General features: G+C 39.7%; 1 protein-coding gene and 1 long non-coding RNA gene across 4 annotated transcripts; one reads left to right on the forward strand and one right to left on the reverse strand.

Moving 5' to 3' along the window:
• Window positions 1–1,348: 1,348 nt before the first annotated feature.
• On the reverse strand, window positions 1,349–42,989 carry si:dkeyp-23e4.3 (rho GTPase-activating protein 7). Of its 3 annotated transcripts, XR_006012938.1 has the most exons (18): window positions 42,835–42,989; window positions 30,140–30,211; window positions 29,952–30,033; window positions 27,682–27,745; window positions 26,719–27,305; window positions 25,942–26,161; window positions 25,444–25,830; window positions 22,872–23,167; window positions 21,261–21,428; window positions 16,166–16,325; window positions 15,765–15,963; window positions 14,050–14,263; window positions 10,664–10,778; window positions 10,369–10,575; window positions 8,707–8,936; window positions 7,847–8,020; window positions 1,896–4,089; window positions 1,349–1,839 (listed from the first exon to the last, which is right to left on the reverse strand). XR_006012938.1 is itself a non-coding variant. In XM_042008426.1 (17 exons), exons 1-17 carry the CDS (start codon window positions 42,845–42,847, stop codon window positions 3,981–3,983), a joined length of 3,294 nt encoding a protein of 1,097 aa, XP_041864360.1. In that variant the 5' UTR covers window positions 42,848–42,989; the 3' UTR covers window positions 1,349–3,980. The 3 variants fall into 3 exon arrangements, 2 of the variants coding, with proteins under 2 accessions (XP_041864360.1, XP_041864359.1); XM_042008426.1 differs by having other exon boundaries at window positions 1,349–4,089; window positions 21,261–21,425; XM_042008425.1 differs by having other exon boundaries at window positions 1,349–4,089.
• LOC121654340 lies at window positions 41,335–58,572 on the forward strand. The gene is made up of 3 exons (XR_006012939.1): window positions 41,335–41,416; window positions 53,596–53,603; window positions 58,563–58,572. It is a non-coding gene; the product is annotated as an uncharacterized LOC121654340 (long non-coding RNA).
• The last annotated feature ends 13,517 nt before the right edge of the window (window positions 58,573–72,089 follow it).

A 72,089-nucleotide genomic window follows, 5' to 3' on the forward strand; every position in this document is an offset into this window, starting at 1 on the left:
ATAGTCTGGATGTTTTAATTTTGGGCTTTGGGTAGTAGTTTCAGGAGAAGGAAGGCCTATGTCTGCACACTACAGAGAATGGGGACCCTGAATTGGGATACAGCTATATTCAGTAGCTCCTCATGAGTGGTAGTGTGTAACTGTGGGGTAAATCATGATGGATAGCTTAGCCTTTAGGTGATCTACGGAAGTTTTTATATCCCATCCAGGAGGTTACACTCTAGATGCTTAATGTAGTGTATATTCAGACTAAATCTAAATGAATGAATGAATGTGTGATCCATGATAACACCATTATCACATTTTCATCATAAGAAAAGATCACTGTCACTATTATATTGCTAAGAGACCTCTATTTTGATCCAAAAATGATGTAAAACTTTCTGGTCCTGTTCCTCACCTGTAGAGTTTGTTTTTTATCCTGACACTTCTTTTGACCTCTTTCCTCAAATGTTATGCAACACTACTGAAGTTTGGCAGATTTTTATCTCTTTAGCACCCCTTAATGACAGCTAAGTCAGTGTCCATCTTGCATCCTGTCTCTTCTCTGAGATCTCTCCAGCCAGTAATTGTCAATCCGATGTTGACTCTTGTCTCACAGAGGTTTAAAGGCCAGAAAACTTTTGTATTGTCATGTTAAAGCTGGTTCTTTGCTGTCTGTTATGTGTTGACACATCGCTGGTTCACCCCTTAAGTTAGGAGCCTTTTTCAGAAAATGTCCTAAGAAAAGCTTTAAAGACCTTCAGAAAGTCTGGAAAACTATTGATCACTTTAAAAGATTGCAAGAAAAGTAGGCTGGAGCCAGACTGTAGAAGAGTTAGAGTCAACCACATCGTTCAACCTTTGGCCTCGAGTTCGTCCACAGTTCACTTCTTAATGTTTCACCATATGGTGTTCCAACACTGAAATTAAAACGCCTGCAGGCTCCTCTGCACTTCTGTTGTAATTTGCATAAATTATTCCTCTTCCTTAAAATCCTGTTTATAAGCAGGGTGTGATGTCCTCACAACTTGTTCCTTGCCACTGCCTCTATGTTTATCAGAGCTTTAACTATCTGATCTCCCAGATGAATCAAGATATGTAAATGAGGTTCATGCAAATTAGACAGAAGTGGGTGTTGTAAGCAGAAGAGGATACAGAGGTGACGGTTGGAAGTGTTTTTTGGAAGTCGCAGCGCCATGGTGCTGCCAGACTTATTAATCTCCTGCGCTTCAGCGACGCAGCGTGGCACCTCATCTTCGCTCTGCCTGCTGTTTCCTCCGCCTTCCGCTGAAATTACAGCCTGTAATCTGTTTGGCACCACGAAGAGTCACAGAGGGAGAAAGAAAAAAAGATGACAGGACGCAGGTTCGCAGGGAAATAAACATTTTAATCAGGTGTTTGGCACTAATAAATGTAGACTTTACACACAAACATTTTCTGAAAGCTGGCTGTTAAATAATCATATCTGAGAATAACATTTAGATTTAGATACACATTAAATAATCCCAGATATGATGTTTGGTGTGAAAAAAACAAACTTTCATGCACACAATAGGGAGAAACATGTTGACTGAAATAAAACTGTACAACTGCAGAGACACATGGGCGTCAGGCTCTGACAGGTGACAATAAATACGTGTTACATATTCATCCATCAAACTAAAAGATCCGCCTCCGACAATCACCACTGTGACATCGTCAAGTAGAGAGGTAGATATCGCTCATCGTCAAGGAGGAATTAAAGAGCAAGGATAAAATTTGTTTGAGTATTTGACAGCTAAGATGCAAAAGAGACGACTGCTGCAAAAAATCACAACAAAAACAGTGACAGACCAGCTGGGTAAACAACATAAACGTCTACCAATGAATGTGAAGCCTCTTCACAATGCAGGCAAAAGTGACCCAAAGGCTACTTTTTTTTACCGTATTTGTCCCACATCTGATGTTGCTTTCAAGTTTTCACATAATTCTGAGTGTCCGAGAGTAGGCGATGTCCTCACCAGGTGGTTGGCATTCCTGCTGCTCTGACTCAGAAAAAATGGATGCCTTCAAAGTAGCCAATTTGTCAGCATCAACTAGAAAATCACAAACCTATTGTTAAAAATGGGCACCATGAGAACACCATCCACTTTTGGTGATGATTAACAAACCAAACATATTGATGCAACTTTTCATGAATGCCACCGTAACATCGTAATTATTGATAAGATAGATCTGCAGCTTGTGTGTTTACTGTTCAGATAAACTAGTTTACTTTGTTATTTCTTGCAAAGATTCCTTTGGAAAACAAATTTTGAAGACAACTAGAATGCACAATGACTTTTATAACAGTCTGAAATGTAAAAATGCAATGCAATTTAAACATTTTTTTTCAAAACAAAAGCATTGCTTTCATCTGACTTTTACGTCACTGAAGTGAGTCAAACGTTGCTGGTGGAGGATTGCGTGAACACAACGTTCTACGTTTGATATCACGTCTTTTACACATGCAGCTCATTCTAAGGTGGCAAACTCTTTATATTGGAGTCTGATGGAGGTCACATTTACTTTATATTGTGGGCACTCATGTTAAAATCGGAGCTGATGTCGTGACAACAGATTACTTACACTTGGGAATGAGATAATAAAGGTGTGGCCACGCGTTAGCTTATGTATTCATATAAAATTGATAATTTCTATTAAATTACATTTCAAATTAATCTTTGGATGAATTATAATGATGTTACTGATCTTACTGGGCTCACCAAACTGAACAGCTTCCTACAAAACAATGGAGTTTTCACCTGGTTATGATGTCACTTACTCACAGGCAATCTGAATTATGAGACAACACTTTATGGAATGCACTTTTTTCTGCTCCCATTACGTACACAAATAGGTACGTCTAAGTCAAACGTTGTCAGACGTCACTGCTCTGTGGTTTATGTTGGCATCTTAGTTTGTAAAAATTTAGAAGATTGTAACAAAATTTTCAGTCACCTTGCATTTTCATTGATATCACAATATATCAATATATAACCAAGTATCGATATATTGTGGATAATTCTGTCCACAATATTGGTGTAGAGAAAGATTATGTCATGAAAACTCGAATCTTATTCCTGTTTATTTCAAAACATTTCAAAATGAACAAAAGGAAAGTCCTGATTCGGCAGATTTTTTACTCCATTTATAGAAAATTGACTTAAATAGCATAAAAGTCACGAAAGCTATTGAAAAAATAAGCATGTTTTATCCATCAGTGCTTTGTGTCCCAGGAAACAATTCTTCTGATTTAGTTGTAATTTTTTGCAGCAAGTGCATACCTGCAGGGATTTCCTTGAACTGCAGCAAATTTGGGTCCTGTTGGCAAAATTTAAAGTCGATAAATGTGTTTAGTGACATCTTTGTGAAAAAAAAAAGTTTTCTTGGATCTGCAGAGCTTATGAGAAGTAAAATTCCAAAGAGTTTCAGCACATGCATAACTGAGAATTAAGCTCTGCCATTCACACTGATGAGCAGCTGTCCCAGCTTCGGTCGTCTTCAGGGCAGCTGGATGCGGCTTCCCTCTGGGATGCAGCCTTGCTCGTGTTCGGAGGTTTAATCCAGCCACCCGTTTCTCCTCCCTTTCCTCTAAAGCCAAATGTGGTGGTATGGTGGCAAAAAAAGCCTGTTTCCTGAACTTTTCTGTCTCGTTTCCTGTGTTTGTGTCAGCTTCCACATATTCTTCCTGCTTCCTTCTCTTTCTTTGGGAAAGAAATGGAAAAAGGAAAAAAAACAAAAAACAAAACAAAACAAAAAAAAAAAAAACAAGAGATGGACAAAAGGAGGAATTGGGCTTCAACTTTTCTGCTTTCTTTCAAATGAAATGTCTTTTCACAGCTTGCTGTGCTCAAGTGTTAAGCAGGCTGCAAGGTCACTGACAATTATAAAAGAAAAATATTAATTATAAGAAGAGTTTTAAAGCTTAATAAGCAGGGAAATGACGATGCCCCCTGGTGTGATTCCTCAGCTTTGACTCATATCTTTGTTTCTTTGTAGTCTGCTCTGAAAGAGTCTCTTATTGCCAACAGACCAGAGGCCAGAAGATATCCGCTCACTTTGCTGTGCCACTCGTGTGATCGACCCCTAAATCATAAAACACAGACAAGAAAAAGGTCAGAAACTGGCAAACATTTAATTATGTATGTTTACTAATTCCCAGGACTACTTGAATCATTCCTTGGACTTCTTTACTAATTCCTAAGACCACTTTAGTAATTTTCTTCAACTCCACTTTATTTAAATAGCACTTTCAAAACAACACTGTTGACCAAAGTGCTTCACACCAAATAAAAACAATAAATAATGAAAAGAGAATATAAAAACATAAAAAGAGAATACAAAAACAGTAAACTGTGTAAAACGGTAAACAGTAAATATATATATATATATATATATATATGTAGCTATATAAATTTTGACCCATCAGTCAAAATAAACAGTCAAATATTGAGTCAAAACCAACATCTCAACCAGTGTTAAAAGCCAAAGAGAAAAAAAATTAGTTTTAAGCAGTGATTTAAAAACAGTTAGTGAAGAGGCCACCTTAATGTGAGGAGGCAACTGGTTCCACAGCTTCGGCCCAACTACAGAAAAGGCTCGGTCACCCCTAAGTTTCCTCTTGGTTGGAGGGACATTTAAGAGTGACCTGTCCGCCGATCTGAGAGAGTGTGACGAGGTGTTGGGCTATAAGAGGTCTGACAGATATTGTGGGGCAAGACTGTAAAGGCACTTAAAAACAAATAAAAGAATTTTAAAATCAACTCAGCCAATGCAGGGAGGCCAAGACCGGAGTAATATGCTCTCGTTTTTTAGTACAAGTTAAAAGTCGAGCCGCTGCATTCTGGATCAGTTGCAGCAGATCAAGGGAGGTCTGACTGAGCACAGCATAGTGTGTGTTACAGTAGTCCGATTAGAAATAAAAGCATGGATGAAAATCTGAAGATGATGCTGAGAAAGAATCGTTCTTTAAGCTAAGTTGTCTTAGCTGAAAGAAACTAGACTTGCCCACCGAGCTTACTTGTGAGTCAAGTCTAAGATTACCATCCAAGCACACCCCAAGGTTTATGGCTGTCGGCTTCAAATTATCTGTCAACAACCCCAGGTCAGCTGGTCCCTTATATGCATCACTGGGCCCAAATAGCAACAGTCTTTCTGTCATTAAAATGAAGAAAATTTAAAAGACATCCAAGCTTTAACTTCCTCTGTACAACCGAGTAATGGTTTCACTGAGGGCGCGCTTTTTTTCAGGGGGAAATAAATTGGACTGTCATCCACATTAAAGTGAAAGGGGATGCCCAGCTTTCTAAAAATTGTACCAAGAGGGAGCAAATAAAGTGAAAAGAGAAGTGGTCCGAGAATGGAGCCCTGAGGAACTTTGCACATAATAGGGGCCAAAGAAGCCTCAGCAACTCCAATCTGGACACTAAAACTCCGCTTGGTCAAATAAGACTTCAGCCATTGTAGAGCCACACCCCGAATGCCCACCCAATTTTCCAGGTGAGACAAAAGGATCTGATGGTCCACTGTGTCGAAAGCGGCCGTGAGGTCCAACAGTACCAACACCACACAGTGACCGGAATCTGTGGCCATAAAAACATCGTTAACAACCTTCAAATATGCAGACTCTGTACTGTGCAATGTTTTAAATCCAGACTGAAACACTTCAAGACTGGAACTACTTTACTAATTTGTAGGACTACTTTACTACTTAACTAGGACTACTTAACTAATTCCTAGGACTGCTTTAGTAATTCCTGGGACTTAGGGCTAGGTGATATGACCTCAAATCAATATTCTGATTAATGGAACATATTACCTCAATTTCAGTTAATTAGCAATTATTTTAGTGATTATTTTTAGCCCTCATAGCTAACTGAAAGTTTTTGTTGCAAATATTTTCATAATTGAAGAGCAGATATTGCTGTTAAAATAAGTGAAATGAGGCACAGTTAAACTATGTATGGTCGTTTAATGAATATTTTAAAATATATTTAAGAGAAATCATTTAAATAATTGACATGAGCAAGATCACATTGATTAGTGGTTCTGAATTTCGGTTTTAATTAATTTTCAATTAATTGCCCAGCCCTAGGACTGCTTCACTATTTACTAAGATCAATTGGTTAATTCCTAAGACTGCTTTCCTAATTCCTAGGATTGCTTTACTAACTCTTAAGACCACTTTACTAATTCCTATGACTACAAATTACTGGGACTACTTTGCTCTGACACTCCTGTAGTAATCTCATATGTCTCAGCTTTCTTTTGAGACCAAAATTATACATACAACCCTTGTAAGTGTGAAGATGTATTTCATTTATTTTGGATATCTCATTTCAGACAGGAGGCAGAAAAACTTAAATAGGAAGTTAAAAAGTTAATTTTTGTCACTCCTGTTTGGTGATTGAAGGAACGCATCAGTTCAGGACTTTTACCGTTTTCACTGTTTCTGTTTTGTAACGTTAACAAGAGCTCATCCAACGACAGTGCTCTTTGAAAACATTAAATAGGTTAGGAACTGTTTTCACCACAGACTACAATTAATATCAATGTTTCCTCTTCCCTTACAGAGATGAATGCGTACCGAATTTCCTCTGGAGGGGCTGGGATCAGTGTCACAGGCAGGCCTGTACTGTACAAGGCTCTGCTAGCCTTGTGGATCTGCTCCCTCTTTTTAAAAGCTAAACAGCTCCTCACATAAGCCCCTCCGACAGCAGAGGTTCAGGAAATGAAAGTCGAGGGGGAAGTGACAGGAAGGAAGAGCAAGACAGACAAAGGGAAGAGTGAAGGCGTTCATCCCTCTGGGTGTTTCCACTTCTTTCCTACATGATCAGTGTTGTGTAACGGCAGTGCTGGCTCACTGCTGGCTGCCTGTAAATGATCCTGGAAATGAGGCTTATTTTGCTTCTGTATGCGCCCTGCATCGCTCCAGATAACGGTTTCAGTTAAACGCTGCTTTCTATCTGCTCTGTATTCCTCACACTCATCAGAAAGAGAGACGAGTGTGTGATTGTGTCAGTGCTCCTGTCAGCTCAGTCCTAATAGGTCGACTAAAAGCCTGCTGAGATAATCACAGTCACAGATCAAATCTGTCCGCCCTCCTTTTGATGTCCCGAGTCTCTGTTTTCACTTGCAGAATCTCCGACTTCAGTCTTTTTCTCAAAGTAAAACAGAATCATGACTGACCTCCAGGAAATGAATAACTGTGGTTCAGATTTTATCAGGGATAATTTAGTTTGGAAACTGTATTTGTAGTCATTCTCTTGGCGCCTATAGTCACCTGTCCACCCCAGAGTTTTTAACATGTTTTTGATTATCCTTTCTGTGCTGTATTCAGAAAAAAAAATCAGGATTTTGGCAGGAATAAGCATCCTTGTGCTCAGAAACCACCGCTCAAAATTGAACTGACTGGATCTGAAGTTGAAGTTTATTTCATGAAATCAGCTCAGATGAATGTAGACATGATGCTCCACCAAGAGCGAAACTGATTACACAAGCAGCAGAAAAACTACATGAACTTAGTTTCAAAGGGCATACATCATGAAGAGACATCCCTCCTCTTCTTTCGCACATCCTTACCTACAGGGAGGATGAAGCTGTGGATGGAGGCTGGCAGAGGTCAGAAACACTGAGCACGCTCAATTAAGGCAGATAAGATAGACTAAGCACCCTCTCTCCAGAGATTTCTTTTAATAGGCTTCTCGTAGGTTTAAATCTTCTCTGTTTTTCTGCGGTTTTGTTTGACCTTAGTTTTCCCAATTTTCATTTAAACTAATTAAATCAAATCAAATTAATGTGAAATCTTTCAGATTGAGTCAGTTCATTTTAAAACTCTTGTCACCTGGTATCTGTCCAACACAGGTGTGTCAGTCGGGTTTTGATGGCTCCGGTGGGCTCCAGCAGGTAGAGGCAGGAGTGGATGTGGGCTCTGATGCCCTCCACCTGCACATCAGGATGCTCCGTGGACACAGAGGACAGATACAGCGGACCAGAGGATGGATCAGCCTGCCAGGTCCTGAGCAGGAGAGGAAAAAGGAATATTCGCAAACCATTCAGATATAAATATGTTCAATATATTTATATATAAATAAACATATACACACACACTTATGCTCGATATAGATGTAATTATATACAAAGTGTTGTTGTGTTGATAGTAAAATTCCCTCCTAATTTGCTTTGTTTTGTATTACAACTGATGGCAGTGAAAAAATGTGTTAACAGAAGAAGAAAAAACTGAATTTATGCTCTAAACATTTTTAACTGTAAGTAAACTTGTGCAACCAGTGTTTTGATTTAAACGAGTTTACCTCGTCTTTGCTTTAAGCCACAGCAGATACATTTATGATGTTAACTGGAGATGTTGGGAAGAATAAAACAGGGATATTTATGACCTGCTTTTTAAAAACAACACTTGCTGGCTCTGCTTCAAATGAGGCCTCTGCTGAATACATTATGGAGATTCACTGATTTTCATTTCTGACTCAGGGGTGATTCTCAGTTCATGCACACTGTTATTAAAAGAAGAATCGGACGAAGGTGAACTGAGATGTCATCCAACTCCATCCACAAATAATGTTGTGTCTCATCACACATGGACAAAATAAGCTCTGTTTCAGCTGAACTCAAGCTGACACTTGCAGCTCTGACTCCACCGTAGAGCGTAGCGGGTGCAGCTGGGGGCCGGATTTGCCTCATTACCTGAGCAGCAGATGCTCCTGAAGGGGCTGGGAGCCCAGGCTGTGGCCCAGGCCCTGGAGGAGACAGCGGTAGACCTCGGTGTCCTTGGACAAGGTCTGGATGACGGCAGACTGACATAGACTTTTGTCCCACATCTGCTGCTCCCTCAGCAGCCGGTGGAGCAGCTCCAGCTGCGGAGCGTCCACCTCCACGGAGCCTCGCCACATCCACATCGGACAGCCGTCGTTCAACTAAGGACAAAATTTTACATTGTGTGAATTCTTCTCTTATTGAATCACATAAAGCTTGCAAAGTAGCCAAGTCTGTCTCTTCCACATGAATGTAAAACACTTGTTAATTTCCTGGATGTAGTCCAGGATCTTCTTATTTTTTTAACTTACCCAAAATAAATGCATTATATTGACAGAACTGCAAGGGTCGTATGTTTAAACCAGGTCCTAAAAGGAAGCTAAGAAATTTTGCATGTTAAGATATAAAATTTTTCTTTATTATTGAGGTTTGGGATTAAAAAAGTAACAGAATTTTGCAACTCTTCGAAAGCCACAATGAATTGTGGGACAGATCTATCTCCTGTCTTTCATAAAGCACAGTCCTTAAACAGACGTTATCACGGCTGCTCGCTTACGGAAGGATAGTCGACCGGACACACTTCCTATCTTGTTTACTGAATATTTGGAACTAAAGTTTGAGCAACTGTTAAAAATCTATAATTATATCGATGCTCTGGAATCCAAACATCAATACCTGCCTGTCAAAATATCTGTTTCAATACTTTTTAAATACCATGATACTACTGTGCTGAAACAACATGAGTTCTTGTCTGACTGATTAAAGCAGAACATTTGATATTAAATTAGTTACAGATCTGCTTTTAACCTCCTTTTACTCACCAGGAATTATTTTCACTTAGAAAATTGAGTTTGTGCTTTAACCATATTCTCCCTTTCTTTTTGTGTCTTTAAAAAAAAAATAAAACTTTTTATGCTGTTGTACTTTAAGATTTCTTAATGTGAACTACATTATGAATAAAATATTTGTCATTATTAGCCTATCAGATGCCATCATGGTGAGGATGATGCTAGGGTTAGTGAGGATCATATCTTTTCATAATTTACTAATTTAATGCAGGTTCTTGAGTATTATGTTTTTTTCAATTTAAGGTATTTCATTAATTTAATCTTAATTTATAATCTAAATATTAGATTTAATTTAAACCTTTTTTTATTTATTTATACAATGATTTTATTTATTAGCATTTTTATGAGAATTTTATCCAAGTATTTATGTTCATGAGTTAAATACATATTGCATATTGTCCTTGCAATAAAGTTATTATTGCACACAGTACAACAATGTAATTTTCCATTAAGGGGCTAAAAGTATGGGTAGCATCAACTTATGGTATTCTAACAAAAGGAAAAATATTGGTATGACCGTCCCTGATTATGTGTGTTATATTTCAGCCTTTATAAGGACCGATGGGGCTTTAAGGGTTAAAAAAACAAGGCTTTGTGCATAAAAATAAGGTTTCCTAAATATCCACTAGAATAAAAGTATGAATCTGTGACTAAGACTTGTATCACTGCCAACACAACGTTTGGCCACAGTAATTTAGTTTAGTAAATCTGGACCTGAAACAGCCTCCTTCCTCCCTCCCTTCACCTTCTTGAAGGCCAGCTCCACATTCTCTGGAGCTGGGTGGCTTTCCCAGCCCGGACTCTTCTCTCTGGCCTCCTTCAGGAGCTGCTGGGTGCTCAGCTGCAGCCTCTTCCTCTTCTCCTCCTGCTCCCCATCACTTCCACCCTGAGTCTGGAGAGCTGGGCCTTCTCTGGACTCCTCGGCATTCTGACCGGGCCAGAACTCTGGAAGCTGCAGAGAGGATTGGGTCCATTCATCATGTTTTCTGTAATAAAAAGCTCTTGTTTGGTTTTCTGCCTACAGAGCAGCTCGGCCGTACCTGGAAAAGCTTCTGGGCCTCGGTGATCATGTTTGCCAGACCCTGGGTGGCGGCTAGGTTCTCACTGAGGTCCCGCTGGTCTGGACGACCCAGGCTGTACTTCCTGTGACTGGACCTGCAGCAATAACACAGGAAGTCGGTGTCACGGTTGTTAGTATCATTTCCTGTTGGAGAAAATCCCCTCTAACACAAATAGAAGCAAACATCCTGGAACTTGGAAAAGAAAAACTAGAAAATCTTTTAGAAGATTAAAAAAAATCAATTTCACTGCAGAATTAAGTGTTTATGTTAAAAAATACACTAATATTTCAGTTTTATACACAAAATATTTAAATATACAAGTTGCCAAATTCAGTCATGTCACACATATGAAACCTTATTAAGTGAGATGGTTTAAAGACGTTTTCATATTAGTCCCATTGAGGATTCGGGTCTTTCTGAATCAAAAAATTACCCAGAACTCAGAATGAGAAGAAGATAACTGGTCATTTCTAATTTATGACACCGCAATTCTACTTACTACGTTACTACATTTTTATTTTATTTTAATCTTGTTCATCATTCGAAATCAGAAGATTTAATCTTTTGATTTCGAATCCCACAGGGGACGAATATTAACACGAATATTAACACCTTCCAGTTGGGTCAAGACCCTTAACGCTACTGCCCAACCCCGTCAGATGCAAGTCGCTTTGGAGAAGAAGGTCTGCTAAACAACTGTAGAGTAGAATAGAACAAATTCAGGTTTCTACAGTCTTTTTTAGTTAAAACTATAAAACACACCAAGTTGTGTATACATTTTGTATTTTGCTTATGCTAAGCACCAAGACCAGACCTGTACATGCTGTTCTCTGAACTGTTTGCTCCAACATGTCTGACGCTCTGATTTCAACACAGCTCAGGCCATTTCCACACAGAGACGAGTTTAGATTTGTCCACTAAAGTTTTTTTTTTATAGTGTGGATGTTTTGTCCTTGTAGAACCACCATTAAGGAGCCCGAAAACACAAAAACCAGTTCCCAAAGTGAATATATGAATGACATTTCTGGAAAAGGTTATGGAAAACTTTATGGAAAGCAGTTCCAACTCTGTGTGAATGTAGCTTCCATGGGACCTTGGAATAAACTATATTTCATTGTGTAGCAATGGATTAGCAACACATGGGAAGAAGATAACGAAGTCGTGGCCACATGTTACAGATGTACAGGGAACTGGTCTGATGTCTGCCTTTTGCTTTTGTTTCACACTGTTCAGCTAAGTGCCCATTTTTCTAAATCAAGACTTACATGCAAATTGTGACTGATGTTGAAATAGCCCTGCTAATCTAACCTGCATGTTTTGGTCATGCCCTGCCCTGGACAAACACGCTCAGATGCACTCAGTATTGATTTCCAGCCTAATGCAGTAGCAGCCATTGTTGGTATCGCAGGCCAAAATCATTCCACAACAAGGGAAAGGCTTAATGATTTATTTGCTTTGGCAATACAAATCACAAGAACGCTATTGCAGTGGAACTCTACAAATCCCCCCCAAGCATCTTGTGGCTAACTGATTTGATGCAGCTCATACAGTCAGAAAAAATTAAATACCCACTTAGGAGGTCTAGAGATAAATTATCTTCTGTCTGGGGCCCATTCATGAAATCTCTAGGTAAAAAAATTTAAAACCCTGCCCAAGACTCTGAATTCCACATAGTTTGTTTTGGTTTTATCTTTTTATTTATTTATTTAGATTTGAATAATTTTCTTCTGTGTTCACTGTGTTTACTACTAACTAATCGGGCGTAACCCTCTGATGCATGAATTGTTATTGTCAAAGTTATTTAACTTTTTATTTAGTGTGTTTATTTTGATCTATTCTATAAAAATATTTACAAAATGATGTGTTATCATATTTATCTCACAGTTTCTGAGACCTTATGCATTAATTTATGGTGAAAACCTATTTGAACACAATATGATACTTGTCTTCTGCCCCCTGGTGGACACCTTTTGAACTACAATAATTTAGAATTTTTGTTAAGTTATTTATTTAATGTTTTACGTTAATGTTTTACAAATGAAGACTTCAATTAAACAAACATGCCCTGCTAGCCCTATATATATATATATATATTTACCTTAGGCTTAAAAGGGTTAAATGGGCGCCTACGAGTGGACATTATGCATCAAAGGGTTAAAGATATGCTGGTTAGTATTAATTTATAGATATAATTTTGAGACCTCAGATAAGATTTAATGTGACCTTGTGTATTAATGTACTATGTGCTTGTGTTTCTCAGTGTTTTCCTTATTTTCTTTGTTTATTTTGCTTCAAGTTCAAATTTATAAAACAATAGCTATACTGAAAGAAGTATATTCCAATTATGTAATGACTGTTGTGCTTGTACGTCTTCCATAAAATCAAAATCAAAATATAATAATAATTAACTTCATACTGTAAAACACCTTCTGCACGTCCGTCTCTGTTTTATCTAATTTTTTTTTAGGCGAGTTGCAGCAAATTGCTTCTTATCAGGAAGTCGAGGCCAGATGAAAACTGATTGAGGTTATGTAATTTTCTCTCTGACTACACTGTGTCGGCAGCTTTTCGTTTGCAGAAGGTAGACGTGTTAACATGGACCTGGTCCAGAGGAGATGTGATCTGCAAGAATAGAGCAGTTCGGAAACGGGACTTCAAATAAGGCAACAAAGAGAGGAAGAAAAATGACATCTCTATAGCACCAAAATGACAACCTGACCAGAGTTTCATCACACACAAAAAATGATTCTGAAACATCTTTAAGCAAAAAATAAACAGACAGAGCTTTAATGTTGCTTACTAATGTTGGTATTAATCAACACTGGATGAAAAGCTCAGTTTCTGGAAAAGGTCTGAGGCAGACGACTAAAAACACTAAAATCTCTCTCAGAATTTAAACTTGGTTTTGGTCATTGATGCAAAATGTTAAGTTTTCTATTTCCCTGCCAAAACAACATTATCTTTATAAATAAATTCAGCATTTTCAGGGCTTAAACATTGTAATCTGGATAAAATCTGGACGATTCAGAAAAATCCTCTTTAGATGAAATCTTATGTAACCAGCTTGCAGTTCAGGGCCTGGACAAGCTGCTCTGGAGAAGAAAAATTATCAGAGAAATCTCAGAACTCCTCTGATCTCCATCCTCTTTCATTTTTGGCCAAAACAGAGCAAAACACTCAGGGACAGAGTGGACACCACACCTAACACCATCTTATGTAACTGTTAGTGCTTACATAACTGGGACAACACGGGTCAGATGCCTCACACCCTCCATCTGTTTTCATACCTACTGAGATTATGGAAATTTCCTTTACTGTTTTACATGACGTGAAACGGATTCCCTGTTGTTGCAGTCTTAACTCACCTGGCTGCATTGGCGTCTCTCTTTATGGTGTTGAGGTGGAAGAGAGACGGCGCCAAGCAGACGGCGATGTTCGTTGGGGTCATCTGGTTCTCGTCCACGCAGGCCACCACGTCCCGGAGGAAGAAGAGCAGAGTTCGAAGCGCCTCCCTGTTCTCATCTGGAAGCAACAACATGGCCGCCTGAGCTGCGAGCAGCTGCTGATCCTTTGGAAAATCTGCGGGTAGAATGCAGTTTTTCATTTCTACACGATGAACTTAGATATGGGAATAAAATATCACTTTTTCTTTAAGATGAAAGTGGTCATATAGTTCGGAAACAGCAGGAAAATTTCATATGATAAAAAACAAGAGGAAGCAATTTCGTTTCAAACTGTTAATATTTCCTGAAAATTAACTTGTGGATGCCAGAAAATTCAGTAATCAAACAAATCAGTTTTTTTTCTCATTTATCCTTCTTAAAAAACTTAAAAACCATCGGCGCCTTAGGGCTGGGATATACTTGCTCTGAACACAAGCGCACACGCCAACGTTCTGCTACATTTGTGTATATATTTGTGGTAAACGATAGAAGCACGGTGCAGCAAAACAGCTCAATACTGGAGGTCACTGCTAGGGGCTATACCAAGTGGCAACCCCGGGTGACAAAATGTGAAGCCTATACGGAAGTGCAAAAAATTGCAGTTCACCCCTCATCCGCTAGGGTCTGGCTCCAAAACAGAGCAAATCCCCATAGAGCCCATGTTAAAAAGAACAACTTCACAGCAGAAATAAACATGTTTAAAGCCTGGTACAAAAACTGTACTGCACAGGGGTGTGAGGGGGGTGAATTTTTTTCTAACTCATCCGTTTGGATGTTATTTAATCTTGAAATTCGGCATAATTAGGGGTGTGTCCTTTTGATTGACATGTATCAATATCCACGGCAAGAAGGGAGAGTGTAGCACAAACACAGTTTTTAGCCGGCTAACAGTGCGCCTTAGCTTTAGCCTGCCTACCTTCATTAGCCGGTTAGCTCTTGTTAGATCCAAGTTGGCTCAGTTAGCTCTTAGCTACAGGCAGCTTGGAGTTTGATAGACGTCATTCATCCTTCCCCCATGCTCACAGCCCCCCTCTCAGCTCCGCCACTTTGCCTATTTTTGTATTTCCAGGGCGCAACAGCAGGCGTGACGCTGCCAAGATGGCAATGGTGGGAACTGCCCAACGAGCTTCACTTTTGCTCTTCAGAAAGCTACGCGTGACGTCACGGAGGTGCTGTCCATCTTTTATATACAGTCTATGGGCAGTACACAGCACTTGGACTTTGTAATAGTGAAAAGGTAAATCTAGCGGTCACATTGTATTTGTGGGGCATCAACCCCCAAAACGCTTCCAATTAGTTGCCAACTGTTAAGTCACGAGTGTTAGTCACTGTGCAATGGGGAGGAAAAAACATTAAGATGATGGTAGTTGCAGACAAGGTCAGAGACAGTTTTCAAAATTATCCGCCATTGTGTTTCCCTGTCATGTTCATGCTCTTGTTTGCATGAGCGCCTCTAGCGTTCAAGTCAATATTGCAACGCAACGTGTTACCGCGCATCATCGCGAACGCCAGGACTGTGTGGCAGCCATGATATGGACGTGGATGCATCACTAACAGCAAGTATATCTCAGCCCTTAAGGGTTAAATGCAGTTAGTGAAATTCATACACAAAGAAAAGGAAAAACTTATCTGCTCACATTGATAAATGTGGAGAAATGACTCGCAGAGTTTGCTGGTAAAAATGGGCTCAGGCAGGTCTCTGAAATACTGCTTCACCATGTCGGCCACGTCGAAAGCGGACTGGCCATCGTACGAAACTCCGTCTGGGTCAGACTCCACCAGCTCACGGAGATACTGTATACGAGACTTCACCCCTGATTTCCGGAAAAGACCCACCTGAGAGGTGGACAAAAAAACCTAACTTTAAGTTATTGCAGTTTATCTATTATAGCAGGTTTGTTCATTTCTCAAAGCCTGATTTAACCCCACATTAACTGGTAACCTGAATTATTGATCAGTTTACATCTCACTTGTAGAAACAACAGAGTTTGCCTATTAGGGACGGGCTATTTCTAAATTCTTCACGTTCCTCAGTTACCTGGTCCAAACACTCGGTCCTGAGGTAAACCAGGGCTCTGAGGATGCTCGGAGGAAGTGGCTCTCCTGTCTGCTGGACGCTGAGGAGCAGAGGAACACCAAACACCCGGCGTCCTTTCATCTCAATCGCATTGGTCTTTCTTGGAGGTTTGGGAACAGTCCTGCAAGGTCAAAAATCTCCATCAGACTCAGGCATCTTCTCGTGTTTACAGAGTAATGCAGTAGGATGGACAGGAAAGAGCCCACCGATCAAGTGTTTCAAAGTAAACTTAAACTTACTTAAACATAAGACTTTGTAATCCCAGAAAAAGAAGAAAGAAAACAGAGAAACCACTAACATTTATCAAAGTTCTTGAAATTTATAAATACCTTGTTCATGTTTAGGTTTGATTCCATAATTTTTTAATCCTTGTGGGCAGCTTAAATTTACTACCCTTGTGGGTCATTAAAGGACAAAAAAGTCATCTTCTAAAAATGCTATGAAAAATGACCAATTCATTTAAATCGTTTTAACCCTTTAAATGCCAGTTTGATGATGCAGTGTCAGTTTTTATGATGAGAAAAATATAAAAAATGATTTGCTTTCAATAAAATAGATGTTGGGTGTCGGAGGATATTAGTTAAAGATCAGTCTTAAATTTTCTACGAATTAGTAGTAACAGTAGCGGCAACGTCAGATTAATAATTTACTACCCTTTAGTGTTATTAGAGGACAAAAAATGTCCTCTTCAAAACCTGCTTAAAGAGAAATTACAAATAAATAATTTTTCCACTTTTCTTTTGCTCAAATTGCTCAGTCAATTTCAGTCCTTGTCAAAATACCAAATATGTAATTATTCCAATTATTTTAACTTGAAATTCCTAAAATTCTGAAAATTGTTCAACACTTTGGTTGTTTCTCTTTAACATACTCTATAAAAATTATAATAATTTAAAAAATTACTAAACTGAAATTGAATCTCAATAACTACATATTTGGTCATTTTGATTAAGGTATAAGTTGATTTTACGATCTGGGGAAAAATGTGAAGAAGAAGAAAAAAAGATCTGTAATGTTTTATAGCAGTTGTAGGGATAGGACTTTTTTACCTTTTACCTCTGTAATGAACCAGAAGGGTTGTAAGTGTGACCTTGGTTCTCTATTGACCTTTAAAAGTCCCATATTATGGGAAATTCATTTTCTAAAGGTTTTCTAACAGTCATATGTGTCCTCATAGCCTGTGTGAGGCCCAAAAATGAGAAAATTCTGTCACCTCTCTCACTTGCTTGCTCCACTCTTTAGTGAATGTGTGCTCAAATGGGTGAGTCTGAGATCTTTCCCTTTGTGACCTCAAGAAGGGAAATAACCACTCTTCTCAGTAGCAGATATTGCCATTGACCCGCCCCCCAGCTGAGCCTGCCCTCTAACCTGCACCCTGAGCAGGTGCCAGGAAAAGCTGGATCCTCTCCCAGAGAAGTAAGTGGAATGGGCGTGGACAAGCACCACTAATGAACATTTATAGGTTCAGACACAGAAACAGCCCGTTCTCAGGAAAGCTCACTAGAGCTACTCTGGGAATGGCTGAAATTAAGGACCAAGACTGAATTGAGGATCATACACTTTGAAAACAATGTTGTTGGACCTCTGACACCCATATAAAAAAAATGTATAATATGGGACCTTTAAGAAATATTGATTTTGGAATTTCAAAGTTCTTCAAGAGAAACATCCTACAAAATAAATCATCTCATATGGGGAACTACAAAATAACAATAAAAAAGGCTGGTAGAAATTTCAGTAAATATTACCTCAAAGGGCAAAAAAAGTCTGTAATTATCCATAAAAATGTCCATAATCTGAATTAAAAGTGTAAAAAGTTCCTTTTTGTTTATTATCCCCAAAAATAATGAAACCACATGTCAGGTCTGCATCTTTGTCTAAAACGCAAATGCACAAATGATATCGCACATTTATTCTTAATCCGCTCTCCTCATTCCCTCCGGTTTTTTTTTTCTTACATCTTACAGTTGCTCTGAGAAACAAATTGGTCATTCTGAGAAAAGTGCCTCAGAGTGCCATCCACTCTCCAGACATCAGGTAATTGGTATAGTTTTAATCACCAGGTGCTCACTTTGGAATCAGTGATTTCATTATTGAAATGACAAGACATGAACAGATTACTATAGCCTGGAGGACTTGCTTGAAAATCTATCAGATGCCTTTAACTGCCACCATTTTTCGTATTTTCATATTTGACAGGCGCCTAATTTAAGTTATGAAACCCAATAAATGTCAATTCTACAACAACTAATGGACAAGTTTAAAGTGAATACAGTTTTTTATATATTTGGGAACACATTTTAATCACATTATATAGATTTTGATGAGAAAATTGATACAATTAACTCCAGTTGAATTCAGCTTTTTTGTATCTCAAGGCAGTCCACTTATTATCCAATTAACCCTTTAGAAGTCTTTGGAAGAGTTTTTAAGGGTTTAAGGCAAGCTGTAAATGAGAAAACCTGTTGACTGCTCACTTGGGTTTTACTTTGCTTTATTCTTTACATTAGATGATCACTTTAGTTGTAATAATCTGTATATGTATATATATATTTATATATTTATATACACACAGACGTGGACAAAATTGTGCTAAGCTAGGTGTCAGCTGCTAAGTACTAAGCTAGCAGCACCAGATGTCCGGACCCTTATTTTTAAATGAAATACTGTAACATTGTCTCATCAACTATTTTAATGTTGACAATGTTTAAGACAGACAGAAAACTATCATTTAAGTGCAGAAAGGAAAGTTGCAATTCAGAGTTTGAGCCTATTAAAAAATCCTGCTTTTCCAAACAAATGGTCCCAAGTGGTCATGATTTCTCCCACGTGCCTTGTGGTTTACACCCTATAAAACACACCAGGAAATACTAAAACACAGCACAGTTAAGCAACAAGAAGCCATGTGGAAGCTTATTCTTTCAATCTGCTGCAGCAAAGCACCTGCTTTTTTCTGCGTCTGATGCTGAAAATTAAAGGTGTAATTTCAGGAGGGGTTTCTATTTGAAATGCTCATTTCCCACATTCAACCTTCTCATTGAGCATAACACCCTGTGCAAAAATCTAATTGGTTTTTCTACCAATGCATAAAATAAGCAGGCCATGTGAAATATTTATTTAAAAAGTAAACAAATGTTTTATTCTCAAATATGAATTTTCTTGATTTTGCACAAGGACTTATTCCAAAAACGAAGAGGCAAAACACTGATCTCATTAAAACCACATACTGTTACAAATAAAAATGAGCTGCAGTCTGAGCCCTGCAAGAAGAATTCAGATATCGATTTGTTTCCTAATTGTTTCCCACTGAAATCACAGCCCCCTTTTTACCCTCACCATGGTATTGAAAAACTAAATCTTTATACTTTTGCGTGTTTAGAAAGCATTATTCTGTCATTCGATGATGACTTTAGTTGTAATAATCTGTTTATATATATATATATATATATATATATATGTAGGCAGGCTGAGATGGAACCATGCTAATTTGCAAGCTTGATTTGTAACAGAAAAGCTGTTTTAGTACGTTTTATGCATATCTTGAATAAAAATGCACAGAGGTGTGCTGCTTACTTCTCAGTCAAACATTATGATAAAACTTTGAAATGTTCCGTTCAGCATTTATTCCTGGAAGTAAAGTGGAATTAGTTCAGTGGAACAGACGGCCGGGCCATGCTGAAGCTTTAAAAGTTAGTTTGCAGTAAAAAAAAAAAAAAAGGGCATTTTGTTTCAGCTGCTGAGACTGATGCAGCATGAAGGAATTGAGATTCAAATAGCTGCAACTCTAAACACAAAATTTTAAAAGCAACAAACATCAGCTGCATCAGCAGAATCCAAACTGAGGCTGTCAAGCTTCGATGCTCAGGATTCTTCTTCACTGACGATGACTTTCTGTATTGCTGAATTAAACTTTTGGGCCTTTTTTTTTTTTTTTTTTTTTTTTTTTGCTTTGCAAGCATTTCTTCCTGTAAATGACTGAAAAAAGTTGAACTTTCTATGTGGCAATGCAGTTGCCAGACAGTTTAACTGCGTGACTTGTCATATGACTGTGACTTGTGAATGTGAGGTGCAACATTTCCTTCAAACAACAGCTATCACTGAGGTTTGATGGGTGGCATTCATAGGAATCCCTCATTGCGTCACTTTCTAAATTACATCACTGATTAACTGTGACTGCAGCATTTTGTGTCGCTTATTGTTTTAACTATAAAATTTTTGGCTTGAGAAATTTCAGTAAAAAAGGAAGAAGATGGAAGGTGAAAAGGACAGAAATAAATCTGGTTAGAAAAAAGCTCTTTAAACAGGAGCTTTGTGAAAAGCCTTTACTTCTCAGGAGAAAATAGTTTTTTTATGTTATTTTCATGGTGGAAGGTTAAGGAAACAGTTTGATGTTACACAGCAGAATGTTAAAAGGCCAGCTGAAGCTTTGCTTCATGGTGCTATCATGACCGATCTTACCTCAAGATCATGATGAATAATGTTCAGATTTACTTTATCTCCAAATCTGGATTCCACTAAGAGTGAAACAGGTTTTAACAATCTCTTCTGGTTACTGTCTGAGTTTTGCTGTATTTTTCTCACCTGAGCTGCACCTGGATGAGAATTTAAAGGAAATTTTGAGAAGCTGCAACTGTCTAAAGGCAGAAAAAGTCCAACCAAAATGTGCCACAGTGCTCTAAGCTGTTTAGCAGAGCTGAAAGGATGGCCGACCCTGGGTAAAGCCCTCCTCACTGCATGGAAAGCAGTTTCTTCTTCTTGATGCTGTTTTTTTGTAGCTGAAGAAATGTTGCACCTGAGTCATGAATAATAAAAACTTATCTACATAGTCTGCCTACAGTATTTACCCTCCACCCACCCTCCTTCCCACAGTTGTTTCCTTGAAGAAGTCTCTCCACGCAGCTCTGCCTTTTGTTTCCTTTCAGTTTGCTCCTTCACCTTCCCATACCTGCCTGCCAGCTTTGAGCCCAACCTGATCTGAACCCCCCCACTCACATTATTTTCATGCATGAAACCACACAGAAGCCTTTCTCAGCCTTCATCCCTTCATGGTGCATACCAGTTCCAGCCCTGCTTGCTGGATGGGGAGTATTTGTCCATCAGAGCGGTGAGTTTGAGCAGCGACAGCTTCTGCAGCAGGAGGATCTGGGAGGCCGACTGGCTCTCTACTCCTGGACGGGAGGACAGGCTCTGCTCGCTGGACCAGTGCAGCTGCTGGCTCACCCTGCTGGACACACAACAGTAATCTCAGACAAAGCAACCATCACACCCTGAAACAGGCTTCTCAGTTTGAAACAGCCGTCCCGGCCTGAAACAGCCTGAAACGGCCTGAAACAGCCGTCACGGTCTGAAACAGGCATCACTGTCTGAAACAGCCATCACGTTTTGAAACAGCCATCATAATCTGAAACAGCCGTCACGGTCTGAAACAAGCATCACGGCCTGAAACAGCCATCACGGTCTGAAACAGGCATCGTGGTCTGAAACAGGCATCACCGCCTGCAACAGGCATCATGGTCTGAAACAGCCATCATGGTCTGAAACAAGCATCACGGCCTGAAACAGGCATCACGGTCTGAAACAGCCATCACGGTCTGAAACAGGCATCGTGGTCTGAAACAGGCATCACCGCCTGCAACATGCATCATGATCTGAAACGGCCATCATGGTCTGAAACAGGCATCACAGCCTGAAACAGCCATCACAGCCTTGAAACAGCCGCCACAGCCTGAAACAGCTGTGGGACATGGCTGTGAGAAGAAGACAATGTTTGGGATGAGAATTTTTTGTTTTAAGTTCATGACAATAACTCACATATTGAGTTTATATTTTATATAAATATAAAATTTTACATATTTGAGAAAACATTTTTAGACATTTTATTTATTGTCATAACAAAATCATTATGAATATATGTATATTTTATTAAATGTATAAATTTTTAACAAAAACAAATGGGTACATACGGCTAAACAGTTGTAGATTTTTATTGTTACATATAAAACTATGAAGGTGTAACAATTATTATCTTAAATTATTTGATAAATTATCTACTTCTGGAAAGACAAAAATAAACCAGGCTGGTTAACAGATGATAAAAGGGAGAATAAACAGCCAAACTTTCATATGATCTTCCTTCAGTCATAACACTGGAAAGAAAATGATTTAGGTCAGACTCAGGAAATGGATTGGCAGAAATCTATAATTACTATGTTTATGTGCATCAGCGCACACACAGATGAACATTATCAGTCTGTTACTGCAGACACGAAGCAGAAGCTGGAACAACAACAGCGTTCATCATGATGCTGTAGTCTGATGATGTGACTGACTTTCCATCACAGGAAAGGCTCCATAACTTTTTACTGCTCCATTTCTGAAAACAAATATGCAGCATGAGGTTGCTGCTTTTATCTTTAGTGCCTCACATTAACTTCGCTCTGATTTGGTTGAAGCCTGCAGCAGTCATTTCCCATAACTGTCGTTATTAGTGGCCGGCTTACACTCACAAATGTCCAATAACTTGTTTGTGCGTCCCAGACATAAATGTTAATCTTTTTAATGATCCTGAGCTGTTTTTACCCACACTTGTTAAGCACTTGGATTTATACTGCTTGTGAAATGTGAAATGCTCTGTAAATACAGCTGGATTTAATTGCACCGTGCTCACCTGCTCCTGGCTTGTGGCGATCTGGTCTCCGGCTCCTCGGATACCTTCTCACAGCTCTCTGCTTCCTCTGGATGCTGTACCTCAAGGTGGATGTGGCTGGGGGAGGAGGGGCAGGGGGAGGCGGCCGTGGAGCCGTGGGCCGGTGAGGAAGAGGAGGATGTGGAGGAGCCTCTCTGACAGTCATCCTCTGATATATTCTCAGACCAGGAGGTGACCAGCTGTTGTAGGTCGCTGATTCGCTCCAGAACATTGTCCAGAGCAGAGAAAACATCCTCACCTGCCAACAGTCGACTCACCTGAGCGGCAGAAAGAGGAGGAAGAACGTGCCATTAGTATGTCTTCATGATGCAGAAAGTCATTCCCAGAACGACCACTGCATGAGATGTAATCTCCCCAAAGGTTAAGTCAAAAAATGAAAGCAATTTCCTCCTGTCGTTAGTAAATTTATCACTACTTTTATGCCCATTGTTGCCAAATTTTTTTATTCAACTTCAATCCAAATGTCTGCTTTCATAATCCAGATGGAATCACATGTGAGGAGATTAATGGAAGTTTTCAGAGATGACTGGGCAGCTTCAATCTAAAATGGAATTTGCTACAAGCACACACCAAATATCCTGACTTTATGAGGAAAAGCTCCAACTCCATGTGGAGCTGAGCTAAGCAGAATCAATATCCATGATTGAGTTACTTCTGTTTTTATAGACTTTCATTTGAGGCTCTATGCTTCTTTGAGGAGAGCAGCAGCAGAGCCTCCTGGTTTCATCTCGTATCTGCAGGTCAGAGTCTGCAAAACTGAATTTTTACATCATTTTAAAACTATAAATGCCTTCATTTTTTGATAAAGTTCCACCTGTTTAATTTCTGTTAGTCTTTAAGCAGGTTTTTAGAGAAAGAACTAACATAAATGTACTAATCTTTCACAAGCTATTTAATCCCAGTATCAGTTAAAAGATAATAACTGTAAGACATGACAAACATGATCTTGATCTTACATGTGTTATAGCTTTGTCTACAAAAATATAAAGCTCAAAAATCCCCAGTGAGAGAGAAAATATCTTCCTGATTTGGTGGAAACACCTTGTTTGTTGTTCAGCGTGAAGTGTGAAGCACATTATGCTGTGGCCTTTTCAGGACATCAGATGTTTTTCTTAACAGTTTTTGTGACCAGAAGCATCACGATCAGCGTTTCCCCTACCATTATATTGGAATAATGATAAATACAAACATAAATCTGTGTTTGCCTACAAACTCATAGCTATATTCAATCTCGGAGCATCTCATTACCCCGCTGGCAAAGAGCAGGAGTTCAGGTTCAACAGTGCACACACATGCACACATGCACTGTGGAGGCTGCTTCAGGTTGCTGGAGGGCAGGTGGATGTGTCTCGGAGTAGCGGGGGGATGCTGCTACTCTCCGGAGAAAGACTGAGATAAAATTCTGCAGTCTTGCACACCATGCTCTGGCTAATGGAGCTTTCTGATGCCCCGGCGCTGCCAAAGGAGGATGTCTGGGGTACCAAGCCAAGCACAGCCTCCACTGGGGGCTATACGTAGGAGACAGGAGGCGATCCGGCTTTTCTAACAAGTAGCCTGTTCCTCAAAGTTGTATAACTATTTAATCAGTAGGCTAATGTTTCCCATGCTGTGCACTTCTGTGCAGATCTTTACAGGATGGGTGGAAATGCTATAGGCTACCGATTTTCTTTTTGGAGGCTATAAAAAGTAGCTTCATATAACAGAACCTTGAACACAGTAATTTTTAACTAATGCAAATAAACACAGAAATTTAGTGGTTTGAAAAAGTTTTATTCGTGGTTTTTAATGTTTTCATTGGTCTCTTAGTGTCTTTTATATATTCAAGTGTTTAAAGTAAAGAATTGTGACTTTCGGTTACTAGGCATGAGCTTTTATCCAAATTAAAAATAAATAAAAAACTTTATTTATACCTCAGCCAGAGTCTGTTCAAGGCGAGGCTGTTGACTGCCTCCGTGATCCTCTCCATGGTTTGACCTCACTGGGTGAGTCCTCTGAACCACGAATAATTTAAGGCAGGGACGCCAAAGTCCGGTCCTCGAGATCTACTATCCTGCAACATTTAGGTGCATTCCTTGTCCAACAAACCTGAATGCAATGGCTGAATTCCCTCATCCACATGTTATTCATCTGTGCAGAAGCCTGGTAACAAGGCATTCATTCAGCCATTTGGTTCAGGTGTGTTGGAGAAGGGCTGCATCTAAAAGTTGCAGGATAGTAGATCTTGAGGACCGGACCTGGGCACCCCTGATTTAAGGTGTAACATGACAATCAGGTGTGATCATTTGTACACTCAGATACGAATGTTTCATGAACCACATGTGGATCCAATCATTATATCATTCTTGTGATCGGATGTGCACATTTCCACGTTTGTTTGATAAATGAGGGCCTGTGACCCCAATTATCAAGTGAGGAGGTGAGGGGTCTTTTTAAGTAGAATCCTAAAATGACATCTGTGTTCAGCAGACATTGCTGCCACCCATACAGAACCATACAACAATATCCTGATAAGTTCCACCGCTGTTGAACTCACCTCTGAGTCCTCGCCCATCCGTTCCACATCGCTGCTGCTTCCACTTTCCGACAGCTGGACGTCGTCGGGCAGGTTGTCGTAGATGCTCAGTCTGTGATCCACACCAGCGAGGTGGCCGGAGTTGCTCACACCACAAGAGGAAGATGACGATGCCAGACCCCGGTCTCCCCCGGCCAGAGACGATGTGCCATGTCTGCAGCTCTGTCGCCCCCGGTAACCATGAAAGCTTCCAGTCCTCCAGTTGACAGAGGTGTTGTCAATTATGGGAGAGAGGATGGCGTGTTTGTGTGCGAGGGATGCGGGGAAGGTACCCGGCTTGTGTCCATGGGGGATCTGGAAGACCAGACTCTCGTGGCTGCTGTTGTTGTTCACCTGGTTCCTGTAGTCCTGAAAGGACCATAAGCCAGATTGGTTTGGGTCCAGATGCAAACAAAAGAAAGGAGCTGAATGAAGAATTCAGTCATTTGTTGAGAGTTTACTTTTTCTCCGGGGACTAACCTCGGTGTCAGTGTGGTTCTGGTTGTTTCGGGTCGCCGCACCACCAACCCCAGCACCACTGTTGGAGCGTTTGCTGTTACTCCTGACCCGGATGACAGGGCTGGGTGTGCTAACAGTGCTGCTGTTCTCCGAGTGACTGTTACTGCTGCTGCTGCTGCTGCTGATGGTGTGAGGAGACGAGGGCGTCGAGGACGAACGGCTGTTAGGTCTAGCCTGCAGACTGGACACATTTTACAGATTTTTAACACCCTTTCAGAGGTGATTGCCCCTCCATCGCCATCCCGTACCAAACCCAAAAAAGACTGCCATGGTTTTGAATATTCTTTATGTTTTTAAAGTGGAGCAAATCAGGCCGTTACTAAGTGGTTGCTCCTGTAAATTTAGGGAACTATGGAGTCAGTTATTTAAATTTTGTTAGAAAGACAGACCTCTAACTCATGCCTGCTTGAAATTAGGGATGGGCATATCAGTACCCTGAAATCCATACTTTGATATCTTCCACTCAAAATATTGGATTTGATATTTCTTTAAATATCGCAATACCACACTAGGGTTTTCACAATACTAAAATTTTAAAATCGATACAGTCGTAGAGACCATAGGTGTGGATTGGCTGCCACCTTTCCGTCAGTCTGCCCCAGGGCTACACATGTAGCTTACCATCACCAGGTATGAGTGAGGAGTGACTGAATAATGTATACAAATTAAAGTGCTTTGGGTGACTAGAAAAAGTGCTATATAAATGTAATCCATTATTATTATTATTATTATTCTCACCTTGCTGGACAGTGCATCCTCTCTACATCCTGAACCGGAAACGGCCCACTTATAACACGCCGGTTCAGACTCCCAGTATGGATTCTACCACTGTGGTCCAAAGGAAGGAGGCCAGCTGCCCCCCTCAGCCTGAGCTTTTCCATCTTTCTCAGCAGAGTGCTGCACTTCTTCCTGGGTGGTTTGTCTGGGAAGCAGTTTTCAGCTTCCAGACTTGTGGTGGATGATCCTCCTACAGGAGAAGGAGGTCCACTAAAAGAAGTGTCCAGGGATGGGGTCTTGTTTGTGGAGGAGCAGCGGGAGGAGCTCCTGCTGGTCTCTTGATCGTCCGTAGTGCTGGTGTTGACGGCTGTGGAGGTGGTATCAGGTACTCTGTGAGTCTTGTGGTGGCCATTGTGGCCTTCGCTCTCGGTGCTGCTGGAGCTGTGGATGGAGCAGACGTCATGGTGGTCGCCATCCTGTGACCCGGCAGGGCTGGACGACGATAAGATCTCTACAGTGGAGCTGAGTCGCCTCCATTGTCGGGTCCGCCTGTCGTAGGTCCAGTTGGGGCTGATGGCGCAGAAGTCTTCTTCATCAGAGTCATCTCCCTGGAGGAAGAAAATGGATACAAAAACTCACCAAGTTAAATTTTATCTAACAAATATGCAGTTTTTCATTATAAATAATTTGCAATTATTTAATGGTAGAAATATAAAAAGTCTGAGAAAGAGAACCACCTGAAGGAGAAACATCCAAACATAAATTATACATGAATAAATCTACAAAACTGAACACAATGACCATTAAAGTTATTAAAAATCTATCTCGGTGTCCCCCAGACATCACGTCCTCCAACAGAGAAGTACGTTAAGGAGAGGGAGGAGACCGGATCGGATGATATCTTCACGGGTTGGTACCGTGACACTCCAGCTGTTCAGACATGAGACTCTTGCTGAGTTCCAGTAGTTCGCTCTCAACACCCACCCTGCGTTTTGATCTCCGCAGCTCCAGCCTCATTTCCATGCATTTGTTTAAAGTGATTAACCTCCTGAAAGGAAACGAGGAGAAGTGACTGGAGGTTATTGTTCACATTTGGAGTGCCACACTCATCATTTCCCTCATACTATCTGGGTTTTCCAGACAATGAAAAGAAAATATTTCAAAGGGTAAAGAAAAAATGCTTGTCTTTCTGCTTTTTCAAAGGGTTTGTGATTGCTAGGCAGCCAGTCTAATGCATGAACCAGCAGGATGTAGAAAGAGCTCTTTCTCTTTGCCAGCCACAGTATAACTTATAACCTTTTCAAGTAAGGCCAATATGAGCATAAAGTCTATGAATATCTGAATCAGCCATGGTGTGCATTTAAAAAAAAAATGTGTTGATATCCAATTGCTACAGTGTGACGTGGTCTGGTAAAGCTAAAAGCTGCTGTAAAGTGATGCACTGCCCTGGAAAACATTGTGAAGTGTGGTTTGTCAGCCTTGGGATACTACTAGGCAGACATGTTTTTAAGGTCAGAAAGTCACATAGTGCTTCTTTAAAGACACACTATGTAACTTACAGATTTTCTGTGACGCGCATCCTAACGATGGTTAATTTGGCATCCATCTTCCTACCTGTACTGTGAGATCTCTCCATACAGTAAAAATGAGTCCACTGTTGACTCTTGTCTTATTATTTTGTATCTTTCCTTCTTTTTCTCTCTTCCTCTGATAAGGTCTTCTTGCATTTATTTGCAGAATCAGCCATGGTGTGTGTTTAAAATGGCTGGTGTGTTTGTATCCGCATAGTTTCATAAACCGTGATGTAGTGTATAAAGTGAAACTCAGCTGCAATTTCACGCGGTGTTCTGGAAGAAAAAGCTGTATAGTGCACTTTTTCAGTTTTTATTGGTGGGCATCCTGGCCCCAGAAATGCACAGGATAGATATCACTGTGCACTCAAACAAGTAAGGAACTCGTTTAAAGGTTGGAAAGTTACGTAGTTTATCTTTAAATCCATTTTTAACTGCAGAACCTTTGGTTATCAGATCCCTTTTTGTGGAACCACCTCCCAGGTTGGGTTTAGGGAGTAGATACCCTCTCTACCTTTTAAGATTAGGCTTAAAACTTTCCTTTTTCGGTCCACATCTCTCCAATAAGAGCTTTTCTGTGAACTGAGTACTCTTCCTCTGTGTCTCCACAAAACTATGTTGTCCCCCAGGGGTCAATACTAGAGCCTTTTCTTTTTGCTTTGTATATGCTCCCCCTGGGTTCTGTTTTTAAAAAGCATAAAGTCTGTTTTGCATATGACATTCAGATTTATCTGCCTATGTCTGCCAGTGATGGCCAGTCTGCAGTTAAAACACTGCAGGACTGTCTAATCTATTTACAGGCATGGATGAGTGCTAATTTTCTCTATCTAAATAAAAATAAAACTGAGATTTTGGTGTTCGGCCAGAATAATCTCCTGTATGGACAAGCCAAAGTGATTGGTCCTTTGTCTTCCTACTGCCTTCCTCTTGTGAAGAATCTGGGGGTGATGGTTCATTTAAATTTGCCCAACACATTAGCACTGTTATCAAGGCTAGCTTCTTTCAGCTGAGGACTCTTGCCAAAACCCTATATTTGTTGGGCTGATTTTGAAAGAGCAATCCACACAGTTGTAACGTTATGTCTGGATTATTGTAATGCTTTGTGTGTTGGGTTGGACCAGGGCTTAAAGGGATGCAGCCCACCTACTAACTAAAACTAAGAGGCATGCACATATCTCCCCTGTCTTGCACTCCTTACATTGGCTTCCTGTATGTTTTTGTGTCAAATTTAAGTTTTTAATGATTGTTTTTAAGTGTTTGACACTATGAGCCCATTTTATTTGAGTGAGTTGTTGCAGTCCTACACTTTGCCCTGAGCCTTGAGGTCAGCTGACCAGCTCCTGCTGGTTGTCCCTAAAGTTAGGCTAAAAACCAGAGCGACCAGACTGTGGAACAGCCTCGCTCTGTCTGTCAGATCCTCTCATTCTGTAGGTCAGTTTAAGTCGAGACTGAAAACCCACCCTGGCCTCCCATTGCTAGAAAAATTGGAGTTTACCTTGGCTTGATAATATGATTTTATTTCATTATGTTTATTTATTTTGTGATTTATGTATTTATTGACTGCAATTGGTATTGTGAAGCACTTTGGTCAACATAAGTTGTTTTAAATGTGCTCTAAGAGTAAATTTGAATTGAACTGCATTCATGATTCTGAATCCACCTGCTGTATCTCCTCATTGTTACCTGCAGAGCGAATCAACTGCATCCTTATCCAGAAAGTGATGATCATGCTTCACCCACTCAGTGTCAATGGGGAACCTGCAGTCTGACACAAAAACAAGCGAAGAGGAAAAGTTTGGACATACTCTGTAATCACAAAGTTTAACTTCAGTCTGTGTTTAACAGGATTATTGTAACAGTCTCATTTTTACCTTTAAATAATTGCACATACTGCGGGAAGCCGGCCGCTCGCAGCCAATCACAGGCCTCCTTGGCTTCAATCTCTGAAAACACAGAGAGGGGGAAACAGAAATTGATTTAATTATAATGATTTCATGCTCCTTCCGCTTTAAGAGGCCAAATATTTGCAGTTAATCTGTTGTCTGTTTTTGAAGTTTAATTGCATCTGCTTTTGGTAAAAAGAAAAAAGACACTGAGGGATAAAAACTGAAAGAACATGAAAGCTATTAATTATTTGTGGCTCTTGGAAGATGACATTTTAATTACTGCTAATTGGCTTAGAGTAGGGTTTGGAGTATTGAAGAGAGGGGAAAGGATTTATACTGTTTGTTTTTTACATTCCTCTCTTCTTCACCTTCTATCCATCTTTACTCTTTTTTTTGTGGGGTGGTAAAAAGCGGTTCTCACACTGGGAGCTAAGAAATGCATGACCAATTGTATGGTGCCCCATGTGAGGTCAGCTGGGGACAGTTACTTTAATTTTTAAGCATTAACTAAAATTTATATGTATTTTTTCTCCCAAGGGTCTGAGCATTTTTCCTTTTGAACCCCCCCCCCCTTTGTTTTTTTTTCTTATTCTTTAAAGGTTTTCTGGGCACTTGGCCGAGAAAACGCTTGCACATAAACACATTAACAAGATTCTTCATCATTTAAAAAACTAAATTAAAGTAGATACAATATACCCCTTACAGAAAAAAAAACAAAAAAAAACACATGAACCATATGCAGTCACATGTGATTCTTGTGACCCGAAATTTTACATTTTAATCACATGGGAAAACATATACCCAATGTAAAATGTCATTCAAATATGAACCACATTTGTAAAAAACCTGTGTGATTCACATGCGATTCCCATGTAACCACTTGGACTTCACATGTTGTTCATGTGTGGTTCACATGAAAATATTCCAAAACCACATGTGGTGCACACGTACATGAACATGTGCTTCATATGTGGTCCACATGTGGTTCTCATGTGCATGAACACGTGTTCCACAAACATGTGATTTACAAGTGCTTTACATGTTCTTCACAAGAGAACATCTGGTACGGTCTGGTACTGCGTACAACTAAAAGATTCACTGGTGGTACACAGTACCAGGAAGACGGGAGAGTGGCTGCCTGCTATAAAAGCCAGAACCAGTTATGACTGCACTCTGGGTCAGACAATGGATCCATTAGCAATAGGCAGCCTCCTCTGCGCCCAGCCTTTGAATCGTGAACCACATGTTACGTCTTTACTGTCGTTGCTGAATGCTCCAATTAAAATCAGTAGGAGAGTAAGCAGTTGTGTTTCGTGTTTATTTATTTTTTTTTTTCCTTTTTTAGTTTTAATGGCACAGAACAAAATTGCTTAACAACCATAGATTTCACTGCACATGTGCGTCTACTTCCCAAACACAGCGATTGCTGTGGGGATCGGTGCATTTGATTTAATGCATTGTGGACGTTTTCCACAATTGGTCAACAGACGTCAAGAGACGCCTCTTGCACCAGAACAAGATAAACAATAAATTACACCAACGAAATTCCACACATTCTTGTGGTGGCTAAATTAATTTCAACAAAATTTAAATATGACATGGACATTTCTTCTTTTCATTTTCAGGCAGTAGAAAATATGGCACATGAATTGAAGGACAAGAAACATTTGCTAATAACTGAGTGCTTCAAACATGTTTTCACTGTCTACTTTTGTCACTTCAACTAGCAGCACTGAAAGCTGTCTACCTCTCTAATTTTAGGTGATTTTTTTTTTTTTCAAAACTTTGTAATTCACTTGACAGCTGGGTGGAAACTTGGCTTATGATGAAGAGTTGTGGATTTCCTCTCAGTGCAGCATAAAAGCAGACGACCTAAATATGTAAACACCAGATGGAAGTTCAACAAGTGATGCAACCTTCAATGTGACAAGACAGACAGAAAAGGTAAGAAAAGGCTGAATGGTAAAATTCTGGGTTAACAGAAGTATATTTGTTCTGACCCCTCACATAGTGAAGCGCTGAGTCCACATTTCAGCATCATGTTGGGAGATGTGACATTTGAGATAGAAAAGGGATCAAGTGTGCTTGCTGAGAGGCTTGCACACATGTCCACAAGAGTATCTGTAAATCCAAGGATATGTGGACACTTAGAGCCCCAAATCACTTTTTCTCTCTGTGCAAGCACCATCCTGATCCATCATTACCAACATGGAAAATCACAGCCTGCAAGTCTGGAATCCCAAGACTCACAAGTTAAAAAGAGCTTGTCATTTAAACCAATTTTCCACTTTTAGCAGGTTCTAATGTCCAGATTTAAGTCAACTGTGGAGTTGAGCTCAGTGAAGCAGCTCCTGCAGGAAATATTAAAGGTCAGAGGTTTGGAGGAAAATCTTAGCAGGGGAATTTAAATAATTGTTAGTAGTGTGATTGTCTCAGGGTTTTCACAAGGAAAGTGTTCAAACCCAAACAGTGAGGCTGTTGTGAATATGTGGATGGCAGATTTACTGTTGGAAGCAGAACAGTATGCAGGAGTTAAATGAAAAGAAGAACACAATTTAAAAAGTTGATTTTAGTTTATTTTTTTCTATGCTATACATGCCAGGATGTAAAAGGTTGTAATACTCATATTTTGCATTTAGGGAGATATCCTAGAAGTAATCTTGGAATTCATATTCAGTCAAGAACAAGACCAGCCTTATGTTAAACCTAAAATAGACACAACCAGACAAAAATTTGTGCATTTTTGTTTGTATTAGTCTTTACACTGCAGGAAAAGGAAGTGTCTTTCTTTCTTAACTCTTTATGTTCAACCCTGTCGCTGGCCACAGAAATGGCTGCTTTCCAGCTCTGCTCACTTTTCTCCTCCCCCACACAGGTAACCCTGTAATATTCTTTAGTTGTGATGTGTCACTCGCTCTAAGAAACGATTCTTTGTAATTAACGAAGAGCCATATCTTCAACGGGGGCAGGGCTTTTTTTATGGGCACACCATGAGGCCAATTGCATGTGAGGAAAGACTAGGATCATACCATTATGCAAATGAAGGCAAGGGAGGGAAATTTGTGAAAATACAGTGTCATAATATTCAGTTTGGAATTTATTTATTCAACTGGTTTGGTGGTTAGCTGTTCATTTACATGTTTGATTAAAACAATAAGTAGTAACTGTATTTCTTAATGAAAAAAATACTAAAAATAACATTGTTTGAAAACACTAAATAAAAGTTGTTTTCCAACATACAAACCTTTTATAATTGCTAAATTATGAAGAGACAAACACCCCATCACTGTGCTATAGATCCTGTAGAAGCTCCACTTCTCAGCTTTCAGATACAGCTGCATAATGTTGCTAGCATGAATGGTTGAGTTATCACGATAATATAAATTATGCATGTTGCTTTCTGTCAGCAGTGACGTGGTCGGACTAAAAGGGTTAAGAATTACTTTTTCGAAGAAGAAGTTTCCTACGTTGTGGTTTTATAACCCTAAAGTAGTTTCTAATGCCTGATCAGGATTTTTTTTATTTTTTTGGTTTGTAAACTTAACCAAACACTGAAAGCAAAAAAAAAAACCAAACCAAAAAAACAACAAAAAAACCAACCAAAAAAACAAAGAAACAAAAACAACAACAACAACAACAACAAAAACAAACAAACAAACAATTGAATCACAGTTATAGAATCAGCAGACTGAACTGGACTACGACCAGTAGAAAACTTAAACTAATGTACAGTTAGCAGTTAGCAGTATGCTCAGTTTAGCTTCTTTAGACACCGTGTCTATTACCATGGGTCACCACGAAACCCTGCAGAGAACTTGCAGCATGAAACAATACACATTAAAAATGAGAATAACGCAATAAAGTATTTTGTTAACGTAAAGATTATAGTAATAGAAGCGATAGTTGCAGTGTCCCTGATGGCATCAAAGTCCACTAAATCAAGAACAACAGATATCTGATCACTTTTGCCCCGCCATTGTCTATCAGTCACTTCCATATGACATCATGCTTAAGAATTAATTTCTGACGATAGTCACAGCTGAACAGAGAATACAGCTGATCATGCGGATGTTTATCATTGCTGCCTCGCATACTTTTTTTGGACACATTTTTTGTGCATGCCTTCAGAAATTAATGTTATGCATTTGCAAGCTACAATATGCAAATAGTCAGCAGGCATAGTGTAGGGACCAATTTGACCAAATGTGAAGACAGTGGTAAAAAAAAAAAAAGTGAAATAAAGAATTTCTAATGTGATCCCAGAAATAACCCATTTCTAACCTCTTCTGTTAGCAAATTCATCAGGTCTGCCCAGTCTGAGTTCTCTATTGCGCCCCCTATTGGAATACTTCTGTAACAAACACAGTACACAAGTAAATATGTGAACAGTTATGAGCACAATTGAGCCGGTTGCCAGACTTTTGGTTAAATAAAAAAAGTATATTCTTTGCCTAATGTGAGGTAGTAATGATAAACAGATATTTTTGGCTAATATCACAAATATGTACACGCTATTAGTTTCGCCCTCAAATGTATATTCTTTAAACCCCATAGTGCCTTCACAGACAATTGTAAATGATCTCCTTAAAAGATCAAAACAGGCTCTTTGTAAAACAACATGGTAATAATAGGAGATATTTCCCCTTTGTTTAACAATCATTTATAATAATATTTTGGTTTTTGTGACATGCTGCCCCAGACCTGTTTATAAAGCCTAATGAAGATTCAAATATGAAAAATGTGTAAATATATTTTTAGAGTTTGAATTATGATAGTGTCCTGGCTTTTTAACTGTGAGTTAACTGGCACAGCCTCAGCCAACATTAGAACAGCCAGACATGCCACTGGTGATTTATTAGACAACAAACCCAGAGAAGGAAACTCTTCCAATATGGAGCCAGCTCTCTGGTGACATAAACTACTTCCAGTGAAACAGCATAAACAATAGATTAATGCACATAATCCATTGTCAGCACATAAATATTCCCCGAGAAACAAGCAGGTAATGGTAAGCCACTTCTGGACTTTAGAATAAACCTAATCCATGTCTGACCTAATTACCACATAAATTTTGAGGCTAGGGATGATTACAACCCACACTTGTCACAAATAACAATACATGTTCTACTCAGCCTGCATATTTGGTGAAAAACTTCAGATGTTCATTCACGGGCCCCTCTCCCTGCCAATCGGCATTACGTATATGATGGTATCTACTGGGCTTCTGTTTGAGTATGACCACAAAAGGCCACTGCCTCTTTCCATTCCAAATAACTTTGTCTCTGAGGAAGTTGTGATTTGGCCCCTCTGGACCCTGATAAGAGATTTGAATGTCTGATTAGGATGACTCCGCCCAGTTAGCACAGGAAACCGAACAGCTTGTGTGTGGCTTCTGAGGGAAACGGATGGTAAGGGTACGTGCTCGATGGACCGTTTGTGTCTGAGTGTTTATGCTTGTCTGGAAACCAAAGCGTTGACAAGCACTAAATTGGGGGTAATTTAGGGTTTTCTTTTTTTTCTGTCAGGGAACACTTTGTATACGTGGGTTGAAAAACTAAAAACTAAAAAAAAAAAAAAAATCATATACTTGAATTTGAAGCCCTGTGTTGATACAAAGCTATCAACATAGTAGATATTTTGTACTAATTTTACTTAATTTTAAAATTGTATTTTCTACCAATATTTGAAAATTTCAGCCTTAATTTATGTGATTTTATGAATAAATTAAATGTTATTTTTTGTTTTTTGGGACCAGCATGAAATAAACAAGCTCCTAAATTTCTTATACAAGCTCACTGAAATATAAATTCCTTAAATATTGGCCATGATTTTTATTTTCCAAACTAATGACTACCTTGCTGGTTGTTGTTGGGTGCCAACATCTAGCAAACAAGTTGTCAGTAACTGGCGAAATCCTTTAGCTTAGCCTGCCACAAAATACCTTCAGCTAGCCTAGCACAAATTATATATGCTTAGCCTATCACAAAGTCCTTTAGCTTAGCCTTCCACACAGTATGTTAGCCCAGCACAAATCCCTTAACTTATCCTAGAAAAATGTACATTAGCCAAGCAATAAGCCCTTTAACTAAGCCTGGCAAAAAGTATGTAAGCTTACTCCAGCAGAAAGTACATTAGCCTAGCCTAGCAAACGTTCTTTTGCAAAGCTTAGAAGAAAGACTAATGACTTGGGAAATAATAATTCCAGCTCCTTCCTGAATTACCAAACTTTTTCAGCTTGCCAAATAACACTTTAACATTTGTTAAAACTGAATATAAATTAAAAGCTAAAAACAGCAAATCTGTCATTGCATTCTCTATGCTAACTTAAGCTAGTTGACTTAGCTCAACGTAATTTTTAAAATTTATATATATATATTGTGTGTGTGTGTTCAGAAAGCAACAACTTCCAAAACACTCATTCCTTCAAGTAGAATGGGTGTAAGGTTAAAAAACACAGACTAATCTTCTGGCTTAGCATATCTGTAATACAGCTGCCAGATTTTAGCCAAAGCCAGAAATGCTTGGTACTTTTTTCTCACACACTCACTATTGAGAACTCTTCCAGCCATTCAGATGTCAAACATGTAACTGATCTTTCAAGGGTTTAAATCCACTTTACTCAACACTAGTATGATCCTTCACTGCTCTGCTTGCAGCTCAGGGAGATGCTTAAAATAACCTTGCAGAGCTCCAGAAGTGTGGCTGAAGATCAATACACACAGTCAAAGCACAGGGTGATGTTTGCTTGCTCATTTTCTCTATTTTATTGTTACTCTGAGTAGATTCTCCTTTCAGTCCAGTCAGGTTGGTAATGGAAAGTCTAGGATGAGTCACACAGGGCCAGAGGGCTAAAAGCTAAAATTCTATGACTCACTGCACACCAGACACCAGATTATTTATAAAAATACAGCCAGGGTTTAGAATAACATGGTAAAGCTCTAATACCTCTAATATAAACACCTGATTATTAGATGGTTATAAAATCAAACATGTGATGGTAACCAAATGATTATCAGATAAATTCTCGTATTTATGATGATAGATCCTTGACTGACAACATGACAGTATTTATTTTTATTGTACAGAGAAAACTGAGGTTGTAGGTGTGTTTAAAGTAAAAGAATTTGGGAAAATTAAAGTGAAAATTGACTACTGTCCAAGATATAATTAATTACCCAAGTGTAAAATGATCATACTATGATTTATATTAAAAGTGGAACAAAGAATAAAAATTACTTACACATTGTAAAAAAAGAGCACAAACTTATTAACCTCAGCCCATGTGCCTCATTTGCATAATAATAGATTTAATTTCAGGCTTTTGCTGATGCTCACGTCCACAGCAACATCCAGTGGTTAAACCAACAGCATGAAAATTAAAAACTAAAAAGAAAGTAAGGACATCACAGTATGATGATTTCCATTCCCCCTTCACTTGTTTGAAATGCACAGCAGGGAGGGTTTCCTTATTGCTTTTACTTGAGGATCCTGTGAACTCAGGATTACTGAGTTTGTTTCTTTCTGAAGATGAAAATACTGAGAACAACTGTTTCCATTTTTCTAACACCTGGATTATAATTAACTCTAACTGATTTTAGAATAACATTAACCACATGAACATTATTTTTAGAATATGCTGAAAACATCTCATATTTAGACCTGGCTTGGTGACCCTTAGCCATTTCTTTAGTAACATCCCATGATGCACTGGACACTTTTCATGTATAAATATGACATCAGCAGGTATCCCTGGTTTGGAGTTATGATGCTTATTGACCTCCTCTTTCCTGTTGTCTACATCTAACGTGGATCGTGTAAAGGATTTGTTGTAATTGGATCATAACTGGAACAATGAATTAGACTGAATTAGATTGTATCCAGGGCTTTAAATGGACTTTTATTTTTTTATCAGTAGCCAATGTGACTGGTAAGATTCCTAGTTACCGGCCAGAATTTTCACTAGACAATTTTTTTTTTTATGAAAATAATCCAGATTATAAATGCAACTAAATGCATTTAATTATGTTAGTTTGAGTTGTTTTTGTTTAATATAATCCTTTCTACAAGCCTAGGTTTAGTTTCTCTAAATTTAAGATATTCATGGAGTTTTGAGTGTAGAAAACCAGATTTACTCAAGTAAATATTAAGGTTAAAATTAATTAGCTCTGTTGGACATAGTTTAGCTTTTTAAATAAATGTTTGCTCTGTTTAGTGACATTTTTAGAGTTTTTACAGCTTGTTCTTTAAACCTCATTACATGCATGTCCATCTTTTCATAACGTCCTCTAGAATGATGGAAAAAAAGGGCATTGCACTCAGCATCTGCGGAACGTCAGGCACTGATCCTGTTAATTCACCTTGGAAAGCCACATTCTTAACAGATTAAGTATCTTCCTGCATAGAGGAGATGCAGCACCTGTTTATCACATTAGCAAAAGGTTGAATTCATTGGGCTGAATATAAATCTGCTGAATCAAATTTAGTGCATTTCAGGCATCAGATTTTCTTTTGCTTGGTGACAATCAACTGGCATGAAATATACAAAAAGATTAAATGTGTACACACATTTTTCACAATTTAGCTTTTTAGATTTTACATATTAAGATTTAGATTTAATTTCATCACATTAAACCACTACCATACACTAAATATGCCGTGGGTCACCCTCAGCTGGCAGGTATCTGTGCATGAGCTCATACATCATTCCTCCACACTGTTTTTCCCCCGTTGCTAACAACACTGTCAAGTCTCAAACGTCTGTGCCAGTGGAAAGATGGCTTTCGTAAGTTCGGATAAACATTCTCTGGTTACTATGAAGCAAATTGGAGGAACCACAGGGGCATTTCACAGAAACAGATATTGCACAGCCCAGCAGCGAGCCATGGGGCTGAAACCCAGCTGCCACCAGGCCAAGCCAAACTAAACCACGTATGAAGGAGATTTCTTAGATTTTCGTTGCACCTGTTGTCATCAGGTCACCTTCCTACTTTATTAAGATTAACTGGAGGGACATAAGATACTAAGATAAATGACAGTCATGAGAATTAAAACATTAATATTCTGGATCCTGGTGTGGCTCAGGGTGCTGATACTGGGGCCTGTATCGGCCTGATCTGTGTCCTTCCTCTTTACAAAATGTCTGAAATATCAACTTTTCTCTTCATTCATGTGTGGTGTGGGGTTCATAACATTATAAAGGTACCTAAGTTGGCATTTCATCAAATGACATGATGACAGCAGGTTTAATGCACAGCAAGTCCTGGATCTGTTCTTGTATGATGAGCAGGCTGATAATGACTTGGAGGCGTTTCAGAGCAGAAAGATGCTCATTCCAGTAATAGCTGTAATAATATTTTAACTTTCAGTTTGAAAATGTTCAACAATTTTCAAATGCAAAAGAAATTGTTATAGATTTTGTTTTTATGTCTTAAAAAGTAGGACATGATTGCAATTCGATTGTAGATGTTTTCTCCAAAAAAAAAAATAAATAAAAAAAATGGATATTTGGACTTTCTAAAACATTTATTTAGGATTAATAATACATTTATTATTGTGAGATAAGCTACTCAAACCTTCTAAAAGATCTAAATGTCAAAATACTGTCTAAACATTCCCTGTCAGGACACTTTACATTAGATTAGATGTTGTACTTGCACAGGGACAAAATCTCTTCTCTTCAGAATCTCTTAGAAAAAGCTCACAGCTCATCAATTGTTGATTAAAAGGTCCTCTATGAGATTTGAGTTTGCTTGTTTTAAAATAAATTATTGACAAACAGAAAGGTCAAGTGATAATGTTATTATTATCTATAATACAAACTTGCTCTGCCTTAATTTTAAAACATCTTCTAGTATATTCCTTTGAGTTTTTTTCCTCTGAAGGATGAAGAAACTGGAATGAATTGCACTTAGAAAAGCAGAGAAGCGATTTTAACTGGGAGCTCCTTTAGTTAAATTCAGCTTAAAGCTGCAATTTTGTTTACTTGTTTGTATCATAATCCCTCTTTGTATCTGTAAATTTATCTGTAAGTTCTCAGATTCCTCACTTTCTACAACTAGGAAATCAAAAACTGAAAGTTGAAAACACTATCAAATTTTGATCATTTAAATTGTTCTGGGAAATTTCTCTTGACTTCTGTGTAATTAATTTGATTTCAGTACATGGCTAGTTTGGGAATAATCACCTAAAACCTTTATTTTCTTTAAATGCACCAATACAGAAATTCAATAATAAGTCATTAATTGCTGGATATACCTCAGAACTGAGAGTGAACGAGCTAGTAGTAGAGATATAACTACACATTGATCTACACTGAAACAGTGATCAAACCAAAAACATCAATCCAAATGAAACATACTGATCAAAAATCAATGGTTATCATTATTTGTTTCCATTTTCGCTGATCTAATGACCAGAATGTCTTATTATAATCTGATAAAGAACTCACCACTATGTGTAACTATGAAAGTCAGACTCGACTGTTTCCTGCTTTAATGTCTACTAAGATAAATGAATTCTTTTAGTTTCTTTTCCATGATGTGAACATTTTAAAGGTTGAAATCCAAAATGTGGCACATTACTATTGTCCAAAGCACAATGCTGTGGAGAAGAGGAGGCGCCAAGAGAGAAATGATTTAATTAAAATTTTAAATAAAATGTTTTCTGCATCCCTGTTTTAGCGTCTTCATTACTGCATTTCATATTTTAAATGATGATTTCTAGTATAATCGGTTTCCTGTTGCAGACGTGAACGGTATCAGTGTAAACACCAATGAAAACAGATGTATAATGTAACGTACTTTAATTCAGTTAAGATATCTTTGCTTATTTAAAAACTGTTTTAGCATAAAAGTATGACATGCAAACACGTATGTTGACGTGATTTTGGATTTTGGAAGAAAAAAAAAAAGGTATATTAACCGAGCGGTGCTGCTAAGCTGGTACGTCACTACCGGTAAGTGCAAAACGTTAGTGCTCAATTTGGATCAGGACTTACCCACGATAGTGTGCACTACAGAAGGTAGTGCTTAGTGCGCACTACGCACTACCTTCTGTAGTGCACTCATGTAAGTGCGCTGTTTGAGACACACTCAAGGTGTCGTATGAAAGCAGAGACCATGTCATACTTTTGCTGTTTGTGGCAAAAAGTTTGATTCCAGCTCTAAAAACTCTGCTAATGAGTTCTCCTATGACTCTGCTTTTGTTTGAAATGAACCATGAAGGTCCTGCTGGTTTCCATGAAGATAAAGGAGGTTTTATTGTGTGAAGTTTCATCGTCATCATCATCAACATCGACCAATGACTTCCTGCGATATTTACCTGCGTAACGCCTCTATTAAAACATCTGGAAACCTGCTCAGGTTCACTTTTTACCTTCTACTGTAGCACAGTTCCTCATCAGATATTACTTTACTTATTCCTAGGATTACTTTACTCATTTCCAGGACTACTTTATTCATTCCTAGGATTCGTTTACTCGTTCCTAGATGACCTGGGCTGCTGTCCTCTGGTTTTCACTAAAAGTATTGTGTTTCCTTTTAGGAGATAACCAGTTATATTTTTTATTATGTTCCAAGTGAAATTACTCTGACACAGTAACTCATATCTTTTTTTCCTGACACGTCTGACATATCTAACATGTCTCAGCTTTCTTTTGAAACCAACTGTACACATACAGCCCTTGTAGTTACAAAGATGTACTCATTAATTTTAGATATGACATTTTGGTCAGGAGGCAGAAAAATAGGCCTCGTCTTTAAGTGGTTAAAGGCCTGATGGACCTCAGGAAGAAAATAAATTTAGATATTAGTTATTCCATTCCATTCCAATGGTTTGTATGATGGCAAAATTGGTAATATCTGCAAACCTTGAATAAATATATTGTTTTGTAATCAAACGTGTGATTTACTCCTCTTGTTCACAGTGAAGTCACTACATCATACAGCATTTTCCTCAGGTAACGAACCAATAACCCTGAAATTTGTCCCACTGCCACCCGGATGAATTCCAGCCATAACATTTCCATTTCAGTAGAGTTCAGTCTGGATTCCTTTTACTCAGATCCACACTGCCACAACATGCTGAAAATCTTATGAAATGCATAAATTATCTAGTTATGTCATTTCAGAAATTAAATGTTTACAGATGTTACAAGTGAAAGTAAAGAGAGAAAAAGATCACAATGAAACCACAGATTTCAGGTCTGATATCTCAGAATTTCCACCAAAGGACACACCACTACAGAACCAATTTTAGACCAAAATTCCTCAATATTTACAGTTGACGTTAGTAGGTTATTCATTCTTTTGCAACCCACACACATTCAGAGTGAGTCCCACACTTTTCCACCCAAAAACATAACCACAAAGAGCTTTTGATTCAAGCCGAGTTCAAAACTGCTTTCAGGCCCACAAACATCCAACAATAAGGACGTTTTAGAGTTCTTCACATTCCATCAGTCTCATGACTGAAACACAACTTTTTCAAGTCTTATTACAACTGCTCATCAGTATTTACATTAAAAAAAATCTACTTCATATTCTATTCAATATTTAGAGGTTTTAGTCAGGTTGGCACTTTAAGCTGATCAACCAATCATCATTGAGCATCAGGAAACCAACAGACCTGAGAATCTAATGATCTCTTCATCTGATATGAGCTGAAACCAAACACATACTCACTTTTGATCAACATGCTGTTTTAACAGGTTTCCATGTCACCCCTGAGACCTGATCCAGAATCAGAAAAAAACAGGGCGTGTAAGGATTTAAATCCAAAAGGAAAAGTTATAAATCCAGTGTTGTAATGGAGCAGCAAAGTCCAGTTGTGCTGTTCATGTTGGACATCATGTTAATGAAGTCATTGTTGAAGAGTTCCCCTTTCCCCTACCACTCCCCTTCCTGTGGCCTGGACCAGACCATCTGAGCACCAGAGACGGGGAGGGCTTCCTAAAAATACCCTAAAGGGAGCACTTCGGCAAACATGTGAGCAGTCATTGAGATTACTTTAAACTGGACACATGGAGGAATTTATGGGTAGCTGGGTGAATTTGGGGGGATAAAATCTATAAAAGCTAAATAGTGCCGACCCTCCCTCCAGAATAAAATGATGGATCCCAAAGCCGGGGTGAAGCTGGACGTTTTTATGTTGCCTCTTTAAATACTGTAATTTAAACAAATCAATAATGTCCTCTCCTCAGGCTTTACATTGCAGCGCCAAGATGGTGAAATTACAAATAGAAACAAACAGGATAAACTTCTCTCCCCTTATTTGTATTTTCCCCACCAGCTCCAGTCTCTGGTGCTCTCAGTGCTGTTTGGTTGGATGGATCGGGGCTTGGAAAAGGGCCCGGATCTGTACTGAGGTGGATAAAGACCTTGTTGTGCCCATGTATTCTGCAGGGTACGAGTACTCTGGACCCTCTGCAAGATTCACTATGTTAACTCACAAGTGAAGAAGCAGAAAGGAGTTTGTAAATAACTAATGGACTTTTATAACTCTTTTAGAATCACAAAGAAAAATAAGCGTTTGAAAAACAATGAAAAAAATTTTCTTGTGAAGTTGCAAGGACACAAGCCATCCTTAAAATCTGATTTCCAGCCGAAGAATACAGTGTTTCTCTAACTTTTCTCAGCACTGCAACCTCCTGTGGAATACTGTTTTAGTAAAGAGCCTTTTCTTCAGTTAGTTCCAGAAACAGAGGTGGTTTATGGTAAGAAACACGTGGGCTTGTATCCCAACAAGACTCTGAACGTCACAGCTTTATACCAGCAGGAGCAGATGCTAAACAGACCGAGCAGCAGGTTCCTCATAAAGCTATCTTATAGCGGTTTTATTTATTTGCATTTTAATCCTAGCTCTTCATTTGTGCTGTTTCTAGGCTCTTTTGTCTCTCTTATGTTTACTGTACAGCACTTTGGTCAACGGTTATGTTGTTTTTAAAGTACTTTAGAAATAAGATTGGTATGGTAAATCAGATCCAACACCTGCAACATGAATTTACAACATCTTTAAGCTCTGGAAACACCTGGAGCTCCCCAACATAATATGTGGATATATTTGATGAAAAGACTGTTTGTTTGTATCTTTAGAAGAAGTGGCATAATGGATAAATTCACAATAAGAAATAAATCTAAACTAAATATACCAATAAAGATTTTAAACTTGTTTTTGTACACCTTTAGAGAGAGAAATGACAAATGCACATTACTGAGAGATGGTTTCTACCAAAGCCTTGGATCTTCAGGCCAAGTGAAGAAAATATTAAAGCATTATAAACACTGACTCATCAAACTGGATCAGTTCCCTCAGCTGAAACTGAGCAGCAGCTCATAGGCATGATGAAGGTCAGGTGGAAATCTGACAGACCCTATAAGTAGCTCACAGATTATCAGAAAAGTGAACAAAAACACCTGCTTCCTCACAAAAGACTCGGGAATGCTGTGCAGCCATGCCTGCAAAAACAAGACTTAAGAAGGAAAGCTTTCATTAAGCTTAATTGGTGAAACTAAAATAAATAAATAAAAAATCCTGTGAAAGTCTCATTAAAAGAGGAGAATCAATTCAATCCACGATTTTCTGTGTTGCAGCCAATGAGACGGGAAACATTACACTGCTCCAAGAAGAATTCATATAAACAATACATTCTGAAGGGAAATATCACAGCTCAGTAAACAGCTACAGATGAAAAGAGGATGGTTTCCATAACAGGACCATGATCCAAAACACACCTCAAACATCAATCGACATCAAGAGGCAACATAAAACTCATCTAGAAGGTCTGCAGAAAGATGGCTCAAAGGGAAATAACCCGGACTTCCCAGTGACTGTTCTTTACAACATATTATTACTCATTCAGCACTTCTTATTGCATATGCATTTCTAAAGGCAGTGTTTTTTATTTACAGGGTGAGCAAAGCAGAGGTTGAATGTCTTGGCCCGGACACTCCAGCTCAGGGACAGGCTGGGAATTGAACCATCATTCTCCTAGTTGGAGGATGACTGCTTGACTAACTAAACTACAACACTTTTGGAGGATTAATGTGCAAACATGCCTAAAATGTGAACCTAAAATGTCCAAGCAGGGTACCCAAACATTCTTTCTTTTTCTTATTAAACTGTAAAAAAAATGAAAATGGAAAAAAGAGTAATCTTGCTTCAGTAACTTGTAACTTTTAACTTTATGCCTTATGAGCGCCGTATATGTTCTAAATAATGAAAATATGACAAAATTGTACCTTGAAGCAACACTACATAAATTTCTGACCTTAAAACTCTTCTTCTGACTGGTTTTGATGGTGCACCGACATTTATCATATACATTCCTGAAGCTGTTGTTGCCCAGTAGTCCTGAGGCAGAGAAACTTTGTCTTTTCTAGCTTGGAACATCACATTAAAGCTGCATTTCACTTTATGGCACCACGTCATGCCAGCAGCTAGATGACCACATGTTGTACCATGCACCATTCACCAAAGAAACCCAAGAGCACATTATCGGAGGAAGAGAGGAAAAGAAAGAAAGTGACAGAGCCAGAGATAAGACAACAGTCAAAATCAGACTGACTTTTACTGGCTGGAGAGATCTCAAAGAAGAGACAGGATGAAGATGATGCTGGATTAGCCGTTGGTAGGGGGCACCAAAGTGCAACAAATCTGACAAATACTACTGCTTATTTACTATCCTCACAAAACCAACTTTTCTTGGCTTTACTCCAGCCATAGAGGACCATTATTTTCTCCTTCTCAGATACACGTAAGGCAAGGCAAGTTTATTTGTACGGCACACTTCATATACAAGACAATTCAAGGTGCTTTAAGTAAAACATTAAAAGCATTACATCAGGATGCAGGAACAAGTGCATTTAAAACAAACTTTAAAAATAAATAAAAGCAATTAAATAAAAGCAAAGAAAAAACTAAAATAAAATAGATGAAATGCAAGAAATAAAGTTCCAGTGTGGGAAATTAATAGTTATTTTTTTTTTTTTTTTTTTTTTTTTTAACCTGTCTTGTCCAGCATCGTTGCAAACAGAATGATTGTCTGGCTGCCGTCTGGTGCTGGGCAATTTTACTCTATCAAGCAGGGATTTATACTACATGTATAAAGTCCCTCTTGATGACATGAGAAACTTTATTAAATCAGACTCTTAATGCTGGACTCGACCGGAGGGGACAGAGAGAGAGAGAGAGAAAAGAAAGTAGAGAGAAGAGGGAGGGGAGAGAGAGAGGGACAGAAAGGGTGTGGGGAGTACGGGTGGGGACTTGAAGCATCATACAGAAGACCATGTAATCCATACTACTTACAACATATATAGCTAAGATCATCCTAGCCAGTAGGTCATTACACAACTAGTTGATAATAGTAACAATAATAATAATAAGAGTAAGAGTAATAATAATAATAAGAACAGAAATAATAAAAAAAAGAAAAAAAAATGTGATAATAGATATAAGTGAAACTGCTGTATTCAAGAACACGCGCAGAGAAACCTGTGTGGATGTGTTGGAGAACTCGGCCACACGGCGACGCAAAGACTGTGTGGAGACGTTCAGGAAGGAGTGACCATGCAGAGTGATCATGCAGATGCCACCTCACTTGAACAGAGGCCAGAGTCAGGCCAGCGGTCCCGAGACCCAGGCCACCAGCCCCCCCGCAGGCAACAGATCCCGACCGGTCCACAGAGACGACCACTCGCCCGCCCAGGAAGGCAGCAGCAGGAGACCCCAGCAGGAGCCGCCCCGCGGACACAGGGCACCGGCCCCGGCGGGCCGAGGCCAGCAGTCCCCGACCCCCCCGGGCACCGGCCGCCCGGGACAGACGGGGCAGAGGGCCCGGGCCCGGGCCCAGGAGCGCAGGGACACCCCCCTCCCCCACAGGCCGAGGGCCAGCACGCCACCCGGGGGGACCCGGCCCCCCCAGACGGCCACCACCAGAGGCCAGCCCCACACCCCAGCGCCCAGCCGCACACTCCGAGAACCAGTCCTGCCCCCCCCCAGACCAACACACACACACACAAACACACACACTCTCCTTCCACTCCTCCATTCATCCTCCCACGCATACACCATTCAACCCTCACATACTCTGTCCTCCCACACACACACACCATCCTTCCACCATCCATCCTTCCACACACACACCATCCTTCCTCCCACACACTCACCATCCTTCCACCATACACTCTCCCACACCTACCCCATCCTCCCACACACACATCATCCCTCCACCACTCATCCTCCCACACATACACCATCCTCCCTCTCATACACCATTCATCCACCTTCACACCTCCCACACACACACACACACACACACCATCCTTCCACTACCCATCCTCCCACACATACATCATTCTCCTACACATACACCGTCCTCCCTCTCCTACACCAAACATCCACCTTCACGTACCCCATCCTCCCACACACACACACACCACCCCTCCATCACCCACTCTCCCAAACATACACCACTCCCCCACACACACACCATCCTCCCTCCCATACACCATCCATCCTCCCGCACACACACCATCCTTCCACCATCCATCCTCCCACACACTCCCCCATCCCTACACCATACATTCTCCCATACATACCCCATCCTCCCACACATACATCATCCCTCCACCATTCATGCTCCCACACCCACACCACCCCCCCTCCCACACACCACGCATCCATCTCCACACACCCCACCCTCCCACACACCATCCCTCCACCACCCATCCCCCCACACCCACACCCCTCTCCCACCCACACACCACCCCCCCAACACACACACACACAAACACCATCCCCCCACCACCATCCTCCCGCCACCCCACGCCGCGGGGGGACAGCCCCAGCCAGGAGGCGAGGAGACACGAGCCAGGCCCCCACCCCCCCACCCCGCCCCCGCCCCCCACTCCCCACCCCCAAAACAGCACCTTCCCCCCAGGGCCAGCAGCCAAAACCCCCTGGGACAGCCCGCCTACGCCCCGGGCCAACGCGACAGGCCATCCATGGAGACAGGGGCGCTTGAAGACCCCATCCCCCCTCCCTCCCCCACTAGTGATGGAATATATTATGTGCTGTTTGCAATTAAAAAAAGAGGGTTAAAATTGGGGGGCAGTAACTGCATTGAGGAGGGGGCGGGGCCACCTGAGCAGTCCCACCCACCTGACCTCGCATGTTCCACCCCCCAAAACGTGTTTGTATGTTGCAAATGTTATTTGTGCTCAGTGACTAAGTGGAATTAAAAGCTGGGAGGCATGCTGCCGCTCGGCGAAGCAACGGGGCCACTATGATGACCCCCCTGCCCCGCCCAGCGCAACAAGCACACCCCCCACAGCCCTACCTGTGTATGTAGTGAAGAGTGGGGGAGGGGAGGGGTCAGGAGATGTAGGTCCAGAGGGGAGTAAGCCTCCCCCCTGGAAGACGACCCGCCAGTGGCTTAGGGCGCCCCCGTCCCCCGCCGGCCCCGAAGGGCGTCACAGGCCCGGAGCAGGCACCCCAACCCAGGCATGCCACGAACCCCCCAGGGGCCAGTCACCAGCCCAAGGGGCCACTTTCCTTTTTCTGAGTGGGAGGGGGGCGAGGCAAAGGAAGGGAACCCCAGGCCCACGCCCCCAACACCCGGCCAGGGCGCCCACCCAGAGGACACGTCCTAACCCCCTGCAAACGCACACACACTTTTTTTTTTTTTTTTTTTTTTCCCCCCCAGCCACTCACACACCCTCTCACACACCTCTATACACCAACACACCTCAATACGTGCACGTACCTCCACACACACACTTCCAATTAATAGTTATTTTGATAAAAGGCTAACAAATGGTAAAGTTTTTAACTCTGATGTAAAACTGCTGAGTCAGCAGACCTGCAGTTTTCTGGGTGTTTGTTCCTCATGTGAGTAGCATAAAAGCTGAACGCTGCCGCTCCACGTTTAGTTCTGACTCTGGGAACAGAAAGTAGACCTGACCCTGATGATCTGAGGGATCTGGTTGGTTCATAACGAACCAGAAGATCCTGAATGTATTTTGGTCCTAAAGAATTCAGATCTTGAAGATAAAAAATCAGTTTTAACCGTACTGTGTGTGGTGTGCTCTGAAAATGTAATCACAAAACAACTCACACATGACCATGCTGTCCAGCATCTCATCTACAATCTAGTCCTCCGAGCCAGACAAACGTTGAAACGTAGAAGAAGAACCATAGCAACTGGCAAAAAACAAAGAAGAAGAAACATAGTAACTACATTCCGTGCCACGACACCACCCACGCCGTCACAATGAACGAGTCATCGGCATTCTTCAGAAATCGGCACTGAAATATTAAACATGTTCAATGTTCCCAATTGTCGGCTACGACCCGTTTCGGATTATCAGGACAAATCGGCTCATAGCACACCACAGACCAAATGATGATTGGACAGGGAAATCTCACCATGATCGGGCATTTGCCGTCCGAGGTCGGGAAGAGGCAAAATTGAAACATAAACAGCCCAAAAATCGTTATGTGTGTACCAGGCTTTAGTGAGGGCTCGAGCAGCAGCGTTCTGGACTAACTGCAGCTGTCTGATGGACTTTTAAGGGAGACCTGTGAGGACAGCATTACAGTAGTCCAGTCTACTAAAGATAAATGCATGGATAAGTTTTTCTAAATTCTGATGAGTCATCGGTCCTTTAATCCTCGATATGTTCTTTAGGTGATAATAGGCCAACTTCACAACTGTCTTAATATAACTGCTAAAATTCAGGTCTGAGTCCAGGACTACTCCCAGATTTCTGGCTTGGTTATTTTGAATTGAGCTTTTTGAAGCTGAGTTCTGACTTTTAATATATCTTTATGCTCAACTTTCTGGACATTTCCATCAGTTTAAGCTCTCTGATTGGTGGAAAGCTTGACAGGAAGTAGCATCATCCTGATTTCTGGTTCAAAATACAGGACTCTGAACAACATAGTAGTGATAGTGATCGTTTTTATTCTGAAAATGTGATAAATAATAATATAATCCATTGGTTCCCTTATCTAGGCTTTTGTTTTTCATGAAGTGGCTGTATGAACCCTGATTGGATCACAATTAATTGGCTTAAATTGATTTGTCTGTAAAGTGTCCTGGGATGACTTTGTTGTTGACCTTGTGCTATATAAATAAATCTGAACTGAATCATTATCATGGATGACTCAATGTATATTGAATTCTCTGAATTAACACTACTTTTGTGGCTGGATTGTAAACTTCCTGGACAGGATAAAAATGCCTGGAAAATATCGTAGATCAGGTAAAGGGTAAACTATCCATCACGCTTTACTCCACAGAGCTACACACTACCGCTCCTGAGATGCTGATGATGATGAAGAGGTAAACCTCCGGGGCGCCAGAGATATATAGGGGTTAGGAAATGTAGTTAATTTTAATTTGATTTGTTGTCTAAATATTTTTATTAACATTTTAAAAGATTTATTTTCATTTGATTTGCTTGTTAATATATTTTATTATAGTTTTACAAGCATTTTTTTGAACTACTTATGTTCATGCGTTTTATTCAAATATCAAATCACCCTTACAATAAAGAAATTAATGCACGCTGAGATTTTGTGATTTTCCTTTTAGAGGCAAAATGTATTGAAAGGAAGCATGTTGGTATGGTCCATCCCTGAGCCAAACTGAAATGAAGACCCTTCAGTGTGCTGCTGCTGCCTGTAGAAACGGGACTAAAGCAGCATTTTAGGGCCTGACTTTGGGCTCTTTGAGCACAAAGACGCTTTCTGACTCTGTCCTGCTGTGAACAAAGTTCCACAAGACTGCATTTCCTTTTCCCAAGCCAGAGCCTCTCAGGCGACAGAGGAGGAAGAATCCAACAATACTCCCAGCGGATGGGAGTTTCTGTTCACATATGCTATGCGTGCATATGTGTGAGCGTGTTTTGTGTGTGTGTTCTGGTGTTGGAGGGAGGCTGCTGCACTATGTGAGGATTTGTTTACTGTCAGAAGCTGCATATCCACGTCTGCTTGCATGTGCTCTTTGGGGTGTGTACAGGTTTGAGTTTACTTTGTGTGACTGTGTGTGTTTGTGTGTGTCTGAAGTCTACTCGGGATCCAGCCTCGGAGGCTTCGGTCCTGGTATTTCCGATGCAGGAAGTCAGGAAGCCGCCTGCTCTCTCAAACCATGACCTCTCCTTCTAAATGCTGTTCTGTGCTGATGTTTACTGTACTGACAAAATTAACACTTTAGTCTCAGAGAAGTGATTAAACATTAAAAGATAGTACTTAAAAAGTTGTGTGTGTAAGTGTCGGTAAACAGGTTGTCATGGAGATACTTCTACGAAGAAGAAAAAACATCTCTGAATAGGAAACATGAGGACTCAGAGGTCCAAATGGTAGAATTTTATTTGAAATCAGTGGGAATGCACAGCATCAGTAATGAGTCACAGCCACAACACATCCTCATGCAGGAGGGAGCAGCATCGCCTTTTAACCCATTTTGCCATAGTCTATGTGTCAGTTACAGGACTTCCTGTTTCATGGCATTGGAGCAATATTCGCCATGGTTACGTTTGGCGAAGGAACATAGGTTTTTTAACGTGGTATCATGAAAGGGTTAAATTATAAAATAAACCACAAAATGAAGTGAGATTATTTAAGTTTCTTGAATTGAATATAAAATATATTACAGTAAAATAATAAACATAATAAAGAATAATGCTCAAGAACATTAAACCAGTAAAATATGAAAACACGACATCCTCACCGTGACATGTTATAGGCTGCAATAATTGTGTTACACATTAGGAATACACATCGTGGATTACATGCTACAACACGCATGTAACATGGATCGCTTTGACTTATTCTATTCAAGACTTGGGATAAATTATTTCCCAAATTTGGCTTTGACTTATGGCATTGCAGAAACTGTACATGTGGAGGACAAAAGAAGAAGAGTTAGGACTAAAAACCATCTACAGCAGATGAACAGTATCTAAAATCTGGTAAAGACCTGAACCAGGACCTGAGAGATGCATTTGGACCTTTAGCTGATCCATCTACTGTTGGCTAAAGCCTCATCAGAAATGGTCTCCATGGAAGCGTAGCTGTTAGGAAACCATTCTTCAGGAAGGGAAACAGAGAGAAAAGGCTGAGGTATGTCACATGAAGCAAGAACTGGACTGAAGATCAGTGGAAACAGGTCTGATGGCGGGACAGATCCTCCCCAGAACCTGGACATCAACATTATTGATGCAGTCTGGGATCATCTGGACAAAGAACAGAAAAAAGTCAGCAACATTCAAAGAAGAGCTTTGTCTTGAAAACTATTCCTGACTATGAAATGACAGAAGGCTTGTCAAAGAGGGTTTGAAAAAAACTTCAATAAAGCTGCTCTGACCAAATATTCACTTTTAAACTCCTTAGAATCGAACATTGTTCTCAACATAATTGTGCACACGTAACGATACCATTCCCACCCATAAATGGGTGGGAATGGTATCCCAGATTCCCAGACTGCAGACAGGCTTATTTAGCATCATGTAAACTCTTCTGGGATGTTATGGATGTTAAGTTAAATGTTAAGGCTTTAGTTTTAAGTTGATGGTGTAAATAAATAAATTTCTGTTTTGTGAGTCAGGAATTTTGTGGCTTCCAGTGCGACAAACATGTGCTCTGAATCAGAGTCCCAATTTGTTTCTCTACGAATCAAATAACGGTATGATGATCACTGCCAGTACTGGTTGAAAATAAATCCTGTTTTTGCTACTCTTTGGTGGGGAACACTCACTGTACGTATTAATTAACGTGGTTGGGGCAGATCCCAGCGTCTTACTGTCAGTTTATCAGGAAATCTGATTAGACATGCTCTTCATTAGTGCTTAGCAGTGATCTGGGAGTGTGAAATGATGCTTATCTCTGCAAGAAAACAGTGTTTGATCTCTTTACAGAGTGATTGTTTAATCGGTGGCATCTTCTTCTTCTCATGCAACATAACATGTTTTAATTTAACAAGTGCAGAAATTAAAAACAGTCACAGGGAAATTTTGTTTTTTGTTAGAAATATACACCCAGTCACATGCATCGTGTCTGGACTGGAGGCCTGTTAGCATTTGCAGGTCTTCAACAGTGCAAACATCTGACATGCAAAATACCCAGATTTAGTTTCTTTTACTTGTGTTAATCCACTTTCGAGCCTCCTATTGGATAATTCCTGCAGGGTGAGCATCTTTCAACTGCAACAAGTTATTTAACTCCAACTGATGCAGTGAGCAGCTTCTCATTTCTTAAACAACCGTGTGGAAAGACACATCCGTTGTCATGGAAAAGATGTTAGTCTGTTTAAGAAGGGTCAGATCATTGGAATCAAGCAAAGAAAACATCTAAGAAAATGAAGAAACTACTAAAACCGGGTTAAGAACTGTCCAACTCGTTCTTAAAAACTGGAGGGATGGTGGGGAACGATCGTCTTATAGGAAGAAATGTGGTCAGAAAAGCATCTTACATGATGGTGATCTGTGATCACTGAAATGTTTGGTGGAATCAAATGAAGGAAAACTTAGGACTATGTTTAAAGTGAAAGTAAGAACATTTCCACATGAACAATGTGACTCAAGGGACTGAACAGCTGTGTAGCCATAAAACCACTAACCAGTGAGACTAACCAGTGAAAAAGGCTTCAGTTTGCTAGGAAGCATAAAGACTGGACTCTGGAACAATGGAAGAAGGTCATGTGGTCTGATGAGTCCAGGTTTACCCCTTTCCAGAGTGATGGGAGCATCAGAGTAAGAAGAGAGGCAGATGAAGTGATGCAGCCATCATGCCTAGTACCTACTGTACAAGCCTGTGGAGGTAGTCTATGATCTGGGTTTGCTGCAGTTGATCAGGTCTAGGTTCAGGTCTAGGTTCAGGTTTAGGCTTCAAGTCTGGGGATTAGGTATAGGTTCAGCAACATTATGTCCAAAGAAAGAGGTCAGCTGATACCTGAATATACTGAATGAGCAGGTTATTCCATCTTCCCTGATGGCACGGCCATATTCCTTTTAATGGGTGAAATGGTGCAGAGACAAACGCTTGTGGAGCATTTGTTTGTGCACGATTGCTTTTTGGGGCAAATATTGTTATGCGATTAAAATGCAATTAATAGAGATTGACTGATTACAAAGCCTGTAATTAATTAGATTTTTTTTTAAATCTAGTACCGCCCCTAATGTTTTCACATTTACTAATCATATTTTCATGTTGGTTTAGTTTAATCTTTGATGGACTGGGGACCTGCCCAGGTGTACCTGCCTCTGGCCTGCTAGTCGCCAGGATAGGCTCCACATTCCCCGCGACCCTGAAATGGAATAAGTGGTATAGAAAATAGATGGATGGATGGATTTAGTTTACTAATTTTTATCCATTCTATGAAAAATTAATTAAAAAATATGTTATCATATGTACGTCATATAAATATTCTATAGAAAATAAAGCTGTATCATTTTCTTTCAGTTTATCACTGAGATAAACTTGATAATTACAGTGTATTATTAAAAATTAACTGATATATTTATTCTTCAGTAAGTGGCAGTGACTCACTTTTGTGATGTTTGGCAGTGACTTTTTTCTTCATAATGCAGATAAATCAGACTCTAAAATAAGCTGTATGTCCCCAAAACTTGGACACGAAATCAGCTTTAATTCCTTCCGATAAAACTCTATTTAAAGTACACAAAAATTTATGTAATTTTAACAGCGAAGAACCATCAAACCAAGTATTATTTCTAAATTTAATACAAATAAGAACTAAATAAACTGTGACCTACAACAAACTTTGTAGTCAGTATATGAGGAAGTTGGTAAAAATAGGTTGTTGTTTTTTTTTTTATAGTACTTACTGGCATTTACCTTCCAGGTTGAGTGTTTCAGCAGAGACAAAATCCCCAGCATGATCCCATGTGGCTCTGGGATTTCCCGTCCTGAGTCCAGTGCATCCGCTGCCGTTCGTGTGTGTCTTCGTGGTGGTATGATTAGATGCATCATGGTTGTGTGTCAACACTCATTCACATGGAATTTAGTATCTGCAGAATAAATTACCATCAAATTGACAGTAAAAGCCAGTCTGGAAGGGCGGTTTCCTTTTATGGAAGTTTTGTGTTGCGACTGAAATGCAATTAGGGAATAACATCGAATACGAATAGACATGGAAAACATTTTGGGTTCTGTCTGAGACACGAATAACACCGGACCACCCACCAAGTGCACAGATATTGAGACAGGCCGCAATGACAAAGAGTAGCATCATCTCGAGGGTTTATTTTTACTTTAACTGCACAGAAGGCAGCTGGGTTGCATATACTAAAGTGTGCCTGTGTTGGAATGTAGAAATACATGAATCCTGTAAATGTTTTAAAAGAGAGAATAACAAAAGCTAATATGATATGATGTGAAATATTCTCTAAAGTGTAATAAGAAAGTTTAAGAAATTTATTCAGTGGACACAAGTACAATAAAAAAGGAAGAACATTAACAAATCCATCCTTTGATGCAGAAACAAACTCAAGATTATGTTTCCATAGTTTTCTGTCAGCTTGTGTTCATCGTGTTTGGGTCAAATTTGACCCATTTTCAAGTTTAGGCAAAAATGACCAAATTTGACCCACAAACACTAACGATGTGGGCAGGTTAATGGTTTGGGATTTAAGGATACTGATTATTTAAATTTTTCAGAAGAATTCCTGCAAAATCCAAGATTTAAGTTCAGTTAACGTCTGATTGTTTTATTCTGATTCTCCTCTTCATGAAGCTCCAACATTTTCAATAGCATCACCTTAATGGTAGCATCTGTCTACCCAGAACTCCAACATCCACCTTTGCAGAACACATGTCCACTGTCATTCTGTCCATCTGAAATAAGCTAGTGTCCAAAAAAACCTGGTAGCATTTCTGCACACAGTTGACATATGTCAGTGATATCCAATTGCAGTCCTAGAGGGCCACTGTCCTGCAGGTTTTACCTGACTCAGATTATTGGGTCATTAAAAGACTAGGGTAGAACTTGACAACAAGCTGTTGAGGAGACCCATTTAATTTGAATCAGGTGTGTTGGAGTACAGAAACATCAAAAACCAGCAGAATGGAGGCCCTCAAAGACAGACACTGGATACCCCTCATATATGACTTCCTCCCTGTGTAGCCCAGTTTAAGTTTCTTTTTCTGGATGCAGCAGTTGATTGTGCTAAGTGAAAATGGTTCTCCAAGGTCCTTCTCAGTCCATGTATCTGTATTGATCACGGTGTCAGGACAGTTTCTGCCCAAAGGCCTGAAAATCACAACCATCCAACTGTGGTGTCTGTCCTTGGCCTTATCACTATGAAATTTCTCCAGACTCCCTGAATCTTTTCCCAATATTCTGCTTTGTAGATGCTAAAAGACCAAAGTTCTTTACAATCTGTCATTGAGACATAGTCTTTAATGATTATCTAATGGAGTTTGGCTTTTCTTTTTAAGAAAAACTAAACCTTTGGTGGATGCTACTTTTACACCCAATGCTGGCACCCTTACCGGTCACCAGTAAATCTGATGTTTGAAGAATCTTTCAGAACCATATTATGAACGTTTCATGGATATACATATACAAAGACATCAGCGTATTGGGAAAAATATTTTAATTTTCTGCATCAGATTTGATATATTAGTTTATATTTTAGTGAAGTCACAAATCTTTGTTCAAGCGTCTGTTAAATAATGATTGAAACATCATTGCGTAACAAGAAACAAGTTACAGCAAACAAAATGAAACAGTAATTATGTTTAAAGTTTTTACCTGCTCTTACTTTTTTCTACACTGATCCTGAGAAAAATTACAGCAACCAAGACCTCCAAGTCCAGGGCAGGTAACATATAAAGGTTTTCTCAGCTTATTCCCTGAAAAGAGCTGACTGCTGCTGAAAACAACAATGAAAAAGTCAGCCACGCCATAAATATGCTGTAAAACAAAAGTAATGACATACAAAACACTGAGTTGAGAGGGACTGCAGAGTTATGTTCATTTGTTACTGTTCATATAAAAATATTTAATAGTGCTTTCAAAATTTGCTTCTTGCATTCATTACAGTCTGCTGTGACACTAAGCACAGCGCCCGTGTGATTAAAACCGGACTGTGAATCTTTGTCAACATTCCTCGCAGCCTCCTGAGGACAGGCCGTCTCCCACACCTCGGTGTCTTTGTCATTGCAGCGTAACTGCAGGAAGTCTCTGCCCAGAACGCTGCGATCCCCCCGGACGATACAAACTTTTGTGAACATGCCGTTCTGTCCACATGCTCAGGAAATTCCTCCATGATCAACAGGCCCTTCCTGAGTGGGCGGTGTGATCACCCCCCTGTCTGTTTGTTACACCACCCACTCTTCACCTGTCTGCTTTTATTACTTTGACCTACTTTGGCTTTGCTTTAACCTCTTCATCGTGAGATCTCTCCAGTCCAGAAGATGTTTGCAGGAAGCAGCAATGCTAACATGTAGCAATGCTAACATGTAGCAATGCTAACATGTAGCATAGCAACATGACAGGGAGAAACTCAGCTAAAAGACTCTACCAAGCATCAGCTTCCAAACCAAACACAGTTCAAACCCCAAGCAGTTATATGAGAATGTAAGAAAAACATTCTTTCACTTCTTTCTGGATCCTCATGGTGTTTCTAAGGTGAATGTGGGGGCTATCCCTGGATTTCCCTGACTGACCAGTGACAGATGTGTCCTTCATCATCATTGGCTGATGGCTTCCTGAGAAATTAACCTGTGTAACACCTCTATTAAACATATGGAAACCTGCTCAGGTTCACTTTTTACACTCTACTGTAGCACATTTCCTCATCCGATATTACTTTACTCATTCCTAGGATTACTTTCCTCATTCCTGGGAGTACTTTACTCATATCTAGATGAATTGGGCTGCTATCCTCTTGGTTTCACTGAAAGTAATAAGATTTTCTTTTATGAGTAGATAACAATTTACATTGTTTACTGTGCTCCAGGTGAATTTATTCGGACACAGTGTCACACATCTTGATTCTGATACTTCTGTAGTAATCTCATGTGTCTCGGGTTTTTGTAGAGACCAGGATTATACATACATCCCTAATAGTTGTAAAAATATACCTTATTTATTTTAGGATATGTTGTGTCAAAAATAGGCCTTGTGATGAAGAGGTTAAAGAGCTGTAAGAACTTTTTTTAAATTTCTTTTGTAAATGCCCTGGAGCACAGAATCCTCATCTGCAGAGGGTTGATAGGGTTTGCAGATCAATACCAGACTAAACAAGTATTTCTTCAACTGTGAGATTTCTGGCTGCAGAAACTCTCCATTTATTGGAAGAAACTCACTAAATTATTTTGTTCTTCTTTAAAGTTTTCAATAAAAGTAATAATGCTTTTCTTCAGTGAATGTCACAACAAAGAGGACTCTTCCTCCATCTACAGAAGAACAAGTGTTTTCTGATGCGATGCTTCTTTCAGCTGCTCGGCATCATCCATCATTCCCTCCTCTTCTTTCACAACTTTCTTTCCCAAACTTAATTCGACTTCCACCTTCCAGTTACTCTAAAAATGGCCGGCTTCTCCAGAGCTCTCCCCTCCGAGACCCATAAACCTTTGACTGGAACAATGAGCGATAACTCAGGAACAAGAAAAAAAAAGTCTTCTACATTACTGGTGATTCATAATCCACTCCTGAGGTGTTAATGGGGAGCCGTATTTAGGATGTCAATGTTAAATACACACTTTCCGCTGCTTCTCTAAATCTGCTGCAGGTTTTTCCTGTGAGGAGGGGTGTTAATGAAAGAAGGAGGAGCCCAGACCTGGTCGTCTGCCCAGGACAGGACTTTGTTTTTGAGTTACTGAAGCACTTTGAAGTGACCTGGATATAGATTTTGTGGATAAGACTTTCATTATTTCATTAATACAATCTCCGTTTTAATCTTGTCGCATTAGTTCCAGTTTGGTTTTATTTCTGTGTTTTTCAAGCTTTCGGATGACCATCTGTCTGTTCTTCTGTTGCCTCTTTTTTATTTCCCACATTTATGCATTTCTATTTTTATCTAGTTATGCTTCTTGGACAGTTACGATTTTTTCCCCCATGCTCCAACTTGAAAAAAAAAAGTTTGAAAACTTGCTAGGAAAGTTATCATTCCACTTAGAAAAGATAATGAGCTAATCATGTTGCCTAATACAGACTCCTACTGTGCACATACTGCTTAAAATACAGGCTTTCTGTTTGTAAGGTATATAGGCAAACAGAAAACCAGCGGTTTGCAAACCTCTAAGATTTTCTTCACAGCAGAAGATTTTGTGAAGGGAAGGTTTTAATGATGACGACACGTCACCCCCACCTGCTCCCCACCCTTCTTAAACACACTCCAGTCTCTGCTTCCCTGCCAGATGGTCAACATAGCTTACCCTGTTGATATCCAGCATTTTTCTCTTGTTTCTAGATTCCTGTTACCGACCTTGCTACATCTCCTGGATTTTCCTGTGTCTGATTCCCTATTAGATTCCTTGCCTTCTGCCTTTTCTAGATTTCGACCCTCGTTTGGACTGACCACTGAGCCCTGCCTGTCTCTGATAAGTAGTCTGATTTCTACCTTCTTGTGAATGACCTTGCCGGTCTGACTACTACTCTTCTGGATTGTTGGATCTTCCCTATTCATGTCTGGAGCCCCCTTTCAGGATCCTGTGCCCCACAGCATTTTAGGAACTCGTTGCCACTCTCTGCTGGACTGTTTCCGGATTCTGCCCTGGATTCCCCAGTTTCAATAAATTCATCCCTTGTTTAATATTCCATCACTGTGTGTGGCTGAATTTTCAGGTCCCCTGTGACAACTCATTACAGTCTGGAATTTGATTACAGCATCTTTTTAGTTTAGCTTATAGCTGAATTTTATTTGTTATTGTTTAGATTTTCACTTATTTAATCATTTTTCTATTTTTACCACCTATTTATATGGCTTTCTGTTTTCCTGTTTTATTTTTACCAAAGTACAGTTTTGATAAATGCCTTTAATTTTACTATTCCCCCCGAACTCCTTTCTATTCTATTCTATTAGTTTTTTATGTAAAGCACTTTCTGTTGCTTTGTGCATGAAAAGTGCTCTATAAATTTGATTTGATCATCCTCAGTGGTGCGAAAACTGTAATGAATGGTGGAGGGTGAAGACCCAAATACAGGCAGTCGAGACCGGAGACAGAACTGTGCAGGGTAACCAGATTTATTGTCCAAAAACGTAGGAACCGAAAACCACACACTACAAGGATGAACCACAAGGATCTGACAGGGAAGAACTGAAACCATAGGGTATATGTAGACAGGGGAACAAACTGAGAACAGGTGAAGTGAATCAAAATCAAACCAGTGAGCTAATGAGCCAGGGACCTAAACCACAGCACATGAGGGAAAACTGAACTAAACATGACAAAACCAAAAACCCAAACCATGATCTAAACAGAAACTAAACATGACAAAAACCAGAAATGGAACCAAAATCATGACATAACTAAACCACAATAAGACCGTGACACATGACAAAAACATAAGTTGGGGGATCTTAATGCAACTAATTCACTAGTGACAAACAGGTCAAAAACATTATTGGGTACAAAAAGAGCACCTTTGAAAGGCAGAGCCTCTCCGAAGTAAAGATGGAGGTTCAGTGATAAAAAAAAAAAAAAAAAACATAAATACATAAAAACAGTCTAATAATTGTAAGGCATTTTCCAAATAATGTCAGTCAATGTAAAATTTCAAAGACTTTGATTATTTTTTCATCTTCAGCAAACAATATTGTCCAGATTAAAAAAATCTGGAGACATCATTGTGTGCAAATAAACGGACTGTGCAAAGACTTTGCTAAACCACACCCTGCATCCATCACTACAACATAGCTTCACAGCAGAAGAGTCAGGAACTGAAATAGCCTGTTGAGAACTGTTTACAACACACAATGGGACAACAGTCCTCTCCCAAAGGTCCAACAGTTATTTTCCCCAGTCCAACATGTTTACAGACCCCCAAAAAGAAGGGATGCCACACAGTGTGTTGCTGCCATCACATTCAACATGAGCCAATATTTTTCATGAAGTACCTAAATGTCCTCCAACTTTTATGTTTTTATGTTCTATTGTAAAAAAAAATAGGTTTATGAGATTAGCAAATAACTTCTGTATTTAACATTTACGTAGCATCTTAATGTTTTTAGGATTGGAAAGAAGAACTCTTCAGAGTGATATTGTAGCACCAGGTTCAGTCTGTGCAGGACATGCCGTGCAATGCTTTTATTGCCTCAATACTGTTGGCGGGAAGAATCTACGATCATAATGAGGTGCAGAGAAACTGATGAAAGCAGGAGGACTGAAATGTCCAGTTCAGTGGAACAGTAATAGTACATTCATTACTATGTGAATTGCCATGGTGAGTCAGTTCTGAAGCTTTGGGGCTAAAATCCCTCTGACATTTGTCTCTAATGCCAGACTTAATAATAAGGAGTCCCACATCTTGCTGCTGGATCAATGCATTTTTCAGGTACGAGACCTTTAACAAGTTAAAAAATGTTCAAGGGATGTGAAAACCTGGAAAGGTAAACATAATGTGACACAAGATGAGCAATACCTTTGATTGTGACTGCGCAGCAAAAAGCACCTTTCCACTGGCCTTCCCACTATCACAGAGATGTCACGTGATGCTGCATGCTGCTAAGACATGTCTGTAAAATATCCATTCCTATATGCTTCTTGTAATACAGGAAAAATATTGATTTGGAAAACCTTGCTTTTCTGTGAAAATTGTCTTATCTCTAAGCCTCAGGCTTTTTCCTGATGAATATTTAAGGATACAGTTTGGGATGCGTCCAAGTCTGTGGTGTCATTCTTCTCCTTAACTTCAGGTTTAAAGTCCGACTAATTTCTTCTGTTCTTTCTTACAACAGTTAGTGAAACCACATTTAAGTCAACAGAGTAAAGGCTGAAACCTCAACATGCTGCTCTGGATCACATCCTGACTATTGAGCCATAAACTAAACCTGCACTCTCACTTTAACAACATCTTGCAAAATTTAAACCCATCGTTAAATTAATTTGGGTTGGAGTGACAGGAAGATCTGCATTCTTCTGGGACCGTCAGGACACAGAGGTAAAATATTTCTATAAATGTCAGACATACTTTGAAAGAATTAGACGTTGGCCTTAGATTGTACTTCCTCCCCATATGAAATATTAAATACTTTCCCTCCTATTCTTACAGTGTCATAAATCTCATACTTTCTGAGGACATGTGTTTCACAGCTCACAGTGGTTAATCGAGCTGAGCTGAAGATAGATTTGAACCCCAGAACATTTCCATCTGCACTGCCTGCAAGACAACCGATGGTACAGCTTTAAATCCAAGCATCCTATCATGACATTTAAGGGAAGGAAACAGTAGGAAACTCAGACACAATGCATTTAGCAAAGAAAACCTGTCACCACTTCTCTGCCTGCACCTGAATGCAGCATACATTTTGGATCTAAAGGAGTCGAAGCATGAGCAGAGTCTCATAAGTCAACAAGCAAATGCCACATGATTCTTACATAATTATAAGTCATTGTGCAGATTAATGAAACTTCTCTCAATAACTTATCTACAAATACTGTTTTGATGCAAAACAAGCCATTATATTTAATGAATTTATGAAAGACATAATCTCGTCTTGATCGGACACTGTTGAGGCCTGATAAGGTCTCAGCACAAAGTGATCTGATCAGCATTTAAACTGTTTACTCTCGGCAGGAAACTAAGAAGGCATGTTGTGTGGCTGTGGAGAAACTCATTTCTCTGAGGTCCCAGAAGGCTGGAGTCATGACTCCCAGGGCGACGTGAGGACGTGTCACATGAACAAAAACATTTGTTAGTTTTCAATAACTTATGCTGTTTTTTTTTTGGTTTTTGTTTGATTGTTTTACTTTAAAATCTCAGAAAAAAGTCCATAAATGCCTCACTGATAATACAAAAAGATTTGCTTTACGGTTTAAATAAAAGTAGCAAATGAGAAGGCAAAGACTTGCAATTTCTGCAGTTAGCACAGGTATTCATTAGGGGTATAAAAACACATAAATTTATGTCAATACATTATATTACATCAATTCATTATCAATACATTGTAAAAAACAAGTGGATTCTGTTTTTATTTTGTTTGTTCTAACAGCCACAATGTTTTATTTTTATTTTAGGTAGAAAATTTCCATGTCACTGTCAGCTTTATTCATATAGAACATTTAAAACCCCATGGCCAACCTAAGTGCGTTATAGTAAAAACATCAACAATAAGAAACAAACAAACAAACAAAAAAAACAGTAAAATAAAATAGATAAAAGATCCAGTGGAGGTGACTCTGCTCAGCCAAAGGCCAGGGGGAATAAATGAGTCTTAAGATGCATTTTAAAAATGAAAAGGCTATTAGCAGACTGCACAGAGAGGGGCTACATTCCACAGCGTGGGAGCCACAACTGCAAAGGCTCCATCTCCTCTAGTTTTAATGAGGGATCGAGGAACGTCCAGGACCACCTGGTCAGCTGACCTAAGGGCTCTGGAGGGTTGATGCACTTTAACAAGACCAGATGAATACTCTGGGGCCAGTCAATTAAAGATTTAAAAAATAATAAGACAAAGACTTATAAAATCAACTCTGTACCTAACTGTAAGCCATTAAAAGGATGAAAGCACCGGTGTTATGTGCTCACTAGTGTGCCTCTAGAGAGAGAGTGGCGTCATCTCCGTTCACTGCAATGGTTCAGTTTTTTCACAGCAATGGCGGCGTATGGAGCCCCTCAAAAGTTCCCGGAAGTTAGCAAAAGCTAAGCGACGGTCAATGTATTTCAATGGAGCAGATTGTCGGAGCTACACTTCTTCAAGGTAAGATGTTTTAATAGTCATATTTCCATATCAGTTGTGCATCTAAATCAACTTGACATGAGTAATTAAATATGTTGGCGGATTGTCACCGTCTAGATTAATATATTTAGAGATTACAAACCGATAAAAGTTTATGCTAGCACACTGATAGCAGCAGATGCCACAGGCTGATGAATGTAAATTCTGTTCGTCAATATAAATTGATCCAACACCGTTGATAGCGAGGTTAATGTGTAGGGAGAGCGATTGTAGTTACATTTTTATTTAATTTTAATATATTTATAAGGCTGTGGAATTATGGACAAAGATATGAAGATGATTCTGTATGTGGGTCATAATGTGTGACCACCGCATTTCACACATTTAACACTATAGGCCAGGCCAATAATTACACCGTTCATTTTACATAATAACTAGAAAGTGAGCTGTTTTGTCGAATAGTACAGCCCATACAATTATACAATATTAGGGCTGTCATTTGATATTGCAGGGTGAAAAGTTCAGTCATATATATTCACTATATATTATACTATTATATATTAATTATGTTGTATTATCAGTTCTGGGGTTGTCTGCTGTTAACTGGGATACTGTTCTTCTTAACCTTCCTGCTTTGGCCACTTTTAAGTGTTGTTTCCTGTCTTTTTTTCTATATTCTGCAACCTCAACCATATAAATCTCCCTGTGATGTGTTTAATTTAAAAATAAACTTGCCAATGATATGGTCTTTGAAAATGTGTAATGCATTGTTTTAATATGATTACTTCACATATTTTTTGTTTTCACAGTCCCTGATGGTGGTCAGATGTATCCTGCTGACTTTGGCCATCCATATTTTCCTTCTGTCCCTGTCTTTGGGGAAGCCATACATACGCACGCCTTTCTCTGAGCAATTGGAGCATCCCCATGCAGCACAGCATACCATGGTGAAGACTGTATTCAAGGATAGCAGAGAAAATAAATGGCTAGACATGCTGATCTTGTCGAGTTTTATTGTAAAAGAATTCTTTTAGGTATTAAATGCATTTGGAAAACAAAGGGTGTTTGTCTGATTTATTATGTATATGTAGGGAGTAAGTCTTGGGATAGTTAACAAATAGTGATAGAAAGCCATGTATTTTCCATGAATTGAAATCAAAATTTTATTTATTTGCCATGGATTTTCTGTAAGAACACATTATATTGTGAGTCAGTCTGCCTCAGTCAAAATAAGTCTTAAGACTTAAAAGCAATTCACACAAGTAGATACTAATAAGTAAGAATAGATAACCCATTTATTTGAAATGAATTGGGATCTAAATTTTATTTATTGGATATAGATTTCCTGTAAGAACAGTTATCATTATGCTGTGAGCCTAGATTTATTGTGTAGTCACTTGATAAATCATTGTCTTCACCTGTTGGTATGCCTCAGTCTGAAAGATAAAGTTAAAAAAACAGAAAATATTATGATTTACATTGCTGTTGATGTCAAACAGGTTTAGTAAAACTTTGATGATTCATATCAATGAACACAACTATAAAAATATTGCAGAGCAAAGCCTTGATTGATCATTATTTACCGATTATCGTAGTTTTCCTATTATTTTGTATTGGCCGCCAAGCACTTCCTGGAACTTTTGGAGGCTACATGGACCACGTGATCGGCAAGCGTTTTGAGCTTCCGGTGGCACCACTCTCTCTCTAGAGGCACTCTAGTGCTCACGTTCCTTTATCCTGGTTAGGAGATGAGCTGCTGTATTCTGAGCAAGCTGCAGATTGTTGAGGTCTGAGTGGCCAGTGCTGACATACAGTAGTAGCGGTTTAAAAGTTCCCCTGTTTCCATGATGGGTCCTTGACTGGTTCTTGACTGGTCCTTGACTGGTGCTTGACTGATCCTTGGCCGATCCTTCACAGGTCTGTGGGGGTAATGTAATCCCCCGCAATGACGTCGTCAGCGAGGCTCTGCCCCTAAGCAGCCCAAGTAAAAAAACAGCTGCAATCCCTCTTTTGTCCACGGGGAGGAGCAGTGATTTGATCTTGCTGCTCTCTAAACAGTTTATAATGAGCTGTGTCGCTCATTTGTTGCATTTTTGCCAACATTTAAAAAATGATTTGATTTGAAAATGGCGTCAAATAAATGTATCAAAAAAGCCGACATGTGTAGCTAATGGTGTTATGAGGCAAAGCACAACCTCCTCAAGTCGGCTAAGTGGTGAATGTCACTAGCAGCGAGCTTTCTAAACATCCCGAGGAGCGCTGCCAGCGGTCATTTGACTGCAACGTAAGTTATTCACAGTGGGGGTTGATACAGCTGCTGCGTAACTGAATATTGACAAAATCATAACGTAATATCGGCAGGTAAAAATAACATAATACTGATAATGTGTAAAGCAGGGATCACAAAAGTCCGGACCCAGCCCAACCTATATTCTGAATTAGGCCTCAAAGTGCTATTATCCTAAGTAGATAAGTAAATAAATGGTTTATACTGTGAAATGAAGTGTCCCTGGATTTTATTCATAGCGATCTAGTGATAAAACGTGATAAAACGTCATACAGCTGTGTCTCAGTGGTGGGACAGCCGCCTGCCTGCTGTCTGAAGCAGGCACATGCGCAAAGGCTGGTAGGAATGACAGGAACCAGCAGCCTATCATCACACAGGGTTTGTGATCTTACAGCCAATCAGAAGCAGAGTAGGGCGGCCATTTATTACAACTCCATAGCCGTGATATACGACAGTTTGGCTGAGAAAGAGTCTCCCTGAGCGGCTCTGTGGAAGTTTAGACGTGCTAAACTGCTCGTAAATATTGATGTGTTTACTTTTCCAAACAAGTAAGCAGGTAAAACTATAGACAACAACTATATAATAAAAGTCCTAAAATACCAGGTTCAGCCGTTTAGTTTTTAATACACTATAAGCATGGTAGCGTGACTGGCGGTCATCAAAAGACCGCTGGCGGCGCTTCCAGTGTTTAACACTAGAAAACCCAGAGATTTCTTACCCCTCTACCATGCCCAGAGTACAACCAAAAGGCTGCCCGGTTTGAAATTAACAATTCAATGGCCAACAATTAGCACCTTTACATTTGTAAACACAGCCATTACCTGCCGTTAGCTGTTCAAGCATACTCCTTGGGGGGAGGAGTGTGCTTGAAAAGAGCCTTGTGGACTGTGCTGTATAGTTTCACTCACCACAAACGGTATTTGTGCTTTTGACCATTTCTCACATTTTCATGTACCCTTTATTGAGCATTGGTCATGTGAGTTTTCATCGTCATCACACTATTGTACGCCCAGCTTGCTTTCAAGTGAGAGATTATCACGTTTCTGTTTCCACAAAGGCAAGAAGGAAAGCATAATCAAGTATTTCAAATGTGAGATAATTACATTCCTTTTGACCTGGGAACAGAAAAGCAAAATCAATTTAATGTTCCTCACTTCCTAATATGGTGCAACAAGGTTCACAGTCCTCAATGTTTTTAGTAAAAAAAAAAAAAAATTAAAAAACACCTTACTAACAGGGTGGAATGGAACATAACAGAGTGGAACAGAATATAACAGGGTGGAAAATATTTGTTCCCAATTCCAAATAAAAACGCTTCAATGGCCAGATGATCAGCAATGAATAAAGATATTTCTACAGTGATCCAGATTTTTTGTTTGTTGTTTTTTTTGTTTTACATTTTAGATTTTGTAAGAGATGGGTGTGTTTTAACAACAGCAGTTTTATCCGTGACTTTAATCGATAATTATTATCATTATCCAGTGTATAAAAATGTTGGTGTAAAAACGCCAAAGATAGATAAGCATGATGCTGAACTTCGTGGTCTTAGCTCCTGGTTTGGTGTGTCTTGTTCTGTTTATTATCATTCTGAAAGGTATACCAAGTTGTTGAACAAAGGCTAAATTCCTCAACATTCGCACTTGCTCCATAAAATTACCATCTCCAAGGCTCCTCCACCACCACTTTGACTATGGATTGATAAGTAAATGAGCCGCAGTTTTGTAATTGTTGCATTGTCAAAACAGTTCTGTTAGTGTTGTCACACAAAATTCAGTAGACTAGTTGGTTCCTATGCAGTGAATTTACATGTTATTACAAAAATACACAATAATAAAATAGGCAAGTGGCAAGATTAGAATAATGTTATAAGTTCTGCGCAAAGACTCCTTTTTCGTTTTCCAAAACAAAACTGACATAAACAATCTTGAAAAAAATGTGCACGTAGGCTATGAGGAAAGAATGAATGCAATGAAGTAGGGACTGGTTGAATAAACACGGTTTAACTGGACGCCTAAGCGAGCGCGTTGCAGGATGGCTCCAGATTTTATTGTCAAATGGTTCCAGGTCAACCAAGTCCGAACTGCTTAGAGCAGAGTCCTGCACGGTTCCGTTTTGCTACGCATACCTGCCCTAACCCGTTAGAATGACTCCCGAACCCGACTCGTCACCAATGTATTTATTCCATTTAAATCCGAACCAGACTGATGTTTAACCCGCGACCCGAGCCATTAACGCATCATTGCCATGCTGCACCGCTTCTTTTCCATTATTATAGCCTATTGTTGTTTTATCATTGTGTTAATCTAAAACACATAGATAGCCTATGAATGTTTATTTTAAGCTTGCTCAACATTTTTAAAACAGCTTTATATTCCTCTGACTGAACCATTTCAGAGTGAAGACTAAACCAGACCAGTGTGTTTTATTTTGCCACTGAGAGGGTATTTATAATAGGCTACTCGGAGATTGCTGTGCTTTAACAAAATGTAATCCACCTTTCCTGGCAGCAGCTGTGTTCTCCGTTCCTGGACTACAAATCCGGCGGCAGAAAACTCTGCTGCGCAAATACCAGCGTAAAATAAACTTTCATATATTTTCTCTGTGTTGTTGTAGTATATTCAGATGATAAAACAACAATATAATAAAAAAGAAGACTTGGAAGGAGGAACAGCGGTGCAGTAGGCTATGGCACACGTTAACGTTAAAAAGCACACTGCTTGTTGTAAATACTTGGTTTATGCTTTAAGAGGTAAATATTTTGGTTAACATGTTGAAGAAATATCGTTGTTTCTTTTTTCATCTCTTGCTATGCTATTGAATTTGGCAACATTAACATGGAAATTCACTGCATTAGGACCAACTAGCCTACTGAATTTCTGGTAGCATGACAACACAAACTGGACTCGTTTGACCACTCTTACCCAATGTGCAACAATCACAAAACTGGGTCACTTGTTCAGCTGCCTCATTGCGGCTCATTTACGTATCAATCCACAGTCAAAGTGGTGGTGGAGGAGCCTAAGAGATGGTAATTTTCTGGAGCAAGTGCGAATGTTGAAGAAGGCGCATGTTCAAGTTGGCGGCTGCATACAGTACCTTTTGGAATGGTAATCAGAGCGTGTCGGGGAATAGCCCACCTGGAGGGGTGACGTAATCGGGATTCCCGGCGAGCAGGAAGTCGCAGCACAGCGAGTGTTGGATGTCCCCCCGCGATTAGACACATTGAAGTGGAAGAAATTATCTCCGATCCTGCGTGGGGCTTTTATCTGTCGCCCTGTCTTCTTATGGAGGTGAAATAAATAATATGAGAATAAAATAACCCTTCCTAGCTACCTCAAACAGATTCTGTGTTGCTTGATCCAAATCTGATTTGTCTATGTTAATAATGCTAATATTAAAAGATTAATCAGTATGATAAATACATCCTATTGAGAATAGAGCTAGGGGCTGTGATCCAGTATTTGAAAGGTTTTATTAACCTACTAGCATTCATTTCTGAATAAAACAATTGGCAGCGCACAAGCATGTTACAATTTCACATTCCACGTCAAACGATGATTATGTATTAAGTTTTATGCATTTTTATGAATTGTGACTGGCCATCAGAGGTGCTTTGAGTGGCGCCTCTGCCGGTCAGTGTAAATTCAGATAAAATCTGACAGACTACGGGCGATGAGAAGTCTGTGAGAGAAGCGCCATCTTCTGGGTCTACCCTATATTACAAGGAATGGGTGGAGTTTGATTAAAACATCGACACTCCCAGGAGAAGGAGGGGGCCTCTCTGGCGGCTGGAAGTTGGAAGGCAGCTGGCTGGAACTGGAATGGAACTGGGCTGGAAGCCAGCAGGTATTCGGCTGGCTTTCAGCTTGGATGGGAACTTTTAAACCGCTACTACTGTACAGGAAGTTGCAGTAGTCCAGATGCAATGCAATGAAAGTATGGGTAATTTTATCAAGATCAGCCATTCTTAGACAGGGTTTGACTTTGGCTGGAAGCTGAAAGAAGTGAGCTTTGACCACCGAGCTGATCTGTCTGTCCAATTTAAACTCCCCATCAAAGATATCACCAAGATTCCCAGCCTGCGAGTGCTAGTGGACCAAGGCAGCTGGAAAGGACCTGGACCATGTCAGGGCAGCCAAACGGGACAATCTCAGTTTTATTTTCAATTTAATCTCAAGAAATTTAAGTCCATCCATGTATATATATCTCTCATGCAATTAAACACAGCATAAAGAGATTCCTAAGAAGGGACCTTTAATGGCAAGTAAACCTTCACATCGTCAGCGAAGCAGTGAAAAAGAATATCATGCTTCCTAAATACTGACCAATATTCAAAGGTGTGGTGTGTAACTATGACAAAATTAAATATCCTGGGCTGAGTATTAGCAAGGAGAAGCAAATGATATTGATGTTAGGGACCCATGGGATTAAATATCTTCAGCTGCCTTAGCATGAAGAGGGTAACAACTCAACTAGCATCTCTTTGCTGGGGACCTACAGGATTAAATATCCTTGACTGAAGATTAGCATGGAGAAGCTAACGATAAATATATTAATGTTAGGGAACCATTGGATTGAATGGCCTCAGCTGAGCATTAACATGAAGAAGCTAAAAACTATTCTCTTGATACTGAGTGCCCTTTGGATTAAATATCATTGACTGAGCAGTAGCATGGAGATGCTACTGACTAGCATCTTGGTGCTGGGAACCAATGTAATTAAATATTATCATCTGTTAATTAGCATGGAGTTCTATTAGCATTTCACAGCTGGCAGCCTTTTATAATAATAATAACGGAATAGATTTATATAGCACTTTTCAAGGCACCCAAAGCGCTTTACATTATGTATCCATTATTCATTCACACACTGATGGCGGAGGCTGCCATGCAAGGTGCTCAACCACGACCCATCAGGAGGAATTGGGTTCGGTGTCTTGCTCAGGGACACCTTGACATGAGCTCTCCGGCCGGGGATCAAACTAGCAACCCTTGGGCTACAGGACGACCACTCTACCCACTGAGTCATGCCGCCCCTTTGCGCCGTTTGGTGCTTGGGAAGTTTGAATCGTGGGAGTATTTCTTGCTGCTAGCAGCTGCTTGGTCAAAACTTTAATCTCACCTTCAAAGTGAATAAAGACATCGATTGGTGGCTTTGACTTTCTCCCAATATTTCTACCTTCATAGAGGTAACTTTATAAAATCTGCTGTTTTCCCCTTTCATTTTGTAAACAGCTCACATTCAGGCATCACCAGAGACCAAAGCCAGAAGGTGATTCTCACAACAACCTGCCTCCTTGTGTTCGGAGGATTCAGAAAGAAGGCTTTGACGGAAAGGTCAGGCCACCTTTTGCTATTGAAAATCATTGGCTGCTAAAGATCATGACATTAAAGTTATGAGGAGAGAGGCCATAAGAGAGAGGCGGCTGCAGAGACAAAGATAGAGGGATGGAGGGAGAGGAACAGAAAGACCAAGATGAGGAAGAAGGGAGAGAATGGCAGAGGATCAGTGAGAAAGATGGATGGGATAAGATGTAATTATAATCAATGACTGAAAACTGAGGCAAAAAATGCTGTACAAAGTACCACTGAACACCTCAAAGCCTTTACTGTTGCAAACGACTGAAACATGAAGACATGGACCTGAGCACTCTAAGTAGTACATTTACATTTCTGCCCTGTAAATCGTGTGTTTAATGACAGAAATCTTACATTAATCTGTCTTTTATATACCTTTTGGTTTTGTTTTTTATGTTTTTTTGTGCTCAGTGCCCATCTTTGTG

This window comes from Melanotaenia boesemani, chromosome 15, assembly GCF_017639745.1.
Source record: "Melanotaenia boesemani isolate fMelBoe1 chromosome 15, fMelBoe1.pri, whole genome shotgun sequence".
Taxonomy (NCBI): Eukaryota; Metazoa; Chordata; class Actinopteri; order Atheriniformes; family Melanotaeniidae; genus Melanotaenia; species Melanotaenia boesemani.

Excerpts from the sequence above, each read along its gene's own strand:
- si:dkeyp-23e4.3 (XM_042008425.1), bottom strand. Across the intron at positions 30,034-30,139 it reads GTATGTGCAATTATTTAAAG|ACTGCAGGTTCCCCATTGAC; the intron begins GTAAAAATGAGA and ends TTTTTGTGTCAG. Across the intron at positions 8,937-10,368 it reads TGGAGCTGGCCTTCAAGAAG|TTGAACGACGGCTGTCCGAT; the intron begins GTGAAGGGAGGG and ends TTTTGTCCTTAG.